Genomic DNA, 68477 nt, shown 5'->3' with positions numbered 1-68477 from the left:
ACCCTTCCGGTGCAGTTTTTTGCTGCCATTTCACACAAGTAACAGAATAACAGGGTTGGAAGGGACCTTGGAGGTCATCTAGTCCAACCCCCTGCTCAGGCAGGAAACCCTCTACCATTTCAGACGTTTAACGGTTGTCCAGTCTCTTCATGGATTATGGAGAAAGCTAGGGAGTTCCAGAAAAACATCTACTTCTGCTTCATTGACTATGCTAAAGCCTTTGATTGTGTGGATCATAACAAACTGTGGCAAGTTCTTAAAGAGATGGGAGTACCAGACCATCTTATTTGTCTCTTGAGAAACCTATATGCGGGTCAAGAAGCAACAGTGAGAACTGGACACGGAACCACTGATTGGTTCAAAATTGGGAAAGGAGTCCGGCAAGGCTGTATACTGTCGCCCTGCCTATTTAACTTATATGCAGAGCACATCATGAGAAAGGCAGGGCTAGATGAATCAAAAGTTGGAATTAAGATTGCCGGAAGAAATATCAACAACCTAAGATACGCAGATGATACCACTCTAATGGCAGAAAGTGAAGAAGAACTAAAGAGCCTCTTGTTGCAGGTGAAGAAGGAGAGTGCAAAACTTGGGTTGAAACTTAACATTAAGAAAACCAAGATCATGGCATCTGGCCCTCTCAATTCCTGGCAAATAGATGGGGAAGAAATGGAGGTAGTGACAGATTTTATTTTCCTGGGCTCCAAGATCACTGCAGATGGGGACTGTAGCCAAGAAATTAAAAGACGCTGCTCCTGGGGAGGAAAGCCATGGCAAATCTAGACAGCACACTAAAAAGCAGAGACATCACCCTGTCAACAAAAGTGCGTATAGTCAAGGCTATGGTCTTCCCAGTTGCAACGTATGGCAGTGAAAGTTGGACCATAAGAAAGGCTGAGCGCCAAAGAATGGAGGCCTTTGAACTGTGGTGCTGGAGAAGACTCCTGCGAGTCCCTTGGACCGCAAGGCGATCAAACCGGTCAGTCCTAGAGGAGATCAATCCTGACTGCTCTTTAGAAGGCCAGATCCTGAAGCTAAAACTCAAGTACTTTGGCCACCTAATGAGAAGGAAGGACTCACTGGAGAAGAGCCTAATGCTGGGAAAGATCGAGGGCAATAGAAGAAGGGGACGACAGAGAATGAGGTGGCTGGATGGAGTCACTGAAGCAGTAGGCGTGAGCTTAAATGGACTCCAGAAGATGGTAGAGGACAGGAAGGCCTGGAGGAATGTTGTCCATAGGGTCGCGATGGGTCGGACACGACTTCGCAGCTAACAACAACAACAGTCTCTTCATAAAAGCATCCGGTGATGGAGCAATCACAGCTTCTGGAGGCCGGTTGTTCCACTGCCTATTCTCACTGTTAGGTTAATTCATTATTAATTATTGATCAATGAGCAATGGATAAGCTGTGACTATTATGGTAAGCCACCTATAATAGCTTCGCAGCGAGATGACCGGCAAATAAACTTAACAAGTGTTAAGGAGGCTGTGGAGCTGATGGGTTTGAGTTACTCGGAAGCAAGTCTTCGTGAAGACTTTGGGGGGGGGAGAGGGCTCCGAGCTGCCATTGGGGAACTTCAGGATCCCCCTCCCCTTTCTCTGCTTCACCTACCTCACAGAGTTGTTGTTCGAGAGAAACCCAACGGGGAACAGAATAGAATAGAATAGAATAGAATAGAATAGAATAGAATAGAATAGAATAGAATAGAATAGAATAGAATAGAATAGAATAGAATAGAATAGAATAGAATAGAATAGAATAGAATAGAGACCCTTGAAGGTCCTCTAGTCCAGCCCCTGCTCAAGCAGGAGAACCTATACCATCTCAGACAAGAGACATGGGCTTGCAAGAGGGATGGAAGGAGAGGCAAACTAAGTGGGGATTCGTCCAGGAGAATCTGGAGCGCTACAGCAGCGCATGGCTGGGCACCAGGAGCAGAAAAGATGAGCGGGATTTGGGTTGTCTAAGGCAGCCAAGCTCATTGCCTACTCTAAATAAGAGAAGGACGAGGGGTGACAAGATAGCAGTCTTCCAGTGTTGGAGAGGGGGGGGCTGCCAAAGAGAAGAGGGGGGTCCACCTATTCTCCAAAGCACCACCAGAGGTCAGGACAAGAAGCAAGGGTTGGAAATAAATCAAGGAGAGAATCAACCTGCAGTTAAGGAGAAACTTCCCAACACTGAAGACAATTAACCAGTGGAACTCCTTGCCTCCAGAAGCCGTGAATGCTCCAACCCTGGAAGTTTTTAAGAAGAGACTGGACAGCCATTTGTCTGACACGGTACAGGATCTCCTGCTTTGAATAGGTCGTTAGACTAGATGACCTCCAAGGTCCCTTCCAGCTCTAGCCATTCCACTAGCTACCTAACTGCTGAGATTTGGGGTCTCTTCCTGCCTCCCCTCCCCCTCCCCCCCCACCCCATAGTCCTGGCAGAAAAGCAAAGTCAACCCCTTTCTGGAAACGGACGGGCATCAAAATGTATCCTCTTGTGCAGTCCTGTTCAGCAGAAAAAGGGATGTTTGGCCTTGAGCAACACAGCCAAACTCCAGGACTGCCTGGGAATCTCTGGGAATCTCTGGGTGTTTGTGTGTTCCCCTTTCTTTCCTGGGGCACCAGATGGTTAATTGCCTTGGCAGCGTTTTTGCTCTCTCTGCTAGGAAAGGAAGTGGAGGTTCCCCCCCCTTTTCTCTGCTGGACGAGACCCAGAAAAGGCGACATAAATCAGCGTCTCTCACTTTAGGAAAGGCAGGAGGGCAGCGAGCAGAGCAGGCTGAAACACACACACACACACACACCCCACAACATCTGTCTTTCTCTGGCTGCCAGCTTTCTCACGCTCTCTGTGACACCCCCAGGTTAACACCTAAATGTGTGGGCCCCAGATTGCCAGGAGGTGGGAAGGGGCAGTGGGAACTCTTGAGCCAAGGATGGTTTTGCAAAATCGGAAGCTCTGCCTCGGGTGCAGGAGTCGAGTTGCTTCGTCTGCAGTGGGACAGACAGGCAAAACACGCAAACACATGCACACCTTTGTATCTTGTGGCCGGCGAAAAGTTTCAAAGTGGCAGAATGGGGAGCTGAAAGGCCCCTTGAGGTTATCCATCCCACCCCAAGGCCCAGGCAGGTCTCACCAAAGTTGCATCTCTGGTTGAAGCATCCAGTTCGCCAAGGAAAAGGAACACGCACACACACACACACACACACACACACACAAACACCTTTGTATCCTGTGGTGGGAGAAAAGTTTCAAAGTGGCAGAATGGGGAGCTGAATAAGCCCTTGAGGTCATCCATTCCACCCCAAGGTTCAGGCAGCTCTCACCAAGGTTGCATCTCTGGTTGAAGGCGTCCAGTTCGCCAAGGAAAACACAAACACACACACACACAGCAGCAGCAGCAGCAGCAGCCAGACCACAGGCTGTCTCACCACAGAACAGTTGCACCCTTGGCTGACGTGCATGTATTCATTTGTGGCTTCCGGTCTTGCAGGAACCCAATTCCATAGGTTGTGGGAATTTGGCCCACTTCATGGTTTATTGGTTTGGCATTTTGTGGCCGGGCTGAATTTAACTCTTCAGTGTTCCCCCCCCCACTTTTCCTTTCTAGGGCTGGCAGAGCAGAAAATAGAATAAGGAATTCTCTCCCCAAATCTTAGTTCAGAGCCCAAAAAGGGTCCTGGGAGACTGGGGCATTCAGGCTGATGTTTCCCCCCCTCCAAATCATTAACAGAACAGAAAAACACAGTTGGAAGGGACCTTGGAGGTCTTCTAGTCCAACCCCCGCGCAGGCAGGAAACCCTAGGCCATTTCAGACAAGTGGCTGTCCGGTCTCTTCTTCAGTAATGGAGCATCCACAACTTCTGGTGGCAAGCCGTTCCACTGGCTAATGGTCTTCAACAGTCAGAAAGTTTCTCCGTAGTTCTAGGTTGCCTTCTAAATTGTTCGTGATCTCTTGAACATCCAGCTGTTCGTGAGACGGAGGGCAGTAAGAGTCCCCCCCCGGGCACCTTCCTGGGTGGGGGAGCCCCTGGGCTTGTCCTGAGGATACCGGAGCTTAATAATAATAATAAACCTTTATTGTCAAAGTACAACATGTGTACATTGAGATTAGCTGAGCCTCCCCCCCCCGCTCTCTCCCCCCAACACACAGTGACAACAAACCCTCCATCCCACCACACCATGTGAACCACCTACACCACACACCGGCCTCCCAAGTCAATTCTGCATAAGATTACGTCCCATTTAAAAGCCTAACAGCCCACGGATAAAAGCTGTTTTTCAGCCTGTTGGTACGGCTGGCTATATTCCTATATCTCCTACCGGATGGTAGGAGAGTAAAGAGATACCGTCCAGGGTGTGAGTCGTCCCTGAGAATCTTCCTCACTCTTCCAAGGCAACGAGCCCTGGCGATGTCATCCAGTGGTGTCAGGGAACAGCCCACAATGCCTTGTGCTGTGCTCACTACCCTCTGTAATACTTTCCTGTCCGCGGCTGTCAGACCAGCATACCAAACCACAATACCGTACAAGAGGACGCTCTCTATAGTAGACCGGTAAAAGAGGGTCATTAGCCGTTGTTCTACCCTGTTCTTCCACAAGACCCTAAGAAAGTGAAGCCTCTGTTGGGCCTTTCTAGCCACCTGGGTTGTGTTAACTTTCCAGGTCAGATCTTCACAGAGGTAGACTCCCAGAAATTTAAAGGAGGAAACTCTCTACACAGTCCTCCCCGATGTAAAGTGGGGCAGGTTCCTCCTTTTTTCTCCGGAAGTCTAACACCATCTCTTTCGTCTTGCCGATGTTTAGGTGCAAGTTGTTGTTACTACACCATATGGATAGTTTTTGTACCTCCGCCCTATATGCTGTCTCATCCCCACCTGTAATAAGACTGGGTTATATTGTTTTTAATGCTCGTGTATAAAAAGGTAAAGGTTCCCCCACACATGCGTGCTAGTCGTTTCCGACTCTAGGGGCCGGTGCTCATCTCCGTTTCAAAGCCGAAGAGCCAGTGCTTGTCCAAGGATGTCTCCGTGGTCATGTGGCCGGCATGACTAGACGCCAAAGGCGCACGGAACGCTGTTACCTTCCCACCGTAGCGGTCCCTATTTTTCTACTTGCATTTTTACGTGCTTTCGAACTGCTAGGTTGGCAGAAGCTGGGACGAGTAACAGGCGCTCACTCTGCTACGCAGCACTCGGGATTCGACCCGCCAAACTGCCGACCTTCTGATCGACAAGCTCGGCGTCCCAACCCACTGAGCCACCGTATTTATATACAGGAGCAGGTTTATGCATGTCCTTCTATAACAACTTTTGTCTGAAATGGTACAGGGTTTCCTGCCTGAGCAGCGGGTTGGACTAATGACCTCTAAGGTGCCTTCCAACTTTATTATTATTAACATTATTCTTATTAGGATTGGATTGGCGTAGAAGACCTGAGCATTGAAAGGTTGGTAAAATGCTTTTTAAAAAATATCAATTTTGTGATATTTTTATTTTATTTTATTTTCTGGGTTTGTTTTTGTTTTTTTTAAGATATTTTTCAAAAGACTTCTGGATCTCTGTAGTTCTTTTGCAACTTGGGGCCTCTGTTGTTCCCCCCCTCCCTCTTTTTTTTCCAGGAAGTCTGACCTTTGCGGGGGGGGGGCTGATTTGGCTATGTCCTTCTTTGGGACTGAAATCAACCTCTGTCCTTGGAGAGGCCTGCCCCCCCCCGCTCTGGAATGCAAAAATCCAGGAAACAGTCCCAGCCCTGAATAGTTTGGCCGTGCCACGGGGCGCCTCTGCCAATGCCAGGCGGCCAACTTCTGCGCCTGGGAGAGTCTGTTTGTCGCTTGAGGCCACGTGTCAGTCACCCGGCGTTAAGGTGCCTGGCCTGGGGAGGGCAGAGGGAGCTGGCAGGGTGGGAAAGAGGGAGGAGGCAGGTGTGAGTGGAAGGGAGCTTGGGGAGAGGTGTTTAAAAGGGGGGGTTGTGTTGTCACATCTTTTAGAAGTCAATCACAATAGAGCTGGAAGGGACCTTGGAGGTGGGGGTAACAACAACACAACAAAACAACAAAAAGAAGAAGAAGAAGAAGAAGAAGAAGAAGAAGAAGAAGAAGAAGAAGAAGAAGAAGAAGAAGAAGAAGAAGAAGAAGAAGAACAACAACAACAACAAAACAACAACAACAACAACAAAACAACAATAATAATAATAATAATAATAATAATAATAATAATAATAATAATAATAATAATAATAATAATAATAATAATAATAATAATATAAAGTCTGAAGGGATCTTGGAGGTCATCTAGTCCAACCCCCTGCTCAGGCAGGAAACCCCATACCAGGGGTCTGCAACCTTGCCAACTTTAAGACTTGTGGACTTCATCTCCCAGAATGCCTCAGCCAGAATGCCTCAGCCAGCCCTCAGGGGTAGGCAACCTTGGCTCTTTTATGACTCGTGGACTTCAACTCCCAGAATTCCTGAGCCGGCATGGCTCAGCTTGGAAACCTCTCTCTTTCCCCTCAGCATGGCTGGCTCAGGAATTCTGGGAGTGGAAGTCCACCAGTCATAAAAGAGCCAAGGTTGCCTACCCCTGGCCTACATACCATTTTAGACAAACAGCCGCCCACTCTCTTCTTAAAAACTTCCAGCGTTGGAACATTCACAACTTCTGGAGGCAGGTGGTTCCACTGGTTAATTGTTCTAACAGGAGACCCTGGAGACCATTTCAGACAAGTGGCTGTCCAGTCTCTTCTTAAAAACCTCCATTGATGAAGCACCCAAACTTTCTAGTGGCCAGCTGTTCCACTGGTTAATTGTCCTCCATGTCAGACGATTTCTCTTCAGTTCCAGGTTGCTTCTCTCCTTGATGAGTTTCCACCCGCTGCTTCTCGTCCGGCCCTCGGGGGCTTTGGAGAATAGCTTGACTGCCTCTTCTTTGGGGCAGCCCCTCAGATACTGGAAGGCTGTTTCCCCCCTTCCCTGCTGGCATCGGAAGGCAGAGCAGGGCGGGTAACCCTGGACCTACGATCACAACTGAGCCCCACATTTATGTTGCTAAGTGAGACATTTGTTAAGTGAGTTCTGCCCCGTTTTATGACCTCTCTTTCCACAGTGAATCATTGTCGTTGCTAACTTAGCAACACGGTCATTAAGCGAATCTGGGTTCCCCATTGACTCGGCTTGCCGGAAAGTCGCAAAAGGGGGGTCACGTGACCTCCCGGGATGCTGCGACCATCATAGATGTGAATCAGTTGCCAAGCATCCGAATTTTGATCATGTGACCAGAGGGCAGCTGCAACGGTCATTAAGTGTGACAAACAGTGGTACGTTCCTTTTTTCAATCCCATCGTAACTTTGAATGGTCACTAAATGAACTGTGGCGAGTCAGTTGGATAAGAGGGGCAGGGAATAAATAGGTTGCAGGCACCTCTACAGGTAGGGTCCAAAAAGTCAAAATGGCAGCCTGCTTGTTGCAATAAACTCTGCCCATTTCGGGCGTGCAGGCAAAGCTCCGATCAGTCGGCCGTGACTTTTTTGACTTTGGACGAAGCTTCGGTCTCTTTTCCTGCCACGAGAAGGGAATCTAACACCACCATCCCCCACCGATCCCAGATTCCCTCTGGTTTACACACTCGCACTCTGCCCTGTATTTCCGGGCGTCACGCATGTTCACACGTGGCCAGATGTTGGATTTGCGCCATGTTTGGTCCCCAGCCGAAAAGAGTCAGTTGACCCTGCCCTCTTTTGCCAGCTCGGACTCTGCCACTTTCTCCTTTCGGTGATCTCTGACCGGCAGCTACTTTGTCTTGCCCCCCCCCCCGCCCTCCCATCTTGGAACTGGCAGGGCATCCGTGAGGCTCTCGGCCCACGTGCAGAATTCCCAGCCTGATTCCTGGAGAGCTTCTGCGTGCCAGCCACGTCACAGTGAGGACGGAGGAAGGAAGGCGTGTGTGGAACAGGATGTGCCAGGGTGGGAATTCCAGTTGCCAGGTCTGCCCAAGGCTGCCCCTTCTCTCCCCACTGCACAACTGCTCTTCCTCTGGGTGTGTGTTAAGCTGACCCCTTGACCGTCACAAGTTACCAGGATGTTCCTTTTCAAAACTGTTTATTATTAAAGATGATCTAAGGCCTGGAGATGAAAACATAGGAAGAACAGCTGCAGGACTCGGGTTTGGCTAGTCTAAAGAAAAGAAGAAATAGGGCAGACATGATAGCGGTATTCCAGTATTTGAGGGGCTGCCACAAAGAAGAAAAGGGGGTCAAACTATTCTCCAAAGCACCAGAGGGCAGGACGAGAAACAACGGTAGGAAGATGACCAAAGAGAGAAGCAACCTGGAATTAAGGAGAAATTTCCTGACAGTGAGGACAATCAACCAGTGGAACAGCTTGCCACCAGAAGCTGCGGGTGCTCCGTCACTGGAGATTTTTAAGAAGAGGCTAGACTAGGGGTAGGCATCCTCGGCTCTTTTATGACTCATGGACTTCAACTCCCAGAATTCCTGAGTCAGCATAACTGATTCAGGAATTCTGGGAGTTGAAGTCCATGAGTCATAAAAGAGCCGAGGATGCCTACCCCTGGGCTAGACAGTCACTTGTCTGAAATGGTTTAGGTTCTCCTGCCTGAGCAGGGGGCTGGACTAGAAGACCTCCAAGGTCCCTCCCAGCTCTATTCTATTCTATTCTATTCTATTCTATTCTATTCTGTTCTGTTCTGTTCTGTTCTAATTCTGTTCCACTCTACTCTACTCTAATTCTATTCTGTTCTGTTCTGTTCTGTTCTGTTCTAATTCTATTCTGTTCTAATCCTATTCTGTTCTGATTCTGTTCTACTCTACTCTAAAGGTAAAGGTAAAGTTTCCCCCGCACATGCGTGCTAGTCGTTTCCAACTCTCGGGGCCGGTGCTCATCTCCATTTCAGAGCCGAAGAGCCAGCGCTTGTCCGAGGACGTCTCCGTGGTCATGTGGCCGGCATGACTAGACGCCAAAGGCGCACGGAACGCTGTTACCTTCTCACCGGAGTAGTCCCTATTTTTCTACTTGCATTTTTACGTGCTTTCGAACTGCTAGGTTGGCAGAAGCTGGGACAAGTAACAGGCGCTCACTCTGTTCCGCGGCACTCGGGATTCGACCCGCCAAACTGCCGACCTTCTGATCGACAAGCTCAGCGTCCTAACCCACTGAGCCACCGCGTCCCTCTACTCTACTCTAATTCTATCCTGTTCTGTTCTGATTCTATTCTGTTCTATTCTATTCTATTCTATTCTATTCTATTCTATTCTATTCTATTCTACTCTACTCTACTCTACTCTACTCTACTCTACTCTACTCTACTCTAATTCTATTCTACTCTACTCTACTCTAAAAGTTTTCCGCAGTCTGCGTGTCTTTCCTCCGGGGCAGGGATGTGCCTCTTCCTTCCCATCCGTTGTTCTGCTGCTGTCCAGGAAACATCCCGTCCGTCCTTGGCTTGTGCTGGGGCAGGACAATGGACGTCTCCCCCAGGGATGCAGCAGGCGGCCTTTCTGTCCTCTTCCTGTCCTTCAGGAAAATGGGGGATGAATCCAACAGGGGGGGGGGCTTCCCACCACTGCCCTCTTCCTGCAACAGGATGTGCTGATTGTCTTAGAGGTGGGTGGCCAGCCCTAGATCCCAGCTGGAGATCCCCTTTTGGTTGGAGGTGTGTTACCCCACCCCCACCCCCCAAGGTGCAAAAAAAACACACCCTAGTCGTTAAAGCAGGAAACCGCAAGACCTAGCAATGGATAGGAGCAGGAAAATTTAATTGGAGCGGTAATAATACTTCCTGTGATCTTGATTCTATCCCTCTCTCTCTTGAAGCAACTTCAGATTGTACTGGATCTTTTCCCTAGAACGAAGGAGGAATTTCCTGGCAGAACAATTAACCAGCGGAACAGAAGTTGTGGGCGCTCCATCCCTGCAGGCTTTTCAAGAAAAGACTGGACAGGCGTTTGTCCAGAATGGCATAGGGTCTCCTGCATGAGCAGGGGGCTGGACTAGAAGACCTCCAAGGGCCCTTCCAACTCTGTTCTTCTGCTATCTGGCCTCAGGGTGCATTCTGGTTGGCTCAGAAGCTGAGTCAGGGCACCCACCCGGACTGGGAGGGCAGGGGTGGGGGGACTGGCTTCTCTCTCCATAATCCCCAATTCCCTCTGTTGGAATTTCCCCACCCTTCGGAATGGAGAGACGTAGCCAGGCCAGGGGTCACCCAGGTCAAACCTGCTCAGGCCACGCAGAGGGCAGCCTCCCCAGGCACGCCCTGCGGTCACTTCCGGCAGCTTTCCTTGGTTTCCTGCGGTTCTCACGGGTCTGTTTGCCTGCAATCATGCGAAGGTTGCCTTTTCAAACCTCAGTGCAAATATGGCCACTTTCAGACTTCTGGACTTCAACTCCCAGAATTCCCCAGCCAGCCATGCTGGTTGGGGAATTCTGGGAGTTGAAGTCCACAAGTCTGAAAGTGACCAAGTTTGAAGACCTCTGTTATAGTGAATCTGGAAGGATTTCTTTCTCTTTTTTTAGACATAAAAACCATCCTTTTCCTCCATCTCTTACTTGAAATATTTAGCCTTTTTTTACTGGCTTTTAACAGTTGTGAGCCCTCCAAGTGGCCTCAAGGAGTCTGAGAGAGAGTGTTAATGAGCAGAGGACTGCAAGGAATGTAAAGCCTTCCATTCTCCACCATTCAGTCAGAACCGAGGAAGCTTCTGGGATGAGGAGCGAAACCTCTTCAAGGGAAAAAAACAAAGGAAGTCCAGCTGCCTTTTGAGAAAGCACCTTTGGGGCAACCGTGACCTGGGTGGCTGAGGGTCTCTCTAGACACCTCCTTGGATCACTCTGCACAATCTCTCCAGCCAGCCAAATTTCAGAAGTGCCCTTTCTTTAGCCAGATTCAAGAGATTTCTCAGCAGGCCTGTTTCCATTTTGCAGATCTAGTGTTCTCTGCCTGGGGGATTCTGGGAGTTGAAGTCCTCGAGACTTAAAAGCTGCCAAGTTTGGAGAACGAGCAACGTCTACCCCAGCCAGCATTTTCCAACCTTAGGAACTTGAAGATGCGTGGACTTCAACTCCCAGAATTCCCCAGCCAGCATAGCTGGCTGGGGAATTCTGGGAGTTGAAGTCCACGCATCTTCAAGTTCCTAAGGTTGGAAAACGCTGGTCTACCCGAAACGTTCTTCCCACACCGGACCAAGCCAGAAAGCTGCTGGTGCCCCCACCCCAGCCCTAGACGGAGAAGCGATCATCAGACTCGGGCATTCAGCTTCGGCCGGGGGGACTTGAGGGCCACGACCCCCGCCCAGGCCTGTCTCTTGCCTATTCAGCCCATCCAAAGACCCACGCTGGGGAGGGGGGGGAGACACGCCGGAATAGTCAGGGATGGGGGGGCACCGAGTGACCGGGAAGAGAAGCGCCGGGCTCCCCCACCCACCCACCTCCCCGGCCGGCTCCAGCAGGGGCGGCGGGGAGGGGGCAAGGGCGGACCCCTCCCCGATCCGAGGGTCCCTCCCCCGCCGGCCCCGGGCGAGCGCCAGATGGGGGTCAGGAAGCGGCGCGGATCCGCTTGGAAAGCGCTTGTGAGCGCATCCGCCCGCCTGACTCACGCCGCGGCCCCCGCCAGCCGGGAAGGGGCGCGCCCGCGGCCTCCCCTCCCTCCCTCCCTCCCTCCCTCCCCCTTTCCCTGCCCGTCGCTGGACCTGCTCGCGGGGCGCCGGCCGGAGCGGAGCTCAGCGCTGGAGCGGAGCGCGCAGGCAAGTCGGGCGGGGGGCGCTCGGGCGGGGCTCCGGTGCAGCCCGATGGCCGCTTGCCTACCCCCCACCCCACCACCACCACCTCCCCGCTCGGCCGGAGGAAGAACTCTGCACGTGCTCGCCGGAATGGGGAAGCGGCGCTGGGGAGGAATGCTGGGGTGGGGGGGGCGGGCAGGCAGGAAGGAAAGAGACCCTTGAAGGAGGCTCTTTGCCCGAGTCCCCCCAGAATAGCTGGGGAGGCTATTCCCTTGTCTCGACGGAGTGTAAGGACAAGTCAAGTTGCTAGTCCTCTGGACACCTGCCGGCACATGTGAAAGCGGAGGAGGGGGTGTGTGTGGAGTTCCTCGTGGGGGTCTCCCCGCGTTAGTCCCTTTGGGACTCTCGGAGAGGGAGAAGCCTAGTTGCTCGCGAGTAGCGTCTGCTCAATTCTGCGGCTGGCGATTGTTTTGGGGGGGGGTCGGCGGGGGGAGACTTGGCAGCCAGCCAAGGCCTTTGGGCAACCCGCCGCCCCCCCCCCTCCCGCGCCTGGGTTCACCTGCCAGCCGGACAGCCGCGGGCCTGAGCAGCTTGGCAGAACAAAACCAGGAAACACCCCCCCACCCACCCAAGTTTGCCTTGGCGGGACGGGGGTGGGTGGGTGTCCTTTTGTGCCCCCCCCTGGAGGGGACGAAGTGCGGCGGGACTTTTCCAACTCTCGCTCGCCTTTCGGTTGGCTGCGTCGGGCTCGCTCAGACTAGTGGCTCCCGGAGCCTGGCGGGGTCTCCTCCTCCGTCGTCTCCGCGCGGATTGTCTGAGTCACAACCGCGGACTGGCCCAAATTTGGAAGCGCTTTCCTGCGTCCCGCCGCGGAACGGAGGAGGAGGACCGCGAAGTTTCGCGCTGCACGTGTGTGCGTTGCGTCGGGGTGTGTCTGTGTGTGTGTTGCGTGTGTTGCCTTTCCAACCATCGGCATTTCCTTCGCCGCTTCCTGCCTCAAGGCAGAAAGGCGCGCGGGGGACCCTGCCTCTGTCCCCCCCCCCTTCTTTCCTCCCCCTCCCCCGCCGGCAGAGTCCGGCGGTTTCTGCTCGGTCAGCCCGGGAATGCGCTGCCTCCTCGGATGGAGCCGGACGGGGCTGTTGGTCAGCTCTGCAGCGGCCCCTCCCCGCAGCAGCTGCGCCTCCAGCTGTTTCACCCGGCAGGGACCCTCTTGCACATCTGCAGCTGCCTTCCGCCGTGGCGAGCACCGCAGCAGCAACTAACTATATATACATTTTATAGATATGAAATATTATTTTAAATAAGGAAGACTATATACAGTATATATGATTTATTTATATCAGGGGGAGAACCTTCTTGGCAACTTTTAAGACTTGTGGACTTCAACTCCCAGAATTCCCCCGCCAGCATGCTGGCGGGGGAATTCTGGGAGTTGAAGTCCACAAGTCTTAAAGTTGGACACACACACACAAACACATCCTGATTTATATCGTTCCATCTTTTTAAGAGTGTAAGCCGCGCAGAGTCACCCCATGGTAAGATGGAGCAACCAACACATTTTAAAAAGTAAATGTGAATAAATATCAAACTTGGACAAGCCGTCCGTTTCTGCTGAGAAACTGTAGATGGGAAGGGCCCTTGAGGCCATCCAGTCCAACCCCCTGCTCAGTGGGAGCATCCTAATCCAAGTCCCCCGACAGATGGTTCTCCAGCCTCCCTTTGACCCAACAGAGCTCCGGAAGAGGTTCTCCAGAAGAGACTGGACAGCCACTGCCTTGGAATGGTATAGTGGGGTCTCCTGCTTGAGCACGGGGCTGGACTAGATGACCTCCGGGGGTACCTTCCAGCTCTGTTATTCTGTTATTTGTCTGAACTGGCTTGAGAAGAATGGGGCTGGACTAGATGACCTCCAGCTCTGTTATTCTTGCCATTGGAAGGATCTTTCTGACATTCAACACCCAACATCCACCCTACTGTGATTTAAACCCAGGATTCCCTGAACCAGCTCTTGCCTTGGTTCTGCGCGAAGCCGCTCTGGGTGTCTGAAAAGAACCACCAGCTTTCCCCCCCCCATCTTCGGCTGCTCCTCCATTCTGACCCCGTTATGCCCCACTCCTCTCAGTCACCCCGGTGGTCTCCCTTGGGGCAGCCTCCCCCCTCCCCACCCCTCCGGTCTGGACCTTCTTCCCGTGTTGGGCTGAGAACGGGACCCAGCCTCAAACTCCTGGGTGGGACCCGATCCGTATAACGGAGGGAGACGATTCTTCCAGGGATCCGGCTTGGCCTGCTCCGCAGACTCGGCAGCGCTGGTGGCTCAGCCGCAGGTGCCCCTTTTCTGTTCTCTGACGCTGGGATCCCAAAAGTCAGTGCCGGCAATCCTGCAGGCCTTACCACCGTCACTCGGCCCAGATTTACTGCTGTCAATCATTCCGGCCATTAAGCAGGTCCTCACGTGACCGGCCTGATTTTGCAATATTTTTTGCAGGGGTCGTTAAGTGAGTCACATCCCCTTGTTAAGTGAATTTGCAACTCTTAAGCAAACCCGCTGTACTTATGGGGGTGTTTTTGCCCGAAAATGAAAATTTGGGGGGAGGAGATAAATTACGGTCAGGTGATCACAGGACACTGCAAAGGGGCATAAGTCCAGGCCGGTTGCTGGGCGCCCCAAATGGGGTCACATGACCTGGGGGGGCAGCTGTCAGAACTCCAAATCCAGCTGCAAAAAAAATCTCTCTTGGGGGAGGTCCATCTTAACTTTGAACAGTCACTAAGCAGCCAGTCCTCAGAGAAAGACGACCTATACAGCAACGGCAGCAGAGACACACACACACACAAACTGGAGGGAGCTTCATTGCACCATTGCAGCCACCCGCTTAGCAAAAAGACCCTTCCCCAATTTTCCCCAGGAGCTGAGAAAGGGGCAGTGGCTGTGCAATTGAAGGCAGGCCCTCATTCCTCCCTCCTTCCCTCTCTCCCTCCTTCCTTCCTTCCTTCCTTCCATTCATTCATTCGCTGTCCATCTCATTTCTAAGCAACTCTGGCTCGCTTACAGCATTGAACGCATCAAAAGCATAGATGATAATTGTTGCTAAAACAATAAAAAAAGGATTTTTTACATCTTTTCCATGCCTTGTGAGCATAAGACATGTTTTTTGGGGGGGGGAAAGGGTGCAGGTTCCGCTGCATTGCGAGGGCCCCTGGCTTGACCTTTCTGACCCCCCCCTTGCAAAGACGCTCTGCAGGGGGGGGAGTTTGGGGGGCAGGGAAGGCTTCTCAGCTGTCTCCTTCTGCTCCTCCAGGTTGACGTCACCCTTGGGGGACAGCTGGGCTTTGGGGGAGCCCCGGAGGCAGGAATGGCCCGGGTGCCACACCTTGACCACGGCTCTACAGGTAACAAGGGACTCTGCGTGGTGGAAAGGCAGGTTTCAGAAATGGAAAAAATTAACTGCTGCTCCAAAAACTCGGAATCTGGCAGTAATGGAGCAGCTGCTCTGCTCTTCCGGGGAAGAGAGCGAGGGCGGGGCCCCTGGCCTGACTCTTGGGAGCAAGGGGGGGCCGTGGGGGGGTCAGCTGGCAGCTCCAGCTGGGGGGACGGGGCGTGTGGTCCAACACGACCCCCCCTCCAACTGAAGTACCGGTTCCTTCTCTGAAACAGGATATGGGGAAGTCCTTGGGAGACGGGTGAAGAGGAAAGGAAAGGAGATGGAGAAGGAAGGAAGGAAGGAAGGAAGGAAGGAAGGAAGGAAGGAAGGAAGGAAGGAAGGAAGGAAGGAAGGAAGGAAGGAAGGAAGCAAGGAAGGAAGGAAGGAAGGAAGGAAAAGGAGGGAGGAAGGAAGGAAGGAAGGAAGAAGGGGAGGTTTGTTCTTTCAGATTTCCTAGTAGCTTTACAATAACATGGAAGTAGCTCCGGGGGGGCGGGGGGGCTCTTTCCCCCTGGGGTCTACCTGGGAAGGTGACATTGTCTCCAGCCAGGCAGAGGCACGAGTGTCTTTATAGGGGTGGTGTGAAAAGGGGTGGGGGAGGCTTTAATCACACCTTGATTTGCACGGCCAGCCCCAGATACGTCTGGACCTACCACCTCCGCCCTAGAGAATCACCCGGGAGGTCTGCAGCTTTCCTGCATGCCTCCAAAGCACTGATCCAAACCGTAGGCAAGGGTTGGGCAGTTGTGGGAATCCGGCAACTCAGGATGTGAGAATCAGGTTCTCTCATTGCTTTTGGCCGTGCAGATTGTGGGAGTGCATCGCTTCGACATGCTGGAAAGACCCCCCCAGCCCCAGACTCAGTCTTGGCCAGTGCCTGGCATCCCTGCTCTTTTGCACTTCTGGACCAAGGGCGGCTCCTGGGAGGGGCTCCAGGAACCCAATAAAGGGGCTGTAGCTTGAGGGAAGGGAGCGAAGAATAACAGAGGTGGAAGGGACCTTGGAGGTCTTCTAGTCCAACCCCTGCTCAGGCAGGAAACCCCCTCCCTCCCTCCCTTCCTTCCTTCCTTCTATAACAGAATGGAAGGGACCTTGGAGGTCTTCTAGTCCAACCCCCGCTTGAGCAGGAGACCCTAGACCATTTCAGACAAATGACCGTCTCTTTTTGAAGGAGGTGAAGGTCATCCAAAGTGTTCTCAGCAAAGGGGTCTTCCACCCCCGCCCCCCAAGACATGATAGACGGTTACCCCCCAAGCATTCATGTTCTCCCCATTTGGTTTCCAGGTCTGGCTCGCCCTGTCTTGTACCCGGATCAGGACCAGGGCAGGGAGAAGATGCCTTACTCGGTGGAAACCCCCTACGGCTTCCTGCTGGATCTAGACTTCCTCAAGTACGTGGAGGACATCGAGAGAGGCCAGACCCTCCGGAGGTTACCCCTGCATCGCAAAGTTAAGGGGTCCAAGCCCGCCCAGGGCTTCCCCCACGGCGAAATGGGGGGCTGGGCCTCCACCGAGTCTCTCTCCTCCACTAACAGCGAGGACGGGAAACCCGCCTTCCCCCCACGGCCCCCAACAGCTTCCTACGAAACCAAGGACCTCGCAGGCAGAAACGGCGGCTCCTTTCCCACGTCTCCTGCTCCCGCGACCCAGCTTCTCCCCCCAGCTTCTCCCGATTCAGTGGGGAGAGGCAGCCAGGTGGAAACCACCTTGCTGGAGACCAGCAGAAGGCTGGAGGAGGCCCAGATGAGTTTGCTGACCGGTGGGGGAGGCGCCCCGTTCAAGAGAACACCCGACCCTTCCAAAGAGAGCCCGTGTCCCCCCAATTCTGCTTCTTCTCTGTCCGGGGACGGCCAGGCTGAGCCCGTGAGGACAAGCCCCCCTAATTCAGGAAGGAGCACCCCGCTTCCGACACGGAGCCCCGCACACCTCCATCACGTCCGGGAGCAGATGGCCGCTGCCCTCAAACAGCTGAAGGAGCTGGAGGAGCAGGTGCAGGTGATCCCCCTGCTGGAGGAGCAGATCTGCCAGCTGAAGCGGGAGAAGGAGCAGCTGGCGGCTGGCTTGGGGGAGAAGGTGGAGGTTGAAGCGGGCCAGCCGGGGGTCTTCTGCTTCCCCCCAAGAGAAGCCCTCCAAGATGGGGCTGCCCCTCTGGACACAGGAGGGCCCCGGGGCATCCAGGAGGTGCAGCCCGAGAGCCGGGCCACCAAAGGAAGATCAAGTAAGATTGCAGAGCTGAAAAAACTGACCGAGCGGCTGACCGGTCCAGAGAGGGCTGGGAAGAGCAGAGGAGGGGCCCGGCCGTCGAGAGCAGAGCAGCCTGGCCAGAGGTCCATCGGAGTCGGGGAGGAGGTGGACATGAGTGAGCTCGTCTGCTACTACCAGAGCCAAAGGCCGTGCCAGGAAGTGGCCGTTGGGTGCGAGGCAGAGACCCGCGACGCGGAGGTGTGGGTGATGGAGTCCTTCCTTGGGGTTTCGTCGGCCGCAGAGGAGGAGATGCAGCTGGTGCAGCACAGAGTCCAGCACCAGCAGGCCGTCATCGCCATGCTGGAGGGACACCTGAAGGAGGCCACCGAGGAACTGGAGGAGCTGCGCGTGGAGGTTTGCTCCCGCAGGCCAGGCAACCTGGTCAGCCAAGCGACCTCGGTCTGTCCAGAGATGGCCGACGTTTGCGTGGAGGCCGTGCCGCCCACCCGGTGCCAGGCTGTGGGCAGCCACGTCGAAACGGCGGAGGTCAGCGTCCAGAGCTTCCTGCAAGTGTCCCATGTAGGAGTCGGTTGCAACTTGCAAGGAGAATCCAGTGCAGAAGCAAAGCCCACCCGGGACTCACGACAGAAAACGCCACCAACCTCACTGGGGACGGAGCACACGGGCCAGAAAGGCCACCTCGAGTACACAGCAGTAACGCCGGGCTGTGGCACGGCTGGGGAGGGCTCCAGATCAGAAGACGCCAGGCCTCTCACAGGCGGCAAGGAGGGGGCGCTGGTCCAGCCTGCACTGCAGACCACAGAGGGAGAACCGGATACTGGCCCACCTTTGCCCCTGGGGATGGGCAGCCAGGAGCCAAAGGGGGCAGAGGGGGTCTCGGGGGCTGGTGAGTGCCACCGTCACATGCGGCACACAAGGCTGGGCTACTCCAGGGGGGCCGCCAAGCTGAGACCCCCACCCCTGCCCTTCGTCAGTTGAGGGTTTCTGAAGATGCCCTTTCACGACGTAGCTGCAAATCTGCCTTGCTGCCTCTGAAAATGCAGGGAAGAAGCTTTCCTCTCCGCACAGACCCCCAAACCACAAACACACACATGGACGCACACACACACACATCAGGCTCAGGAGGAAGGCCAGATTACTTACTGTAGGCCTCCCTTTCCTGTGGGCCAGAGCTTCTGGCACTATACAAACAGCGCCTAGTATGCCTTGGATGCTAGGCGCTTTAGGACACCAGGTGTTATTCAGCAATTTGACACCATGCAACTTGTTCCAGGAGAGCATACGGGGAGGGCGGAAGACAAGAACGTGTGTGTGTGTGTGTGTGTGTGTGTGTGTGTGTGTGTGTGTGTGTGTTGGGGCTTCTGGGACCAGGCCTCCGGGGGGGGTAGTCCTCAGTCGAGCTGAGGCCCACTTTGCAGGGGTCCCCGTTGTCCTCGGACCACTTTGGGGGGCCCACGTGGCCCCAGTTGCACAGCCCCAGAGCTGAAAGGGGCCGATTGGGCCTAGGAGACCAAACAGACCCACGGCACCATTTTGAACCTAGTTAAAAGGGGGCCAAATGGTGTGTTGTGCAAAGGCAGCCACTGGGTGTGGGTATTTGATGAGGGGGAGGGCGAGCTCCCCCTCCCCTCCTTGAAAAGAGGGCTCCAGTATTGCTGAAGCACTGCAAGGATCTCTCCCCGCTTTGGGGAGAATGTGGGTCCCTGGGCATCTCATCTCCAAGAATCCCACCTACCCCCGTCTTTACCGCCTCCAGAAGAACCTTGTGGGGTGGGGGGCATAATTGGAATGGTGTCTTCCCTGGGGGGAGAGGGGCCCATACGCCACAGCTGCCTGCCCTCGGGTTTCCTGGGCATGTTCAGGATAGTAGTTCAGGTGCTGGCCTAGAATCCAGGAGGCAGCGAGTTCTAGTCCCACCTTAGGCATGAAAGCCACAGTTGGGGTGACTTTGGCCTAGTCACTCTCGCTCTCTCAGCCTAGCCTACCTCTCAGGGTTGTTGTGGAGATAAGAGGAAGCGGGAGCATTATGCGCAGTCAGACGTTACCGTCTGTGAAATACAAGTTATGATGAAGTAGCAACATTACTGAACACAGTGACCTGCAAACCGGTCATTTGGGGTGCCCGGAAACCGGCTCGCACTTGTGACCAATTGCAGCACCCTTGCGGTCGTAGGACTGCCATTTTCACCCTTCTCTGCTGGCTTCCCCCAAGAAAAGTCACTCCAAGTTGCTGGAGTAAACCCATCCTGTCTTTCTTTGCTTGTACATGCCCTCGCTTCCACGCACACACGCACACACACACACATTCACCATCCACCCTTTCCCTGCCTCCCTGCAGTCACACGCATGCACCCCATGTCCTCACCCCCCCAGCCCCAAGGGCCCCCTCCCCTGATTGAAATGTGGCCTCCCCCACTGCCCTCTGGCACCCCAACCTGGCAGTTCCTCGGCTGCCCACTTAGTGACCCATCCCCCGTGTCTTGGTTTACGACAACAACCGGGCACTGCCAGGATTACTGTTGTTAGGGATTGTTTGTGCAGAGGTCTCCTTGTGCTACCAAGGAGTTGCACAGACAAGGAAGAGTACTGAGAGCAGTAAGAGTCACACAGTAACCACAAGAGTACACTGAGTTGTGAAAACAAAAAGTATTTTACTTTGAGGTGGTGTAAAAACAAAAATGCACGGTCAAAATAAACAGTCCAGGTCATACACAATAGTAACAGTCCAAGGAGTATTCCAAATACAAAGTCTTCTTACCGGTCCAGAGGTCAATACACAATTCAGGTTTATCACAGTAGTAAACCAACAGTACAGCAAAACAGTAATAGTAGAGAGAGCAGTGAATTCAGAGAGAGAGAAGCTACATTCCTAGCTCCCTCCTATGGCCATGAGAACACTTACACACCCATTGGCCAATTAACATCTTAAAGTCACAACATCATGGTTTATATATTTTCAACCCAACTATGTAGGCTATCACCATATGCCTAACAGCTGTCATTGGCAGTGCAGCCACCTGCTTTATGACTGCTTAACGACAGTCGTAATTCGAGGACTATATGTAAAGGTGGGGTATACGTCTCAGAATAGCAAAATAACCATCATGAGGGTCCTCTCCTCCCCACCCCCCTCCTCCCTTTCCTCTGCAGGTGCCCTGAAGTCAATAATGAAGCGGCTGGACAGCCCAGCCAAGGCAGAGCTGGGGGGCAGCGGGAAGAAGACCCTCCAGTTTGTGGGCCTCCTGAATGGCGAGTACGAACCGTTCCTCTCCTTGCACCGTGGGGGGAGGGGGAGAGGATGTGGCTGATGGTCTGTCTGCTCAATTTTGCTCCCCAGCCCTTGAAACTCCAGTTCATCCACCGGAGCTTCCTACCTCTTTGGGATGGAGCCTCCATGACAGAGGCAGTCTACCCCCCCAAACGCCAGAACCCTGATCTGAAATACACGCCTGGGCCCTTCCTAGGGGAGTGGGGGGCACTCGAGGGGTGGGACTGAATAGAACCAGGCTTAGGAAGAGATCCCCGCCCACAGCAGGTCCCGGGGAACTAAATGGAGCCTCCTTGTTTGGGAGCAGCCTACCTTTGTGAGAGCATTAGCATCTCGCTTTGGCCTCTTTGCCCTGCTTGTGGGGTTCTTGACGGGATTGTGGGGGGAGGACAAGGAGGGTTTGGAAGGCACTGTGAGCCGGGGGGGCATGGGGGGCAAGGGTCCTGGGACCCTGGCCCTCCTCTGACACCCTCTCTCGTGGCAGGTATGAGAGCACCTCTAGCGAGGAAGAGGAGGAGGAGGAGGAGGAGGACGATGGGTCCCCAGGAGAGGGATCTCTCCACGGCTCCTTTGGCAAGACCATCGGCAACTTGGGGGGCGATCTTGCTGCCAGCCCGGATGTCAGCGACAGCAGCGAGGAAGAGGAGGGGAGCCCGGTCAGAGAGGCAGCTGCGCCCGGCCACCCCCGGCTGGGCTCTGACCCCGAAGAGGCTGCCGGAGAGGGAGGGGCAGCTCCCAAGGTCAAAGAGAGGTCAGAGCACTTCCCAGGGTGAAGGACCCCAGACCCCTTGCCGGGCCTTCCTTGCCGGGAGTGGTCTGGGTTCTCCCACCACCTCCCTGTTGCACCCCCGGGCTTTGAAGAGGAAGGGGCGGCTTCGGTCCTCCCCCTCCCCCAAATTATAGACCTGTCCTTCCATCTAAGTTCCTCCAGTCTGTAAAATGGGCACATCCAATTGCACTACTGAGGCAGGAATCATAGAAGAAGCCCAAGTAACACACGTTTCTCCCCCCCCCCCCAAAATAAAAGCTGGGTTGCTTCACTCCACAACCGGCTGACTAGGGCAGGGGTAGGGAACCTTGGCTCTTTTATGACTCATGGACTTCAACTCCCAGAATTCCTGAGTCATAGCTGACTCAGGAATTCTGGGAGTTGACGTCCATGAGTCATAAAAGAGCCGAGGTTGCCTAGGCATGGACTAAGGAATTCCTGAGGTTGAAGTCCACCCGTCTTAAAGTAGCCAAAATTTAGAAATTTTGGACTGGAAGATACAAAAGTCATTTCCAGCCCATTCAGAGTCCGAAGGACTGTCTGAAAAAGCCACCCTGCTCTGGATCGTCAGTCATCTGAACTAAAATCTGGGCAAAAAATGTTAAAAATCTAAAATAGTCTAAACTAAAATTTGGGGAAAAAGTGTTAAAATCTAAAATCATCTGAACTGAAATCTTGTGGGGGGGGAATGTTAAAATCTAAAATGACCTGAAATAAAATCAGGAGAAACTTTAAAATTTAACTTTTAGCACCCCTCAAAGGCAGAAGAGGAGGGGGAGCCCCCCCATTTCCACCCCCCCACACACACCCAAAAGCAAGAGGCGCAGGTTACGTTGGGGGGGGATGGGGGTTGGAGAACTGGCAGAGGGGTCCAAATCAGAACCATTAAGCTGGAAACGGACAATCCTGGTTTTGCAAGTCCATCCTGAGGTGCCGGTCAGTTTTCTTGGGCCTGGGCTGGATGCGTTGTGTCCCCCAAAGAGCCACTCGGCTGGCTGACCGCCACTGGCTTCTCCGGCAGGTTTGAGCTGAGCCCGTGGATGCGAGAGGCCTGCCTGGTGGTGCGGACCCACCTGGGCCAGGGCCGAGGGGCCCCGAAGAGCAAAGAGCTGGTGAGTAGCTGCAGGAGCCGGACCACGGCGCTGGGGGAGGCAGAAGAGCTGGCAAAGAGTGGGCCTTCGCTTCGTGTCTGGCAGAAGCCGCGCAACCCATCCTGGCACAAAGACCCCAAATTAATTCAATCTGCTTTCCCGCTTTTGAGGGACAGTTCACGCTGGCCATCCCGGGGCTGATGTGCTCCCAAACTGGCCCACACAGGCTGGCGGGAGTCTTCTGACCCACGAGGTTCCCTCCCCTTCTGTGGGCGCAAAGGGACCCCAGAGGCTGCGAGGTGGGGGTGGGTGGAGGCGAGAGGGGTGCGCACCGACCCCTGCTCCGCTTGGTCCCCCAGCTGTCCAGCAGCAGCCTGGTCCTGCGGGAATGGTTCCGGGTGTCCAGCCAGAAGACGTCCCGGGCCGGCAAAGTGGGCAAGTACCTGGAGGCCTTTGCCGAGCTCTCCCCGGCGCTGCTAGCCCACGTCATCAACCTCTCCGATGGCAACGGGAACATGGCGCTCCATTATAGCGTCTCCCACTCCAACTTCGACATCGTCCGGCTCCTGCTCGACACAGGTGAAACACACACACCCCGGGGTTTGGGGGGGTCCTAAATCGATACAAGCCCTAGGGTACACCTATGACTGCAGTGGGGCCTGGAACTTCCATTGCTAAGCGAGGCGGTCATTAAGCAAGTCACGCCCAATTTTTACAACCTTTTCCGGTCAAGGTCATTAAGCAAACCAGAGTCAATAGGCAATCCGGCCCTCTGCATCGATTCTGCACATCAGAAGCAGGTGGACAGTCAGAAATGGTGGACGTGCGAACTTGGGATGCCACAACCATCATAAGCATGAAAACTACTTGCAAGTCCCTTTTTGCAGCACTGTTGCAACTCTGAACGGTTGCAAGTACAGGGCCAGTCAGGGAAGACCCACTGTCTCAGCCTGGGTCTGCACAGGGGCTGGTATGGGGGGGGGGGCAGAAGTGTCACAACCACCTTCCTCAAATCTGCCCTCTATGTGGGGCAGCCCAGAGGATGCAACTCAGAACCAGAATACAGCTGGAAGGGACCTTAGAGGTCTTCTCGTCCCACCCCTTCCTCAGGCAGGAGGCCCATTCCAGACAAATGACTGTCTAGCCTCTGCTTAGAAGCCTGAATTGATGAAGCACCCACAACTTCTGGTGGCAAGCTGTTCCACTGGTTGATTGTGCTCACTGTTAGGAAGTTTCTCCTTAATTCCAGGTTGCTTCTCTCCTTGATTCGTTTCCATCCGTTGCTTCTTCTCCTGCCTTCGGGTGCTCTGGAGAATAAGTTGACCCCCTCCTCTTCTTTGGGGCAGCCCCTCAAATACTAGTAGACAATCACTTCAATAGGAGCCAGCCGTGTGCTGCAGCTGCCAAAAAAGCCAACACAGTGCTAGGCTGCATTAACGGAGGGATAGAATCAAGATCGCGTGAAGTGTTAATACCACTTTACAATGCCTTGGTAAGGCCACACCTGGAATACGGCATCCAGTTTTGGTCACCACGATGTAAAAAAGATGTCGAGACTCTAGAAAGGGTACAGAGAAGAGCAACAAAGATGATTAGGGGGCTGGAGGCTAAAACATATAGGGAACGGTTGCTGGAATTGGGTATGTGTAGTTTAACGAAGAGAAGGGTGAGGGGTGACATGATAGCAGTCTTCCAATATTTGAGAGGCTGCCCCAAAGAAGAGGCAGTTAAGCTCTTCTCCAAAGCGCCTGAAGGCAGGACAAGAAGCAACGGATGGAAACTAGTCAAGGAGAGAAGCAACCTAGAACTAAGGAGAAACTTCCTGACAGTTAGAACAATTAATCAGCGGAACAACCTGCCTCCAGAAGTGGTGAATGCTCCAACACTGGAGGTTTTTAAGAAGAGACTGGACAGCCATTTGCCTGAAATGGTATAGGGTTTCCTGCCTGAGCAGGGGGTTGGACTAGATGACCTCCAAGGTCCCCTCCAACTTATTATTATTACTATTATTATTATTATTATTATTATTATTATTATTATTATTATTATTATTATTATTATTGCCAAAAGCCTCTCTAAAGGCCAGTGCACAGGATCAGCCCCACACGTCCAACTGGCCCCTAAACAGACCAGAATTGAAGCCTCCTTCTACACACACACCGCCATCCAAAAAGGCCCCTTTCCGTCAGTCTCACCTGAACGACTTCCCAGTTAGTTTGGGACCATCTCCACCTTCCCCAATGTGGCGCCCGTGGGCCGCTGGAGACCAGAAAGGCTGCTCAAGGTTGGTGGTGGGGGCTTCTGACCCCCTCATGTCCTCACCGCCAATTTCTCCCCCCTCCCCCCCCATAAGGTGTCTGCAACATCAATCAGCAGAATAAAGCAGGGTACACGGCCCTCATGTTGGCTGCACTGGCCACCATGGAGCGACAGGATGACATGGCCGTGGTCCGGCACCTCTTCGACCTGGGCAACGTCAACGCCAAGGCCAGCCAGGTAGGTATCTCAGGGGGGGAGGTCTCCCCTCTCCTGGGATGGACCGGGGGGGGGGGGTTCAATGGGAAGCAGCGGGCACTCTCTCCGAAAGCAAAGCCCTCGTCGTACTCGTTTCCACTGGGGTTGCAGGCCGGCCAGACGGCGCTGATGCTGGCAGTCAGCCACGGGAGGCAGGAGATGGTGGAGGCCCTGCTGGCGTGTGGGGCAGACGTCAACCTGCAGGACGAGGAGGGCTCCACCGCGCTCATGTGCGCCTGCGAGCACGGCCGGGCAGAAACCGTGCAGCTGCTTCTGGCGCAGCCAGTCTGCGACACCTCCATCGTGGATCACGTGAGTTGCTGCCTCCTTGTCTCAAGCTGCTAGTCCTCAGTATGGCAATATCCTCAAAGGAGGTTCACCCAAACCTAACAAACCCCATAAACTCTTGCTCTTTGTAGACATGAGTTTGGAATATTCTCTTTTTTTAAAAAAAAACTTACGTTAAGAAGCTGTGTTGTCCACTTTACGGGCACGGTGGCTGCTTTATAACCACCACAAAAAGGGTCATAAAATTCAGTCTATCACACGGGTGACGTGCTTTATGGCCATCGCGGGCAGACTCCATTATGGTGGTAACTCAGGAACCCCTTCTACCCTGTTTCTGTCCTGCGTGCGGAAGAGATCTCTCCGCCATGATTTAATCCACCAACCCAGGGGCAAGCAACCTTGGCTCTTTTATGACTCGTGGACTTCCAATTCCCAGAATTCCTGAGCGGGCATGGCTGCTTCAGGAATTCTGGGAGTTGAAGTCCACCAGTCATAAAAGAACCAAGGTTGCCTACCCGATTAACCCATCTCACAAGGTGAGAAGAAAATGAAAATCACCTCAAATGCCTGAAAGTCATTCAAAGTTCGGCCATTCCAGATTCGAAATTCAAATAATTAAGGAGCGGAATCAGAAAAATTAAAAATGTTCAGCATTTTCATAAAAGTTTTTACCAGACTCCTATTTTGTTTTGGATTTTGTTTGTTTTTAAAAGATAGGACTGCCCCTTGTGGTCCAGCCGTCTCCTCTTCCTTTAACACTCTCTTGCAGGACGGAAATGATGCGGTGGCCATCGCCTTGGAGGCCGGACATGACAACATTGCGGCTCTGATATCCGCACACCTCACACAGTCGGCAGATAGGTGAGTGCATCCCCTTTGCATAGCTCCATCCCCCTCCCCCAGCCAGCCAGCCTCCTTTTCTCTGGAACTAAGATTTGTCATCTGTTAGATGTCTGTGGAGATCCTCCGTCCTCCAGGTCACGGTTGTCTCAAAGTTGATTTTTCAAGAGGCAAATTGCACTTTCTTGTTTTCCTTTGAAGACGTTTCGCTTCTCACCCCAGAAGCTTCTTCAGCTCTGACTGGATGATGGGGAGTGGAAGGGATTTACACTCCTTGCAGACAGCTGGTCATTTGCCTTCTTTCAGAGAGTCATTGAGGCCCCTTGGAGGTTTGTCTGTGTCCTCGGGGTCCAAGTGGCCTCATCGGCTCTCTAAAAGGAGGCAAACCACCAGCTCTCTGCAAGGAGTATAAATCTTTCCCTTCCCCACCATCCAGTCGGAGCCGAAGAAGCTTCTTGGACGGGAAGCAAAACGTCTTCAAAGAAAAACAAGAAAGTCCAGTTGCCTCCTGAAAAAGCACCTTGAGCTCGATTTCAACATGCACAGGGAAATTTGCGCACGACAGACACAAGCGACGAGAGCAGGCCAAAAAAGCCGCTGTTTCAGACGATGCCACCTCCTGTCTGCTTCAGCCTTGGTTTACCTAACTGAACAGAGCTTCCCGACATCAAGACGGTCTTCCCTGTTGGCCGGGCAGACAAAACCAGGGTTCAGGAGGTGCCGTGAAAACAAGCTATAGAAGCCGGGGGAGCAGGGAGGGTTTGCAGCCTGTTCAGCAATTGCTCGTGTCTCTGTTCACAGGACGGGACCGTGAGAGTTTTCTTCTGCGATCCTAAGCCGCTTCAGCACTTGAACCATCCCGTCTGCAGCAACCAAAGACGAAGCCCACCATTCCCAGGAGACGCTTCCTGCGCCACCATGAACCTCTCCGTTCACACGCTCCTCCGGCTGACGCTTGGGATCCCTTTGGGGCGAGGCTCAACCTGGGCCGACTTCACTATTTGGGGCCATCTGGTCAAGCTTACGGGGTCCTCAGTTCCGCCAACAGGAAGCCATCAGGGAAACGCAATGACCTGTTTTATTGCGGCCTGCAAAGTTCTTGCTCTGTGTGTGGACAGCAGGGATTGGGGGGGGGGGGAAAGGCCTCTTCCCAAGCGGGGGGTGGGGGGGATCTGCCAGACAAACCTCCATCTGTAATCCAAACTGGTAACAGGGTGTAGCGCCCCATGAGGTCTAGAAACTACCTATCCAAATTTTTCTCTCACTACAATAAAAATTTGTTAACACTTTTATTCCTGTCTCACACGATTCCTACAGTTGGGGAATAAAATTTGGGAGGAAGCAGAGGACTTTGTGCTTTTCAGGCAATTCATCCCGGGCCGTTTGGTATAAAATGTCCATGTGGCACTCTGGGTCTTGTTTTTGAAGATGGCTCCAGCCTCACTGAGATGATTAGCACCCAAAAGAAATAGGAATGAAGCCGGTGGTGGCTGGAGTAATTTCCAAACAAACTTGTCAACATTCAGCTTGAGAATTCAAATAAAACTCCCAAGTTCAGTCCGTTTGTGGAAATCTTACTCTTTATTGAGTAGATAGCATGGTGACGTCGAAGCAAAACCAACTTTGAGGTTCCCAGACACCAGTTCATAGAATTAAACCAGCCAAACCCTCAACCTCTTGGTTATGGGAACCGTCTGCTTCCTCTCCACACCTACTGCGGCGTCCTTGGAAAGGTTTCAGGCTCTCACGGACTTCAGCGGAATCGGAGGGGTTTCATTTCTCCATCTAACCCATTCTCAAGCAACAACTCCCTCCCATTATTCTAAGGCAGGGGTGTCAAACTGCCGGCCCGCAGGCCAGACGCGTCATCCGGAAGCCATGCCCACCCCATTGCCGGCAATGGCAAAACCATCCCGATACATTGCGTGACGTCACGTGACATCGCGAGTTTGACATGTCTGCTCTAAAGACGAGTTGAAACGAAGAGGCGCCTAGCTGCCAGTTTCGTTCTTGACAGAACTAAATTGGAGCAGGTGTAAGCTAACTTATAAGAAGCCTTTGACTCACCATCTGTCGGAGTCGTGGCGGACCCCCCTAAAAAAGCTACTTATGACCCAGTTCCAAATATCTAATGGCCGTTGCTGTCACCACCTCGCAGTCACATGACCACGTTTTGGGGGCTCAGCAACCACTCTTTATTTGCAGTATCCCACACCGCATCACCTGCTTATGACGTTTTTGCTGAAAACAGGCACTTCATGTTTTTCTGGCAAAAAGTGCCCCATAGCAAACAATGGCATTACTAACAGTCACGCTTGCTTAACTGCATGCAGTCATTTAACTGAGATTTGCTTAATGACCGGCACAAAATAGTCGTAAAATTGGGTCAGATACATGATTCATTTTATGAACATCATAACTTAGGATTGTAAGGGCTCCATTACGGCCATAAGTCGAAAGAAGAGCAACTAAGAGGATCCAAGGCCTGGAGATAAAACATATGAAGAATGGCTGCAGGATTTGAGAATGGCCAATCTAGAGAAAAAAAGGACTAGGGGAGACATAACAGGAGTGTTCCAATATGTGAGGAGGGGCTGCCATAAAGAAGAGGCAGTCAAGCTATTCTCCAAAGCACCTGAAGGCAGGACAACAAACAATGGATGGAAACTAATCAAGAAGAGAAGCAACCTGGAATTTAGGAAACCTAACAGTGAGGACAGATTTTACTTTCCTGGGCTCCAAGATCACCGCAAACGGGGACTGTAGCCAAGAAATTAAAAGACGCTTGCTCCTGGGGAGGAAAGCCATGGCAAATCTAGACAGCACACTAAAAAGCAGAGACATCACCCTGTCAACAAAAGTGTGTATAGTCAAGGCTGTGGTCTTCCCAGTTGCAATGTATGGCAGTGAAAGTTGGACCATAAGAAAGGCCCAGCGCCAAAGAATTGAGGCCTTTGAACTCTGGTGCTGGAGAAGACTCCTGCGAGTCCCTTGGACTGCAAGGCGATCAAACCGGTCAGTCCTAGAGGAGATCAACCCTGACTGCTCTTTAGAAGGCCAGATCCTGAAACTAAAACTCAAATCCTTTGGCCACCTAATGAGAAGGAAGGACTCACTGGAGAAGAGCCTCATGCTGGGAAAGATTGAGGGCAAGAGAAGAAGGGGACGACAGAGAATGAGGTGGCTGGATGGAGTCACTGAAGCAGGAGGCCTGAGCTTAAATGGACTCCAGAAGATGGTAGAGGACAGGAAGGCCTGGAGGAACGTTGTCCATAGGGTCGCGATGGGTCGGACATGACTTCGCAGCTAACAACAACAAACAGTGAGGACAATTAAGCAGTGGAACAGCTTTGCTTTCAGACATTGTGGGTGCTTCATCACTGGAGGCTTTTAAGAAGAGACTGGACAGTCACTTGTCTGAAATGATATAGGTTCTCCTGCTTGAACAGGGGGCTGGACTGGAAGACCTCCAAGGTCCCTTTCAGCTCTATTCTGATTAGACTTCCTATATTCCACTGAGCTAATTTTCTAAAGAAGTAATGACAAAGTAGCCATTACAAACCAGTATCCGTATCATCCTGCCATTTTAAATGGAGACCCTGCTACAAGTCATATTTGCCCTATACCTCCCCGCAAAGGGTACCAGCTGTGTCCTCACACACACACACACACACACACCATGGCTTTTCCAATAAAGACAGATCCACCGAGCAAGACGTTTGTGAAGCGTTGATGTCACACAAGTAGGTGACACTGCTACGAACAGCGGGCCCCTTCCTTCCGGACTGGCTTCCCTTCACGTGTATTGATGGCTCCCGAGGCTGCAAGCCAGCATTTCTGGAGAATGATAGGTTGGAGGAGAAGGCAACATTACTGAACGTGCCAAAAATTAGGAACACGCTAGTAACATCCTTTCCAACCAACAAATGAATGACGTGAAACGCTAGAAATGTTTGTCAGTTGGTGCCTTTTAATAAAACGTTATTAATAAAGGAGAATGTTTCTAGTTAAGGGTTGAAAGGAGGGGTCCTCAGTGCTCCCCGAGCGGGCTTGTTTTCTTGCAGCCGTTTCATGACCCAAACTAGGTAACATCATCAGTGCTAAATGTTGATCATTATCAATGCTACGCTATTCTCCAAAGCACCAGAGGGAAGGACAAGAAACAACGGATGGAAACTGATCAAGGAGAGAAGCAACCTGGAATTAAGCAGAAACCTCCTGACAGTGAGGACAATTAACCAGTGGAACAACCTGCCTCCAGAAATCACTTGTCTGAGATGGTATAGGTTCTCCTGCTTGAGTAGGGGGCTGGACTAGAAGACCTCCAAGGTCCCTTCCAGCTCTATTTGTTACATAGTTTGGGTCATGAAGCATCTGCAAGAAAACAAGCACACTCAGGAGAGCACCAAGGACCCCTCAATAAAACGTTAGTCAGAAAAGGCACCACCAAATGATCCTCTGGTCGCATCAGAATAACCTAGTCTGAAATGTCTCAATGAGTGCTACCCAGACAAGGCCTCTTGCCAGGAAAGGTAAAAAGCTAAAGGTTCCCCCGCACGTGTGTGCTAGTCGTTTCCGACTCTAGGGGCCGGTGCTCATCTCCGTTTCAAAGCCGAAGAACCAGCGCTTGTCCGAGGACGTCTCCGTGGTCCTGTGGCCGGCATGACTAGACGCCAAAGGCGCACGGAACGCTGTTACCTTCCCACCGGAGTGCTCCCTATTTTTCTACTTGCATTTTTACGTGCTTTCGAACTGCTAGGTGGGCAGAAGCTGGGACGAGTAACAGGCGCTCACTCTGTTAATGCGGCACTCGGGATTCGACCCGCCAAACTGCCGACCTTCTGATCGACAAGCTCAGCGTCCTAACCCACTGAGCCACCGCGTCCCTGTCTTGCCAGGAAAGGCCACAGCTATTAAAAGGCAGAACCCAGAAAGCGCCATTGTGCGCTAGGCGTGGGAAGCCACTCAAAGGAAGACCTCAAGCAGTCAGGAAACGGCCCCATTTTCTGGCTCTGTTAATAATAATAAATAATAATGGAAGGGACCTTGGAGGTCATCTAGTCCAACCTCCTGCTCAAGGCCAGACACCTTATAACATAGTAAAGGTAAAGGTTCCCCCGCACACGCGTGCTAGTCGTTTCCGACTCTAGGGGCCGGTGCTCATCTCCGTTTCAAAGCCGAAGAGCCAGCGCTTGTCCGAGGACGTCTCCGTGGTCATGTGGCCGGCATGACTAGACGCCAAAGGCGCACGGAACGCTGTTACCTTCCCACCGGAGTGGTCCCTATTTTTCTACTTGCATTTTTTACGTGCTTTCGAACTGCTAGGTTGGCAGAAGCTGGGACGAGTAACAGGTGCTCACTCTGCTACGCGGCACTCGGGATTCGACCCGCCAAACTGCCGACCTTCTGATCGACAAGCTCAGCGTCCTAACCCACTGAGCCACCGCGTCCCTGTCTTGCCAGGAAAGGCCACAGCTATTAAAAGGCAGAACCCAGAAAGCGCCATTGTGCGCTAGGCGTGGGAAGCCACTCAAAGGAAGACCTCAAGCAGTCAGGAAACGGCCCCATTTTCTGGCTCTGTTAATAATAATAAATAATAATGGAAGGGACCTTGGAGGTCATCTAGTCCAGGGGCCTGCAACCTTGCAACTTTAAGACTTGTGGACTTCAGCTCCCAGAATTCCTCAGCCAGCCACAAGTCTTACAAGGTTGCAGACCCCTGATCTAGCCCAAGGCAGGAGACCCTACCCATTTCAGACCAATGGCTGCCCAGTCTCTTCTTTGGTCTCCCCTCTTTGGGCCAGGGGCTCCACCATCAAACGGGGCTTCTTGAAGCCATCCCTCAGGAGGGAGATGGAGTTTGGAAACAGCTCCAGAGATGATCATCTAGTCCAGGGGTGGGGAACCTTGGCTCTTTTAGGATTCGTGGACTTCCAACTCCCAGAATTCCTGAGTCAGCTTGGCTGCTTCAGGAATTCTGGGTACTGAAGTCCGCAAGTCCTAAAAGAGCCAAGGTTGCCCATCCCTGATCTCGTCTAAAACCCCGTGCACTGGGCCACTTAAACCATGATTGCGAGGTAGAGATGAAGAACCCACAAATCCCTTTAGGGAGGGAGGCGGTTCTGAAAACATTTTAGCACCAGCAGGTTTTTCCATGATGCTCCTCCCAAAGCAGCCCACCACCTTTCCATAAGGCTGCAAACTCAACGGGAGACCCAGCCCAGCATTGCAGACCCAAGGACAAGCAGCCCCCACCTGGGAAGACCCCAGAAGCAACATTTCTACCCTCCCCAGCCACCTCCCATCCCTGCTCCAATCAGGAGCCCAGGATGGCCTTTTGACCTGCCAGCAGCTTATCACATCCAGTGAAGGGACCCTCCCCACTTGCCCTTTGGATGGCCAGGGGCCCCCTCCCCACTCTTGGAAGCTTCTCGGCCTCCTTCCAGCCTCTCCAGCTCAACTCAAACCCTGCCTCTCTGTGGAGGATGGGATCTGGCGTCCCCTGAATGCTCCCCTCCCCCATCCCTTGCAATCTTTCCTGCAGAAGGCAGCTGGACTCCACTTCCCAGAATCCTCCAGCCAGCCACCATGACTGAGACCCGCTAGGGTAGAGAGGGAGTGAGGGAAAGCATGGAGAAAAATCCACCTGAGGCCAACTCACAAAAGTCCGGTCCCTGCTCCAATCAGCGCCCAGGAAGGCCTTCTGCCCTGCCACATCCAGCGATGGCACACACACACACAAACACCCAATTTCCCCTTTGGACCGGCTGGACACGCTCCCATCCTTGGAGGGCGACCATTCTCTGCCCCCTTCCAGCGAACTTCACACCCGGCCTCCCTGCAGGGGAAGATTCAGACTCTCCTCCTCTAGAATTAAATAGGAATTTCCTGGCAACAAGAGCCATCAGCCAGAGGAAGGGCTTCCCTCCAGCAGCTGTGGGTGCTGCAACCCTGGAAGCGGTTAAGAAGGAACTGGACAGAGTCTCCTGCTCGAGGAAGGGGCTGGACTAGATGATCTCCAGGGTCCCTTTCAACTCTTTATTTCTCTAGAATGGCATAGGGTCTCCTGCCTGAGAAGAAGGGGGTCGGACTAGACGACCTCTGGAGTCCCTCCATTAATTCCATTACTTTCTCTCCTCTTTCAGAGCAGCCTTTCCCACCAAAGGGGGGGGGGAAACAGAGGACTTTTCCCCCTCCCAGGATACCCCACAGCCGCGACGGAGGGTCTCTTGGCCGAGGGGGGGGAAAGCCCCTCCTTTCAAAGTATGGAGAAAAAAACCCACCGGAGGCCAGAGTGTCAAAACAACCCAGAAACGTCCTTTATTTCCACACACACATTCGGCGGCTCGTCGCTCGCTCTCCGGCCAGTGGGGGGGAGGGAAGATGGCAGTTCCTTCCGTCAGCCTGGGGGGGCAGAAAGAGAAGGCAGTGGTCAGGCCCCATTCCCCAACCAAGACCCCCTGCTCCGAGACACACCCCCGTCCTCACGACTCTGCCCACCCAGGGACCCCCCTCCCAGACCCCCCTCCCCAAGACTCACCCCCCCCCGCCCATCCAGGGACCTCCTCCCCAAGACTCCACCCACCCAGGGACCCCCCCTCCCCAAGACTCACCCCCACCCACCCACCCAGGGACCCCCTGCCCGAGACTCACTGCCCCTGCCCACCCAGGGACCCGCCTCCCAGAGACCCCCCCCTCCCCAAGACTCACCCCCGCCCATCCAGGGACCCCCTCCCCAAGACTCCACCCACCCAGGGACCCCCTCCCCGAGACTCACCCCCCTCCCCAATCAAATCCACCCTGATGGTGAAAAGTAGGCGTGTACGATTGGCCGAGGCTCCCTCCGAGCACCTCCCCCATACAGCTCAGAGCGAAGACCCCCGCGAGAGTCTCTCACCCGCCCTCAGCGCAGCCGGCGGGCCTCCCGCTCCGACTCGAGCAGCGTCAGGACGTCCCCCTCGCGGACGGGGCCCTTCACGTTGCGGATGATGGAGCGGCTGGTGTCGTCCATGAACTCCACGCGCACCTGAGGGGGAGAGAGAGAGAGAGAGAGAAGGGTCAGGGCGATTGACTGCCGCCGCCGCTGGAGGCTCCACCGCCCGCCCCCCCCCCGCCCCCCCGCGCGGCCCACCTGCGTGCACTGCCCCTGCGAGCCGGTCCGGCCCAGCACTTTGGTCACGCGGGCCAGCTTGATGGGCTGCACGCGGCTGGTGTCCATGGCTGAGGCGGCGGAAGAAGAAGAGGAGGATCCCGGCGCTGGGCCCGCGCCTTTATATAGCCTCGGAGGGGGCTCTCGCGAGAGGTCGGTCTTTTTCCCGGCAGGCCCCGCGCGGGAGGGGTTTTCCTCCGGGCCCTTCTTGGCTCGCTGGGCCCCGCCCCTTGCCAGGAAGGCTTGCCTTGCCGCGCACGGCCGCAGGGGGCGGCAGAGAGACGAGGCCCGGCTGGGAGTGCCGCGCAGAGGATTTCATTCAATCGGTCGAAGAATACACCTGGAAGGCACCCCTGAGGTCTTCTAGTCTAGCCCCCTGCTCGAGCAGGAGACCCTATGCCATTCCAGGCAGCTGGCTGACCGGGCTCTTCTTAAAAGCCTCCTGTTTTATGACTAGGAGGTTTTTTACTAAATTTTTACTAAATATTTATTGATAATAAATCCATTTCATTTCATTTTTACAGTCACTCCAGGGCAGGGGTGTCAAACTCAATTTCATTGAGGGCCGCATCAGCATTGCGGTTGCCCTCAGGGGGCCGGGTGGGTGTGGCCTACTGGGTGGGCGTGGGTGCCTATGGGGGCCCGGGCAGGAGTGGGACAGATCTGGGAGTCTCTGGGCCAGGGCCAAGGCAGCGGGGGCCGTTCCCTCACTGTTTCCAGGATGGCTTCGGGGGGCCGCATGAAACCACTTTGCGGGTCGGATCTGCCCCCCCCCTTGTGTTTGACATGTCTGCTCCAGGGCTTTGGAGGTTTTCGTTTTATTTAGTTTATTGATTCACATTTTTAAAAAATTGTATTTTATTTATGTATTTATTCACAGTGATTACAGTGGCCCACCTGGGCCAGCTTCCTTGTAATGAACATAAACGAAAGAATGCAAACAAACACTTGCATTGCCTGTATTTATTTGCGTTCATTGCAACGAACTCTGGGCAGTTTCCTTGCAAGTAATGGCATCAGAGTGAATGGGGAATTCTGGGAAGTGGAAGTCCACCCATCTCACAATACTGGAGGTTGACAAATACTGGTACAAGTTTGGAAATTTTTTAAAAAATAACAAAATTTGAAAAAGAGAAACACCGGTATAAGAAAGAGTTTGTCTTTTTGGCTACACTTTCTCTTCTTTTATTCTTTCGGCTTCGCTTCCCTCCTGGCCTTGGGCAAGGGGGCCAGACTAGATGACCTCCAAGGTCCCTTCCAACTCTGCTCCTCTATTCCATTCTATTCTGTTTATTCCATATTCTATTCCAGGGGTCTTCAAACTTGGCCCTTTTATGACAGCAAAGCTGGCTGAGGAATTCTAGGAGTTGAAGTCCACAAGTCATAAAAGGGCCAAGTTTGAAGACCCCTGTTCTATTCTATTCTAACGTTGCTCCTCTTCCCTCCTCCCAGCATGCCCCGCGCGAGGCCCCTTCGACTCTTCCGCCCTTCTCCCCGACGTGCCGCGCGACTCCGCCCGTGAAGGGAGGGGGCTCGGCGTCCCTCTTCCCGGCGTGCCCCGCGCAGAGCGCAACCTTGAGCCAAGATGGCGTCGGCCACCGGCATCATCCGCCTTATCCGCAACTTTTTGGCCGGGGTAAGGAAGGACGAGCGGGTCGGGATCCCCGCCGCCACCGCTGCCTCCGCGAAGGCCCGAGAAACGCTGCCCGCCCCGCGCCAGGCGTGTTCCCAACGACCCTGAGCGCGGGGCGGGGCCTCGCGTCTTAACCCCGCCCTTTCCCCGCGCGAGGGCTTGTGGGGCCGGTAGTTTTCGCGCGGCAGTCGCCTTCCTGCTGGATCAGTAAAGCGGCCCTTTCAACCTCAGCCGCCTTTAGCTTGCTGGACTTCAACTCCCAGAATTCCCCAGCTTGGGGCATTCCCTAGGAGAGTGGCTAATTCTTGGGAGTTGAAGTTCACCTATCTTAAAAAGTTTTCTGCGTCTGAAAAACACTAGTCTAAAATCTTCCAAAATGGGTTTGGGATATTTATTTGCAAGATTTGCATCCTGTCCACTTCCACAAACTCCGGGCATGCCTGCTGGGGAATTCCTAGAGTTGAGGTCCACAGTCTTAAGGTTGAGAAACACAGGTGTAGAAGGCCTGGGGTAACTATTCATTATAAAAAATGGAATGGAATAGAATATAGGATAGGATAGGATAGGATAGGATAGAACACAGAACAGGAATGGAATGAAGGAATAGAATAGAATAGAAGAATAGAATAGAATAGAATAGAATGGAATGGAATGGAATGGAATGGAATGGAATGGAATGGAATGGAATGGGAATAGGAATAGGAATAGGACTTTTACAATTCTAAATGGTGGAATGAGACCTGGGAAGCAGACTTTTAACTGAGAGAAACAGATTTATGCCTTTAAGGTCTGTATGTAATGGCACCTCTATGTGCTGTTTTGGTCCTTCCACCCCAGCCATAATTTTAGGGGGTTTACTGATCTGGATCTAATGGCAGAAAGTGAAGAAGAACTAAAGAGCCTCTTGTTGCGGGTGAAGAAGGAGAGTGCAAAACCTGGGTTGAAACTAAACATTAAGAAAACCAAGATCATGGCATCTGGCCCTCTCAATTCCTGGCAAATAGATGGGGAAGAAATGGAGTTAGCGACAGATTTTATTTTCCTGGGCTCCAAGATCACTGCAGATGGGGACTGTAGCCAAGAAATTAAAAGACGCTTGCTCCTGGGGAGGAAAGCCATGGCGAATCTAGACAGTACACTAAAAAGCAGAGACATCACCCTGTCAACAAAAGTGCATATAGTCAAGGCTATGGTCGTCCCAGTTGCAATGTATGGCAGTGAAAGCTGGACCGTAAGAAAGGCTGAGCGCCAAAGAATTGAGGCCTTTGAACTCTGGTGCTGGAGAAGACTCCTGCGAGTCCCTTGGACTGCAAGGCGATCAAACCGGTCAGTCCTAGAAGAGATCAACCCTGACTGCTCTTTAGAAGGCCAGATCCTGAAGCTAAAACTCAAATCCTTTGGCCACCTAATGAGAAGGAAGGACTCCCTGGAGAAGAGCCTCATGCTGGGAAAGGTTGAGGGCAAGAGAAGAAGGGGACGACGGAGAATGAGGTGGCTGGATGGAGTCACTGAAGCAGTAGGCGTGAGCTTAAATGGACTCCAGAAGATGGTAGAGGACAGGAAGGCCTGGAGGAACATTGTCCATAGGGTCCCGATGGGTCGGACACGACTTCGCAACTAACAACAACAACAACTGATCTGGAAGCCCCAATAGGATTTTTTTCCTGGATGTGGAACAGGATTATTTGTTAAATTTATATTTCCCCCCATCTTTCTGTCCAGAGTGACTCTGAGCAGCAGAGGGTTAATCATGCTTTACACCAAAGTATTAATATTCTTATTTAACAACTCTCAGCTGACCGAGTGCCTGTGTTTATTCCAACACTTGAATAGGCTTTGTGGTTTTCAATTGCTGCTAGGAATGCAGTGGCTCAGATAGTGCACTTAAGATGAGTGACTTTTCTCTCTCCTCCCCCCCCCTCTCTCCCTCCCTCGCCCCCTCTCTTTCTTTCTCCAACAGAGGGACCTGCAAGCTAAACTGCAGCTGCGCTACACAGAGATCTCCAAGAGGTAAATTCTCGGCATGAGGTTGGAAAAAAGCTCTGGACTTCAGCCCTGGTCCAAGACTCCACAGTAGACAGGCTCCCATCAGAGACTTTAAAAGCCATCTAAGTGTGCAGATTGGTTACAGTGCTCCTGGAGAAGAATCTCCTTTATAGTCCTGGCACCCCTTGCCCCAAAATCATTCACACAACTGGAACCTAAGATAACAGGGGTGCGTGTGTAAATTGTCCTTCCCCTTGTCGGATCAAGTCTTCCAGGAAGGAGGGCATTCCCGAGCGCCTTTTCCTCTAAGCCAGGGGTGCGGAACCTGGGCCCTTTTATGACTTGTGGACTTCAACTCCCAGAATTCCTCAGCCAGCATGGCTCAGCTTGGAAACCATTCCCTTTCCCCTCAGCATGGCTGGCTCAGGAATTCTGGGAGTTGAAGTCCATGAGTCATAAAAGAGCCAAGGTTGCCTACTCTTGCCCTATACCCATTCCAGACAAATGGCTGTCCAGCCTCTTTTTAGAAGCATCCACAACTTCTGGAGGCAGGTTTTTCACACGTATGACTGTGGCAGCATCCCCATGGACACGTGATCAGAATTGGCACGCTTGGCCACTGGCTCATACTTGTGATGGTCACAGTTTCCCGGGGTCACGGGATCCCCTTTTTCAACCTTCTGACAAGTTGACGGGGGAATCCAGATTCACTTAACAACCATATTACTGACTGAACACCTGCGATGATTCACTTAACAACTGCGGCAAGAAAGGTCATAAAACAGGGCAAAACTCACTTAAGAATTGTCTTGCTTAGCAACATAAATTTTGGGCTCAGCTGTTATTGTTATCAGCTGTCCTGGAAGTGGAAGCAGCCACAATGGTCCCCACTCCCTGGCGCAGCCCCATGTGGCCTCTGTCCTATATTAGAAGGCCAAAGGGGAGACTGGCCAGTTCTCCTTCCGGAAGGCAATCCGGCCCTCGGCCTTCCTAGGCAGTTCGGAGGCCACGTGGTGCCTCCAGAGCATCTGACCGTAACAGACAGACTCCCTTTGATTCTGTCTAATGGATATAAGAGTCCAATAGATCTAATAGAGGGTGTCTAATACTCCATTAGCAGCATTCCAGTATTTCAGGGGTTGCCACAAAGAATGGGAGGGGGGATGTCCACCTCTTCTCCAAAGCACTTGAAGGCAGGACAAGAAGCAACGGATGGAAACCAATCAAGGAGAGAAGCAACCTGGAACTTCCTGACAGTGAGGACAATTAACCAGTGGAACAACTTGCCACCAGAAGTTGTGGGTGCTCCATCAATGGAGGTTTTTAAGACAAGACTGGACAGCCACCTGTCTGAAATGATGTAGTGACTCGTACTTGAGCAGGGGGTTGGACTAGAAGACCTCCAAGGTCCCTTCCAGTTCTATTCTGATTGAATAGAGTCCTGAGTCAAGAACTACATGCGTAACCATTTTGTGAGCTCCACAACTCTGACCACCCCAGGCCAGAGGCCCGTCTTGAAGGCCGTCAGGGTCATTCCAGCCAAGAGAAATCCAGCTTGATCGTGTGCTTTGGGTGCAGCCCTGTAGCTCACCATCCGCTCAGCTCAAGGATATCGATCAGTTTGGCCCGAGAAATCCCAGCTTTGATTGTCCCAAAGGTGTTTTTCGAAAAGGCAACTGGACTTCCTTCTTCTTCTTTGAAGACGTTTCGCTTCTCACCCAAGAAGCTTCTTCAGCTCTGACTGGATGGTGGGGAAGGGAAGGATCCATGCTCCTTGCAGACAGCTGGTCATTTGCATCCTTTTAGAGGGCCGTTGAGTCCACTGGGAGGTTGACCTGTGTCCTCGGGCTCACCTGAGTGGTGCAAATGTCCGTGGAGCCTTCTTGGCTGCAGGATGTTTCCTGCCCTGGGTCCCTTCCCTGTTGCAGACGGGCGCAGGCTGTTGGGGACGGGTCTGTGTTACCTGAATCTCAAACTGATGAGCAGATGGTTCCTATGCACTTGGGGATGGACGCCCTTTGAATGGTGGAGGAGGATGAGCAGATTTCCCGAAAACATTGCAGACCACAGGAACATTTGCACTTCAGTTTGAGATGCAGACAACACACACTCGTCCCCAACACCCGCCTTCAACAAGGAGGCTCCACACCCATTTGCACCCCTCAGGAGACCCTGAGGACACAGAGATAAACCTCCAGGTGGCCTCAAGGACTCTCTAAAAGGAGGCAGATGAGCAGCTGTCTGCAAGGAGTATAAATCCTTCCATTCCCCGCAATCCAGTCAGAGCCGATGAAGCTTCTGGGATGAGAAGTGAAACATCTTCAAGGAAAAACCAAGAAAGTCCAGATGCCTCCTGAAGAAGCACCTTGGCAGAATCTCCACAGACACCCAGATTTGTCTGCTGGCATCTCCTGATGTTGAGGAGCTCCTTGCCTTGCCTCAACCCTGCGTGCAGAAGACATGAATGGTCCAACGCTGGGAGGCTTTTAAGAAGAGACTGGACTGCCATTTGTCTGAAACGGTATAGGGGGTTGGACTAGATGACCTCCAAGGTCCCTTCCAACTCATTGTTATTAATCATTGCACAGTCAGCCAGATGTTCAGACTGGATTTGGCATTTTTGTCTACCTATCGAGTCCTTGCCAAGGACCTGGGATAGGCAGATGTGGATGTTTGAATTGATGGTATTACAGATGCCATCTGTAATTGGACCCCCAAGGTACCTTCCAACTCTATTATTATTGTTCTTGTTATTACTGTTATAATACTTGTATTCATAAAACATGAACCTCAGTCAACTGAACACTCAAATTGACTCGCACTAATGGTTGACCCGGGTTGCTGCCAGCATCCTAGGGATCAACCAGGCATCTCCTTAAAATGTAAGATGTTCCGAGGAGCACAGTTTTTTGTAGTTGTTGTTGTTATTATCATTATCATCATTATTACTATTATTATCATTGTTATCATTATTACCAGTCAATGCCTAGTGGGCGCAGGGTCTGAGTCCGTGCAGGAGCCCTCCTGGGCCCCCACCTTGGCACTCCCTGTTGTGGCCCCTGCAAAGGGAATAAGGATCCGGCCCACCCTTGGGAGGGATGACCCGGCCTCTGGCTTCCAGCCCCGGTCAATCCAGGACGTCCCTTCAGTGGTCTCTCTCTTTCTGTGTAGAGAGAGTTTCCTCCTTTAAATTTCTGGGAGTCTACCTCTGCGAAGATCTGACCTGGAAAGTTAACACAACTCAGGTGGCCAGAAAGGCCCAACAGAGGCTTCACTTTCTTAGGGTCTTGCGGAAGAACAGGGTAGAACAACGGCTAATGACCCTCTTTTATCGGTCTACTATAGAGAGCATCCTCTCGTATGGTATTGTGGTCTGGTATGCTGGTCTGACGGCCGCGGACAGGAAAGTATTACAGAGGGTAGTGAGCACAGCACAAGACATTGTGGGCTGTTCCCTGACACCACTGGATGACCTCGCCAGGGCTCATTGCCTTGGAAGAGCGAGGAAGATTCTCAGGGATGACTCACACCCTGGACGGTATCTCTTTACTCTCCTACCATCCGGTAGGAGATACAGGAATATAGCCAGCCGTACCAACAGGCTGAAAAACAGCTTTTATCCATGGGCTGTTAGGCTTTTAAATGGGACATAATCTCTGTGAACTTAGGCAGAATTGACTTGGGAGGCCGGTGTGTGGTGTAATTGGTTCACATGGTGTGGTAGGATGGAGGGTTTGTGGTCACTGTGTGTTGGGGGGAGAGAGCACGGGGGGGGGGAGGCTCAGCTAATCTCAATGTACACATGTTGTACTTTGACAATAAAGGTTTATTATTATTCTTTTGCTGGATTTTCCACGCTGACCTTTCCCGCTCTGACCGTCTTTGCAGGACCCAGCCGCCTCCCCGCCTCCCGCTGGGGCCCAGCCACAAGCTAGCAGACAACTACTATTGCACGCGAGACGGGCGCAGGGAGGCCTTTCCGCCCATTGTCCTGGTGTCGGCCCAGAAGAAGTTGGCCCCCGGAGAGGAAGCTGGAAGGTAGGCGCCCCACCACCACCACCCCCTGGGCGACACCTGCGGAGGCCTGGAGTGTCTTAAGTGCTTAGCTTCCTTTGCAAAGGAGACTTCCTTCCGGAAAGTTCCTTCCTAGGGAAGCCTCAGGTGGAGCCGAAGCTAAAGAGATCCTTGTTTGTCCTCGCCGTTTCCGGCTTCCGAACAATGGCCCGGCTGGCTGAACTGCCAAAGCCCTTGGCCATTTTAGGTTAATTTTAGATCAGAGTCTACCTCTGTTGCACTAGAAACGTGGACGTTTAAAGTCTTCTCTCTCTCTCTTGATTTCCCCTGCAAACTCGTGCGTTAAACAAGCCTTCAAGTTGGGCTCCGTACCCCAGAGGCGGTGAAGTTTTCTCTTCTCCCCAGGCCTTGAAACACTTGGGGGGGGAAATATTTGGCTTCCTTTCCTCCCAGCGAAGTTTCTTTCACGGGACGCGTGAGGGAGAGAGAGAGAGACGTTGGGATGCCTTTTCATTTATTTCGTTTTATCGGTGGTTTGGAACCGCCCTTCCCCCTGAGGGTGCACCATAAAACCATTAAAAACAAAACAGTGCCGCAGAAGTTGAAATTTAAGAAGAGGGTTAGGGTGATTAAGAATACAGTGAAGAATTGGTGAAAAGGGGGAGGGAAGGCTTCCAGGGTGCTAACCGGGCCCTGTGGCTGGGTGCTTTTCTCTACACCCAAAAGGAGGCCAGGAGAGTGGGGGGGCGGGGCTGCCTCACCTCTGGGGGGGGGCGGAGAATATTCCCCAGGTCTCTTCTGGGACCCCACCAGTCGGAGTTCTTCAACTGCCGCGCTCTGCGACACGCCTTCCCTGCCGTTTTACCGGCCCTGCTGAGCCCCCGAGAGAATGGGAGGGGGAGGGGAGCCCCTTCTTCAGCTGGCAACCTGGCTTATGCTTTTATTTCATACGCCGCCTTTATTATTTTCAGAATAGAGCCGGAAGGGACCTTGGAGGTCTTCTAGTCCAGCCTCCTGCTGGAGTAGGAGACCCTATACCAGGGGTAGGCAACCTCGGCTCTTTTGTGACTCATGGACTTCAACTCCCAGAATTCCTGAGCCAACTTGGCTGGCTCAGGAATTCTGGGAGTTGAAGACCATGAGTCACAAAAGAGCCGAGGTTGCCTACCCCTGCCCTGGTACCTATACCATCTCAGACAAGTGAATGTCTAGCCTCTTCTTAAAAACCTCCGGTGACGGAGCGCCCACGATTTCTGGAGGCAACTTCTGGTTGATTGTCCTCACTGTCAGGAAGTTTCTCCTTAATTCCAGGTTGCTTTTTCTCTTTGATGAGTTTCCATCCGTTGTTTCTTGTCCTGCCCTCTGGTGCTTTGGAAAACCAAATTGACCCCCTCTTCTTTGTGTCAGCCTTTCAGATACTGGAACGCTGCTATCACGTCGCCCCTGTTTCTTCTTTTCTTCTCTTTTATAAATAAGTGAAGGTGAAAAACCTACTTGACACTCCTTCCTTCTCCCATTTTTCCCACAACAACCTTGTGAGGTGGGTTGGGCAGAGGAAGGACTGCGCTAAAGTCACCCAGCTCGCTTTTGTTTATTAAATTTCTATGCCAACCATCTCCCCCTTACAAGGAGATGGTGGTCAGCTTTTCATGTCCAAGATGGGACTAGAACTCACTGTCTCCTTGTGATTGGCCTAAAGTCACCCAGCTGGCGCTCTCATGCCTAAAGTGGGACTAGAACTCCCAATCTCCTGGCAATTGGCCCAGAGCCACTCACCTGCTTTTCATTCCTAAGGCACGACTAGAACTGACCGTCTCCTGGTGATTGGCTAAGCCACACAGTCAATTTTCAGGCCTAAGGCGGGACTAGAACTCACCGTCTCCTGGTGATTGGCCCAAAGCCACCCAAGCTGCTTTTTCATTCCTAAGGCAGGACTGGAACTCGCCGTCTCCTGCTTTCTAGCCTGGTGCCTTAGCACTAGACCAAGCTGACTCTTTTTAATCCCAGTTTACAGCCTCTGGACGTATCCAGTCTGGGGAAGGTGCTCCTACGGCCTCTAACATGCAGCTGTCCCATTTCTGACCCACAGCTCGGACTCTTCCATCACAAAGAGGGAGAAGCTGCCTGTGACCCCCGGTTTCCCCCCTCGGAAGTGGGAGCTGTCCAAGGACGAGCCCTATTTGTGAAACCACCACCACCACCCCCGGGCTCAAAGGCCGGGCTGTGGGTCTTGGACGAGCAGCAGCCTGGAAACACCCCCTGCAAGGACTTTGTTTTTCTTCTCCCAGGCTAATTAAATAAAGGTAATCAATCCATAATGTAACTAAAAGTTCTACATGACTTTAGGGGCTGGTCGGGCTGGCAAAACAGAATTTGAGGAATCTATGTTGGAATTGTTAACTCAAGATGATACAGCCAGAATAAACGAAGGCACAAAACACGGGTTAAGAGTGAATTTATTGATTTATTAAAATTCTACCCTGCCCCTTCCTCAGGAGACACTGGGTGGTGGACAACATTCAGCGACTAGCAGAGCTGGAAGGGACCTTGGAGGTCTTCTAGTCCAACCCTCTGCCCATGGCAGGAGACCATTCTGGACAAACAGTTGTCCAGTCTCTTCTTGAAAACCTCCTCCAATGTTGGAGCACCCAGTTTCTGGTGGCGAGTTGTTCCCTTGGTTAATCGTTAAGAAATGGCAGATTGACCACAAGCGTTTATTTATGCATGTATTTTGTGTATTTATTATACATACAAACAGAATTGAAATGAGATACAAATCAAAGTATGGAGATATATACTGTGTGTGTGTGTGTGTGTGTGTGTGTGTGCGCGCGCGCACACATGTATATACACATACGCACACATACATACAAACACATTCTCCCAAAATGTCTTTCTCAAAGCATTCAGCTGATGTCCCAAAATACCCAGGGGGTCTGAGAGGGGCTTTTGACCAATTGGATGCAGGGCTGGTATTAACAAAAGCAAGCAGCCCCAATTACTGACATCCAGAATTGATGTTCAATTTGAAAAACTGCTCAGTGTGAAACATCAGGTTAAACTCCCTCCAGCTGTGTGTTTACTTTCTTGCAGAGACTGGCTAGAGACTTCTTGAAAGCCCCTAAGATGTGCGCGCGTACACACACACACACACACACACTGCTAATATAGCCAAACATCAGGAGGCATCTGATAGCAGCTTTTCCGGCCGAACAAGGTCCAGAAGTGCTGGCCGCTGCAGCTGGCAAAAGCTTCTCTTGGACTGCTTGGAAAAGGGTCACAAGTCAAAAATAGTCTTTGTCGGTAGACTGCTCCTGTTTGCTGTTCCCCACCCAACCTCGGCGAGTCCTCGAGCAGCAAGCGATACGACAAGGATGGGAACGCCAGGGTGGCCGAGGGCGGAAGAAGGCTGAGCCTCTGAAGGTCTCCTTGGCAGGGAGCTCCCTGGGCTGGACCCCTTCCCCATAATGGTCGGAGGGCACAGAGATGGAGGATGGGGGGTAACTGGCAGGCTGCTTGGAATGGTTGGAGCCTCAATCAGAATAGAGCTGGAAGGGACCTTGGAGATCTTCTAGTCCAACCCCCTGCTCAGGCAGGAAAGCCTATACCATTTCAGACAAATGGCCGTCCAGTCTCTTCTTAAAAACTTCCAGCGTTGGAGAATTCACAAGTTCTGGTGGCAGGCTGTTCCTCTGATTAACTGTCCTCACTGTCGGAATTTCTCCTTAGTTCTGGGTTGCTTCTCTCCTGGATTGGTTTTCATCCGTTGCTTCTTGTCCTGCCTTCGGGCACTTTGGGGAATGGATTGACACCCCCTCCCCTTATTTATTTATGGTAACCCCACAGAGACTGGAATACTGCTATCCCATCCTCCCAGTCCTTTTCTCTAGGCTGGTCCTGGGGGGAGCGCAGGAGGGCAGACCCTCCCTTACCTCCCCACCTGGCTGGGGAGGGGGTTCTCCGTGGGGGGGGCAGCCAGATGATGCTGACCCCCAAACCCCCCTAATGCACCCCTGGGAAGGGGGCGGGAAGGGCGCGCAATGCAACCGGGCTGAGAGCATGGGTGGGGGCAGGGGGAATCGCCTGAGCCGAGGGATGGGGGCAGCAGCTGGATACACACACACACACACACACATGTATATACATATGTACGTACACATACACACACACGTGCTTCGGATCGGCTTTTAGACTGCGCGTGCGCCTTTGGCCGCCTGCCCGCTTCGTTCCCCCTCCGGCCGAGCCTCCCGTTCTATTCCGCGCATGCGCGACTCGGAGGCGTGTTTCTCCCCCCCCGCGCCTTTTCTTTTGCGCAGGCGCGCTCCTTCCTTGGCGGGTTTCATGCGAGCCGGGCGTTCAGTCGGGCGGGCGGCGGCCGCGGAGCCATGACGCGCCTTCTTCTTCTTCTCCTCCACTGGCTGCTGCGTTGGGAGGCCGGTGAGCGGGCCGCGGCGGAGGCTGGGAGGGAGGGAGGAGGCGAGGACCGTCCCCGCACGGCGGCTCATTCATGCCCCCCCCCAAGCACGCCCCGCGGCCGCCGATTGGTCGAGCTCCATCCCCAAGCCCCGCCCCGCAGACGGCCATTGGCTGTCCTGCCCTCACGCCCCGCCACACCTCCGGGCTGGCTGGCTTTCCATGCCCCGAGTCGAGCAGCACGTGCGCCGATGTCCCCCTCGCCCTCCCCCCCGCCCTCTTCCAAGGTCAGAGGTGAAGCCGTTGCCCGGTTGCCACGGCGACCGGGCCTACCTATCCAAGGGGGAAGGCGAGCCTTCCTCGAGTTAAGACCCCCGAAATCTTTCGAAGTCGAACGCAACGGGGGGCGGAGGTAGGATTACCCCCCCACACACAACCCAGATTTGCCTTTGCAGGTGCATTTGTGTCACATTTGCCCGTCTTGCTCCGGGCCTGGCGCTCGTTATGCCCTCTCCTTATGCTTTGGCCCCTCAGGCTCTGTTCCTTGGTCTGTTTGAGTGCCCTTCTGAAGACGGTTGGACTCCCAGATCCAGAAGTCTGGGCGGGGCTGATGGGAGCAGTAGTCCAGCCTTCCCCCTCCCTCCTTGGACCCTTTGCCTTTCCTTCTACAGCTGAGATGGGCTCTGGGTCCCTCCATTGAGGAGGGGGTCTCCTTTGGGCCCTTGGCTTGGCTCTGCCGAAGGGGGCTGGGGCTGCCCCTCCCCAGCCCGGGTCTTTTGGGGAAGGGGCTGTTGCTTAGACCCAGCTCAGCTGGGCCTCTCCCTGCCCAAAAGGTCTGGGGGTGGCAGCGAACCCTCCCCCCCTCCCAATAATCGGCTCTTTAATTAGCAGCTGGACCTAGTTGGCGTTTAAAATGGAGCAGGGAAATTTTAGCAAGCATTGATGGATGGATGGAGGGTCCTCAACTTAGGGCCAGTTAAAGAGGTTTTCTCCATTGATGCCCCCATTGCCCCTCTAACTGAGTCCATCCACCTTCCTCTGATCTTCCCCAGCATGATGGATGAGTTTCTCTAGGAATTGTATGAGTTGCCCAGATAGGGATGGATGGATGGAGATGGATGGAAATAGATGGATGCTGGATGGATGGATGGTGTGCCGTCAAGCCAGTGTCAATTCTTTGCCACCACATAGATAGCTTTTCTCCAAGAAGATCTCCCCCTAACCTTCAGGTCTTCCAAGATTGCCCCTGTCAGATTGCCTCCAACTGGGTCTCTCTTGAACAATGCTAGTCCTCCTCCCCTTCCACCTTTCCCAGCATCTCTAGGAATTGTATGACTTGCCCAGCTAGGGATGGATGGATGGATGGATGGTGTGCCGTCAAGCCAGTGTCGGTTCTTCACAATCACGTAGATAGCTTTTCTCCAGGAAGATCTCCCCGTAACCTTCTGCTCCTGCAGGTCTTTCAAAGATGCCCCCGTCACCCAGGTAGCTGAGTCCCTTCACCTTGCTGCTGGTCCTCTTCCTATCTTTCCTTTCCCAGCATTAGGGACTTCTCGGGAGTGTTCACAACCCTCCTTCCAGAGTCTCAGGTGAGAACTCTGGATTGGTTTCTTCCATCGAGGTTGCTTTACTTAACTCTCCGCTGTATTCTCAAAAACACAAATTCCCATCCTGTCCTTCAAGCAAGTAAAACCTTTCTGCTCTGCTTTGTTGCTTAGGCTTTAAGAGTAAAGTAGTCAGCTAGCTCTCCTTGTTCTGAAATTGCGATTTGATATTTAGCAGCCCAGAGATTAAAATAAAAGCTTTTTTCCATTTATATACTCTAATCAATTTGGAGCCTTGTGCTCCATTATAAACACACCCTCTTCTCTCTGTCTTGGGGTTTTCTCCTTTGGTGTCACTGTGTGTTCTGAACCAGCCCTCTTCTCGCAACCCCTAATTAAAAGAAGAGTCTGGAAAGCGTCCAAGGCTAAAAGGCTTCTGCCAAGATTTAATTACGCAGTTAACCAAAACACAAGAGCTTGTCTTCTCAAGCGGAAAAGTTGCTTTCAACAACCAGCCCCTCCCCAAACACTTCTTTTATAGAGAGCTCAGGGCGTGGTCTCCCTGTGCCTCCTCCCGAGGAGTCCCATAGTCTTTCTTTGTTTGTCCCTGCTCGTCTGCCTCCTGCGTCGGGCGTCCTTGAACAGGGCCAGCTGTGGGTCATCATCCTCCGCACTCTCGGGCTCACACAGCTGAGAAGAGGTCCCCGGCTGAGGACTCTGCAAAGCCTCCAAATCATCATCAGCCGGTTCGTTTCCCTCCTCCCCCACATCTGAGTCCTCCGATACATCGGACCCGGCTGTCGGACCCACAGGCTGGCCCTGAGTCACAACACTATCCCGCACCGCAGGGCCCTTCCCCCGGGTCTGCCGATCCGGATGCGGTCGGGATGGGAACTGTTCGTGAAAAGCAGTCACCAACGCAGGGGCATGAACGGCGGTCGCGTCTTCCCATGTGAAGTCCTCCGGCCCGTACCCTTTCCACTCGATCAGGTACTGGAAGCGACCTTTCAGCCAGCGGGAATCCCTGATGCTGGCGACCTCGTACTCGGGGGTGCTGCCTCCATCACGAGTTCCTGATGGGGGAGGTTCCGCTTGGCGAAGTGGACAGGCCGGTTGTTCGGGGACCAACAAGGACCGATGGAAGACGGGGTGCACGCGCAGGGAACGTGGCAGAGTTAAACGATAGGCGACCGGGTTGATGACGGCCTCGACTGGGAACGGTCCAAGGTAACGGTGGTCCAGCTTCCTCGCCGGCCGAGTGGATGGTAGGTTCCTGGTGGACAGCCAGACCCGATCCCCCACCGATAGTGGAGGCGTATCCCTTCTCGACCGATCGGCGAACCTCTTGTAGTCGGCCTTGGCCTTCTCCAGCTGCCGTCGCACCAACCGATGGATCGCCTGTAACTCCGCCATGAATTCGTTCGCTGCCGGCTCCGGTGAGTCCACGGGAGAAAGAGGGAAGAACCTGGGGTGATAACCCACGTTGGCCAAGAACGGTGTCATCTGCGTGGAGGTGTGTTGCGAGTTATTAAAGGCAAACTCGGCTATGGCCAAATAGTCCACCCAGTTGTCCTGCTGCAGGTTAACATAGCAGCGCAGATACTGCTCTAAGATGCCGATGACCTTCTCGGTACCCCCGTCGGTCTGAGGATGATGCGCGGACGAGAGGCAAACCTTAATGTCCAACGCCCGCATCAACTCCTGCCAGAAGCGGGCTGTAAACTGGGCCCCCCTATCGGAGACGACCCTATCGGGAAGGCCGTGCAGCCGGAACACCTGTTGGATGAACATGCGACTAGTGGCGCGACCTGACGGTAAGCCGCGACAGGGGATGAAGTGCGCCATCTTGGTCAACATGTCCACCACCACAAACACTGTCGTGAAGCCGGAGGATGGGGGTAGATCCGTCAGAAAGTCCATGGACACAGCCCCCCAGGGTCTCTTGGGCGTTGGCAAAGGCTGCAGTAAACCAGGCGGGGCCCCTGTCGCTGACTTGGCCTGCCTGCATGGGACGCAGGAGGTGACATAAGACTGGACATCGTGTCGGACTCGGGGCCACCAGAAAGTACGGGAGACCAGGTTCAGAGTCTTGAACAGGCCAAAATGCCCCGCAGCCGGGTTATCATGACATTGGCTGAGGACGAGTCCCCTGAGTGGCCCTCCTGGAACATAGAGCCGGTCACGATAATACAGGAGTCCATCCGTGACCGACCAAGGCGAATCTGGCCCCACCTCTTCCTTCCGCTGAGCCACCCACGCCTCCTGCTGCTGCGCCTCCCGGATCCGAGCCCGTATATCCACCGGCTCCCGTACCGCAGCAAAAGACTCGACGGGGATCACTGTCCTGGGCGGAAGCTTGTCTTCCACTCGGGTGTACTCGGGCTTCCTGGACAGAGCATCCGCTCTCTGGTTGTGCCCGCTTGGTATGTACCGCACCCGGAAGTCAAACCTCGCAAAGAAGAGGGACCACCGGATCTGGCGTTGGTTCAAATTCCGAGCGGTCTGCAGGCTTTCTAGATTCTTGTGGTCCGTCCGGACCTCGATTTGATGCCGCGCCCCCTCCAGATGATGCCTCCAAGCCTCGAACGCCGCCTTGATGGCCAGCAGCTCCTTCTCCCAGATGGTATAGTTGCGCTCCGAGGGATTCAATTTCCGAGAGTGATACGCGCAAGGGAAAAGGGTACCGTTGGGCGTCGCTGCCTGGAGTAACACGGCCCCAATGGCAATGTCGGAGGCGTCCGCCTCCACGACAAACGGCCGTTGCGGGTCAGGATGCTTCAAGATGGGCTCCTTCATGAAGGCGTCCTTCAAAGCTTGGAACGCCTGTTGTTCGGGGGCGTTCCACTGGAACCGAGTCTTCTTCTGCAGGAGCCGGGTGAGGGGGGCTGTCAAGGCAGCAAAGCCAGGGATGAATGTCCGATAGTAGTTGGCAAATCCAAGAAGTCGCTGAACATCCTTCACGCGACGCGGGGGTTGCCAACTCTGCAACGACTCAACTTTACTTGGATCCATGGCGATGCCCTCAGGAGAAATGCGGTGGCCCAAGAAATCAATGGTCACCTGGTAGAACTGGCACTTCTCCAACTTGGCAAACAGCCGATGTTTCCGGAGGCGCTGCAGGACCTGACGGAGATGCTGATGATGCGCTTCACGCGACGGGGAGTAAATCAGGATGTCGTCCAGGTAAATCACAACAAACTGGTCCAACAGATCCCGAAAGATGTCATTCATAAAATGCTGAAACACAGCGGGGGCGTTGGTCAGGCCAAACGGCATCACCGTGTACTCGAAATGTCCATAGCGAGTACCAAACGCTGTCTTCCACTCATCACCCGGCCGAACCCTGACGAGGTTGTAAGCTCCACGCAGGTCCAGTTTCGTGAAGATCTTAGCCTCCCGGAGTCGGTCCAAGAGCTCGGGGATGAGGGGCAGCGGGTAGCGGTTACGCACCGTGATAGCGTTGAGTTTCCGGTAGTCACAGCAAAGCCGTAACTCGCCCGACTTCTTTTTGACGAAGAGCACGGGCGCAGACACTGGCGAGGACGAGGGCCGGATGAATCCACGAGCCAAGTTCTTTGTCAGGAAGTCCCGCAATGCAGCCAACTCGGGCTCCGACATGGAGTACAAACGCCCCACTGGGAGAGGCGCATCAGGGACTAGGTCTATGGAGCAGTCGTAGGGCCTGTGCGGGGGTAATTGGTCCGCCTCTGACTCACTGAACACGTCAGCAAAGTCGGACAGTACGGGAGGCAAGGAAACCCCTGAGGAACCCTCCACCTGGCCGGCACAGATATGGCGGGTGTGGTCCACGCACTGCAAACTTGGGAAGGTGACCAAGTTCTGAGACCAATAGATCTGTGGATCATGCGCCCGGAGCCACGCCAGTCCCAAGACCACGGGGAAGTGCAGATCCGAAGTGACGTAAAACTGAATGGCCTCCACATGGGTACTGATGGCCATACACACGGGTTGCGTGGCGGCCGTGATAGGCCCGGACAGGAGCACTCGACCATCGATGGTCTCCACAAGCATGGGCGGATCCACCGGACACTGGGGAACAGCCCATTTGGCCACAAAGGCCGAATCCATAAAGTTAGTGGTAGCCCCAGAGTCAATTAAGGCATGGACCGGAATCCCCTCTGGCTTGCCAGGAAGGATCAGTCGTGCCTCCAAAATCAAATGCCGTGGAGGTTCACAGGCACCGTCGGAACGGCGTCGCTCGGCGTGATCGTTGTGGGTCGCCCGATCTTTCACACCGTCTAGATCGGGCTCGGGCCGTTTCCCGATAGCAAAGCAGGGGACTTTCTCGGGGCAGGCTTGGTCACTGACGCCCGCTGACGCTTCTTCGGGCAAGAAGCAGCCAAATGTCCAGGGTCCCCACAGTAAAAACACAACCCCTCCGATCGTCGTCTGTCCATTTCCGTCACCGATAGACGGGACCTGGCGGCACCCAGCTCCATTGGCTCCTCCCTCTGGACTGGGGGCTCACGCACAACAGGGGCGGCAGGGGTCTGTGGGGTGGCACGGCGACTCTTACGCTGCTGCAGCCGGGCATCGATCCGCAGACAAAGATGGATCAGCCCATTCAGGTCTGAGGGAATGTCCACGCGGGCCAGCTCATCCAACATCTCCTCTGACAAGCCATCCTGAAAGGCATCCACGAGCGCAGCCTCATTCCAGGCGGAATCCTGGCTAAGCAGCCGGAAATCGCTGATATAGGCCTGTAGGGGGCGCTGACCCTGCCTCAAAGCTTTCAGACGTCGGGTGGCGGTCTGCGCCTTAATCGGGTCCTCGTACATGAGGCGCATATGGTCACAAAACCCCCCAAAGTTATCCAACAAAGGGCTAGGCTGTGCCAACAGAGGCGTGCCCCAACGAGCTGCATCTCCCGACAGAAGGCTCAACACGAATCCCACCTTATCTCGGTCAGTGGGGAAATCAGCTGCTCTCACGCTGATATAAAGCTGGCATTGTCCCAGGAAGGCAGGAAACAGTTCTGGTTTACCAGCAAATTTATCCGGCATAGCTATCTGACATTTCCTCCTGGGTGGGGGGGCAGCATGTACCTGAGCCTGCAGTTGTGCCACCTGAGTGGCCAGCAAGGTGAGTTGCTGGTTGAGCTGGGCATTCTCGGCAAGAAGCTGCTCCATCGTAGTATTAAGGGGTGGGTGGCTGAAAGCAAACTGTTCTGAACCAGCCCTCTTCTCGCAACCCCTAATTAAAAGAAGAGTCTGGAAAGCGTCCAAGGCTAAAAGGCTTCTGCCAAGATTTAATTACGCAGTTAACCAAAACACAAGAGCTTGTCTTCTCAAGCGGAAAAGTTGCTTTCAACAACCAGCCCCTCCCCAAACACTTCTTTTATAGAGAGCTCAGGGCGTGGTCTCCCTGTGCCTCCTCCCGAGGAGTCCCATAGTCTTTCTTTGTTTGTCCCTGCTCGTCTGCCTCCTGCGTCGGGCGTCCTTGAACAGGGCCAGCTGTGGGTCATCATCCTCCGCACTCTCGGGCTCACACAGCTGAGAAGAGGTCCCCGGCTGAGGACTCTGCAAAGCCTCCAAATCATCATCAGCCGGTTCGTTTCCCTCCTCCCCCACATCTGAGTCCTCCGATACATCGGACCCGGCTGTCGGACCCACAGGCTGGCCCTGAGTCACAACACTGTGTGCTTGATTCGGCTTTGCAAAAAACTATCACAGTTTTTTGAAAATTAAAAGACTCTGGCACCCTGCTTCAATGGAGAAAAGCAAACCCCATCTGGAAGGAAAAGGCGAATGTGAGTCCTAAATAGGACGAAAATAATTTCAGAAGTTCCATTTTGCAGATTTTTCTCCATCGTGTTTAAATCCGGTGCGCCGTTGATCTTTCTGGGGATCCAGCTTAGGATTTCGTTTCGGGAGAAAATCCATATTAGAATAATGGAAGACTTGTTCTGTTTTTAGCTGTGCTTGTGACTTCCCGAAGATCACCATGGGAGAAAGCAACCATAAGAATTCTTTAAATCTATGCAGCCCTATGACCTCTTGTAGGGTTACACAACACTCTGACTGCAATTTGGTTTGGTCCTCAAATCAGAAATGTTTTCTTTCACCCCTGAAAATAAATAGTGGTTAGTTAATGATTACTTCCTGCTAAGGATCCAAGGTCAGAGTCTCAGGAGGTGGTTTTCTTAAGGAACCGAGGGTGTGTTTGGGGATTTTTAAAAAGCTGACAATATAATTGAATTCACTGTATCTCTCCATTCTTTTTTTTCTTTCTTTTTGCACTTTAATTCATGCGATGCCTCTCTCTTTCAACATCTCATTGGCCCCCTCCACTCACCGTTCTCTCTCTCTCTCTCTTCCTTTCTGCCTGCAGGGTCCTCCTCCTCCTCCTGCCCTCTTGAGAGCTTCCAGTGCCAGGAGGGGGGCCGTGTGCCGCGCTGCCTGGGCCAGGAGAGGCAGATCAGCTGCCAAGAGGACACAGACGGTTGTCAGCAGCTGGGAAGCATCTGCAGGAATCACACCTGTCGGTGCGGCCACAGCAGCGGGCCCTGCCTGCCCTTTGAGCGGTTTTGCGACAGGCGCCCGGATTGCCCAGATGGTTCGGATGAGGCCGAGTCTCTTTGCGCGTCCTTGGTGGGCCCACTCGAGGAGGAGGAGGAGGACTGCGAAAGCGACGAGTTCCGATGCTACCCAGGGGCCGAGTGCTACCCCCTGTCTTTCAAGTGCGACGGCCATCCAGACTGTGAAGACGGAGGCGATGAAGAGGGCTGCGGTGCGGACTTGCCAGAGACGCCACAGATAACCCCAAAAGGTGGGCTGAGCTGTGGTCCGATTTTGGGGTGCCCAACGGCGCTTCTGCTGGCTGGCCTCTCTTTGAATTGCAACTTCGTTTTTTAGGCAACCCGGAAAGAGCCGCCTTGGACCTCGTGATGTCTGCTTGCTAAAGCTGCAGTTTGTTTGCTGTTCAGTTATATTTCGTATTTCTCTGTACGCCGCTTGTGATTATTTCCTGCTTCTAACTCCCGGTCAACCTGGGCAAAGTAGTCTCTAGGTTAGAAATAATACCTCGTGTAGCTGGCTGGGGGCAAGAGGGGGCTGGGGTGCGTCTCCTACTGTAGGAGTCAGTTCCACTCTTTGTTTTCCCTGTTTCTGCATTATTTTTCACCCGAAAGAAGTGAGCACGAAGGGTCTCTTCTGCTGCTGGTGCCCCTGCCTATATTTCCTATCCTGCGTGTCATTTGGAGAGATTGAGGAAGTTGAGAAGGTCCTGGGAGAATCCCACCCTCCGCCCTGGTTTCCCCCTCTTCAGCTTAGAGGTGGGCAGAGCCGTGTCCTTGGCGGGTAGAAGGGCACGGCGCCGTCTCCAGCATTTCCTGGAGGAGGCTGGACAAGAATCTGGGGTGCCAACCAGGTGACGCCAAGATCGGCAGAAAGCAGATCTTCTGTTACTCTGAGATTTCAAGGCGTGGTAGGGGAGTCTGCAAAAAAATAAAAATCCCTTTTAAAAAACAAAACAAAACAGTAGCAGCACCAGAAAATGATGCGTGCCCAGCCTGCCTCCAGTTACATTGCTGAAATAAAACGGAGCATTTGGGCAGCTGGGTTCCCTCCATTCTCGTGTTCAATGCTGATTCAGAATCGGTTCTTCCATTCTGTAAACCTGTAATTTTCGTTTTGGGTTGCCGGTGATGGTTTTGCAAATGCTATGGGGGGGAAGGAAATTAAATTCTGTCGCTCAAACCTAAAGCTTGCTGCGTTTTGCTGTGGGTGGTCCTGAATTTTCAGATTCTGCAAAGGGGTTTCTGCCTGGGCCAGAGTCACCCCAGGGCTCCACGGCTGGAGTTGGCCACTCTGAACCAGAGATGTCAATCACTGCAGAGGTGTCAATCACCGCAGCCCACTCCCCTTACGTTCTGACTCTGGCGCTCCACCTCTCCCCCCTCCCCCCCTTTTCTTGGGCTGACCTCTGTAGTCTTCTGCTGCTTCTAATTAACTGGGAAGTTTAATTCTCCACTCTTAATGCCTTGAACTCTTAATCCACGTCTGTCATTTATCCCATGCATGTGCAAACAGGCAAGCGTGGACTCCCGTTTCTCACATGTTTGGATATGAACGTGCCCTCAAAACATTCCCAAATGCTGCTTTTAGCCAAACCATCTCTCTCTCTCTCTCTCTCTCACACACACACACACACACACACACACACACACACACACACACACACACGATGTTTAAAAAACGTTTCAATACAAGATGGGCAGAAATAAATTGAATAAGTAAATAAATGAAATCAGGAGAAGCCCAGTAGCACCTTTTCTGATTCATATTCTTTTTATTAAAAAAAAAAGAGCTGAAGCTCCAGGAACTTCTGCCTTTCCATAAATGTTGGAAAAGTTGCCATTAAATCCCTTTTGAGGTTTTTCCCGCCGTAGACAACCCATCTCTCCTCCTACAGGGAGATGCTTAAAATACACTGGCTGCCTTCTCGGATGGGTCTCATTGCTAAAATATATATATATATATATATATATATATATATATATATATATATATATATATATATATATATATATATATATATATATATATATATATATATATATATATATATATATATATATATATATATATATATATATATATATATATCTTGACACCGTCAGAACCAATATCTACGGCGAGGGAGTTGAAAAGCACAGGTCTTAAAGCAGCCAGGGTTGGACACCCCTGATTTAAAAGTTGCATCCCCAGGTCTGGGGTAGCCAGCCCCCCCCAACAACCCACCAGGAGCTTTTGGGGGGGGCAGTTTCTGGCCCCTCTGCCTGAGACAAAGAGGGTCTGACTATTTATCGCCTCCCAAGTTGCGTAATCATTGCGCAATCATTCCGGATTGGGCAAGCCATCTTGGGCTGGCCTGACACCCCACCCCCCACCCCAAATACTCCCAAGCCATAAATAACTGCTTGGAAGAATCTGAGTTCCTCTCAGGATGTCTGTTTTCTGAGATACCTTAGGTTTTTTGTTTTGTTTTGGGGTTTTTTTTGTATATTTGTTTTTTTTTTTTTTTTTTTTGTATTTCTGCATCCTGATTCTCTGGTTTGTTTTGCTTCCTGCGTTTTTTCCCGCCAGTCCTCAGTTCTCTGCAAAAGACTTTCTGAGTTTTAAAATCATGTCTTGATTTCTCAGTGTTTCAATTCCCCTCTGCCGCTGCCGTCTCTTTCTTTCCGAAATTCTTTGCAAAGCTGCTTGTAAGTCTCCCAGGGATCATCGTGTTAATTTATTTCTTCTGTAAGTTAGCCCATTTGAGGTACCTTGGCTTTTGCCCCATGCCTCACTCTTTTTTTTGGGGGGGGAGATATAGATAAAGAAGAAAGAAAGGGCACAAGTCACGAACTCATCCTGCTTAAATGCATCTCTCTGCCAGTCGCTTCAGCTTTTTCAACAATTCCTCTTTAATCCCATCCTACGGAATAAAATTCCATTTTAATTCCCCCCCCCATGTGTGCATATTAACCTCTGCTTTCCCCCGCCCCCTTTTCTTTTACAGGCACCGGTGCCCCCCCAGAAACTCTGGCCTTGGACCCTCTGACCATCGCTGCCATTGTCGGTGAGTAAGACTGGCAAAGCCACCCTGGTCTCCCCAAAACAGAATTGGGGAAATCAGCCGGTGCCACTCTTCCGATTGGCGAGGGCGGAATTGGCCTCGCGCGATGAGCAAGCGGGTGACCCTGGGATTGGTGGGGGACGGGGGCCCCCCGCTTTGCTTGGCCAAACCTAAGGGCGGCGACCCTTGCCCAGGGATGCTCAGCGGCCTCCGGGAAGGAGGGGAGGCCGATCGGCGGGTAAAGGAGGTCCTCGGCTTAACGAGCGCAAGAGAGCCCGGATTCGCCACTGCTCAGCAAGACAGTTTATGAGGTGGGCTTTGTCCCATTTCACGACCTTCCGTGCCACAGTTGTTAAGCGAATCCCCGCGTTTGTTGAACCAGCAACGGGGTTGTTAAGTGAATCCGGATTTCCCCCGTTGGCTTTGCTTGTCAGAAGGTGGCCAAAGGGGGCCCCGGGACACTGTAAACAAGAGCCAAGCGTCCCGATTTTGGTCACGTGACCACGGGGACGCTGCAACGGTCGGTCAGTGTGAAAAACGGTCACAAGTCCCTATTTCCAGTGTCCTTGCACCTTTCAGCGGTCACTAAACGAACGTCTGCTAAGTCAAGGACCAGCTGCAGCGGGCTCTGATCCATCTCCAACACACTGGCATGGCACACAGGACAGCCAGAAAGTTTGGCTAAGTGCTAGAATGCCACGTGGGTCTCTCCTGAAAACGATCCAAGCTGGCCGGCGTCCCCCTCCCACGGCTGTTCCGGAAATGAGGCCGGCTGCTGATGTTGACCCGTCTCGCTCTTCTCTGCCCTTTTCTAGCACTCCTGATCACCGTGGTGGTGGCGGCAGCGGTCACCCTGTGGGCCTCTAGGAAAGCCAGGCCTCTCCTCTCCCGCAAAGCAGCCCTTAAGCAGCTAATCCTCGTGGAGCAGCCGGGAGATTGGCCTGCCAGCCAGGTAAGCCCCAAATCTGATCGGATGTCTTTAGCTGGGCTTCTGTCTCTGGGCCTTTTTTTTTCTCAGGAGGCATCTGAACTTCCTCGTTTTCCCTTTGGAGACGTTTCGCTTCTCATCCCGGAAGCTTCTTCGGCTCTGAGCGGATGGCGGGGAAGGGAAGGATTTGTAGTCCTTGCAGACAGCTGGTCGTTTGCCTTCTTTCAGAGGGTCGTTGAGGGCACCTGGACCCCGAGGACACAAACAAACCTCCAGGTGGCCTCAACGACCCTCTAAATAGAAGGCAAACGACCAGCTCTCTGCAAGGAGTACAAATCCTTCCCTTCCCCGCCATCCGGTCAGAGCCGAAGAAGCTTCTGGGATGAGAAGTGAAACGTCTCCAAAGGGAAAACAAGGAAGTCCAGTGTCCTCCTGAAAAAAAATCACCTTTGGGATAACCAGGCCCTGGATGATGGAGAACCTCCACAGACACGTCTCTGTTAAGCTTCAACACAAGGACCCCTTGGAGAACCCACATCTCTCCTGGACCTCCCCCCTCCCCCCAGCCCCGGGTGTAAATTGCAAGGTTTGCGGTTTTTTGGGATCCAACAGCTTTTCTTTCTGTTCTCCTTTGCGGCGCTGTTGTTGAACGTCTGTTCCGCTCGCCCCTCGTAATCTCACGGACAGGAGCTGCCCACGGGGGAGTCATGTCAAAAACAGCATTTTCTTGAGATGGGCATTGGGAGAAGCTGGCCGTGCTCCAGTTCTGCCCTGCACCACATCAGCCCAGCTGTTTCCGGGGTGGCATTCCAGAAAGCAAGGCCCAGGTGGTTTGCTGAGTTCCGCTCTTTTCTTTTGTAGGGTGCAGGTTTTTCGCACCCGGCGGGCTCCTCATGAACTTGCCAATAAATGAGGACACGTCTCTCTGAGCGTTCTCGGGATGAGGGCCCAGACCGAAGTCCCAAGCTCTCTTTTATTGAGATACCAGCAACGCATCAGCAACAAGCAATTAGCAACAAGCAATTATCTAAGCGTTAACATTTCAGCTATCCATCAAGCAGTTATCTTAAGGTTACGAATGGTTACATCTCAGCCATGCACCAAGCAATTATCTTAAGGTTATAAATCAGCTACATATCTGTATGGAATGTCTTTGTTCTTGTAACTATCTTGTATGTGTTACTTTCTTGTACGTGTTCCAACGGGTGTCCGTCTGCACGTAGCAAGGTCATCTGATTTTTGGTAAACTGCAACTTATGAACAGAAACGAAACTTGTCTCTGCCCTGAGCCAGACCTGCGCCATTTTATGTGAGCCTAAGGTGGAAATATCACAGATTTCCTACAGTAGGGTGCCCCCCACCCCCCCAAAAATTGTTTTTCTCTCTCCGTATTCTCCTTTCGGGGCGTCCATGGAGATCCTCAATCATCCAAGTCAAACATTTCGCTTCTCATCCAAGAAGCTTCTTCAGTTCTGCGGAGGCTCTTGAGTCACCCAGGTCAACGATGGTCCCTTTTTCAAGAGGCAACTGGAGTTTCTTTGCTTTTCCGTGAAGATGTTTCGCTTCTCATCGAAGAAGCTTCTTCGGTTCTGACCGAACGGTGGAGAAAATCATAAGTCCTCCCATCCTCCACCATTCTTCCAGAACCGGAGAAGCTTCTTGGGTGAGAAGCGAAACCTCTTCGAGGAAAAAAACCCCAAGAAAGTCCGGTTGCCTTTTGCAAAGGCGCCTTTGGATACCTTTGGGGTGCAGAGCCCGGCCTGCCCAGTCCCCACTCTGCTGCCTTCCTTCTTCTGGTGTTATTTTTGGCTGGAGTGTCAGCCCTTTGAGGCGCCTGAGGCCTCATCTCTTCTTCTTCCTTTCTCCCAGGAAGCTGATCCTTGCTCCCTCGTGCAAGGGACGCCGTCACCTGATCCGCCCAGGGACCTCAGGCAAAATCCTTGGATCTACGAGGCCGGCGTCCGTGCTGGGTCTCCTTGCAGGAACTGAGGCTGGGAAGCCACGTGGCCTGCAGGCCGTCGACAGAAGTCCACCTCCTATGGGGGGAAAATTAAAATAGGTTTAATATTTAAAATACATCCGGGTGTCTCTCGCTGCCAGCTTGGGCTTGTCTTCCGCGGCCGCCCTGCAGGGTCGATCTCCTGCAGAAGTCCTTCAGCCAGGCTCTGAGGAGCCTCTCCAAGCAAAATGGCCTTTGCTTCCCTCAGATCAGACCCCCAGCTGCGGGATCCCACCTTCCTTTCATGGTGCAGCTGGGGGGGGGGGTGCTTCCCCTGTCCAGTGGTTCCAGGTGCGTTGAACAAGAGCTCTCCAGAAATTGTGGGTGCTCCATCACTGGAGGTTTTCGAGACTAGACAGCCATCTGTCTGGAATGGTCCAGGGTTTCCTGCTTCAGCAGGGGGTTGGATTAGAGGACCTCCAAGGTCCCTCCCAGCTCTGTTCTTCTCAACTTCTGGAAGTTTGGGAAGGCTGATGGAGCCCCCCCCCCCAAACGTTGGTTTTGGCTGCTCTTGCTTTTTCCTGTCGCGTTGCCATCTGGAGTGAACGCCGCCTGATTACTGGGATTGTCACTTACTGAGATTGGGAGGTGAGAATTTGAGCTATTTGGGGGCAGGGAAGGCACCCCTGATTTTTATTTTATTTTTTTTCGAGTCTTGTCCAGCTTGGATGTCCTGCTTGTGCAGCACTGGGTTCAACCTCCTGTCGGAGTACGAACATTAAAAATCATTTCCCAACTCTTGGGTGGGGGGGAGGGGCTGGCTTTTGTTCTGGAATCTCCCCTGCTCAGTAAAGTGCCTCCCACCCCCACCCCTCCTTCAGACCCCCCCCCCCTTTTTATCTTTACTCCCAGCTTTCCCTTCAGGGGCCTTGAGAAGCACCCCAACCAGAAACACCGCTGTTTTCTGGGATTTCTTTCAACGTTCGTGTCAACATCCAGCTCCAGAATCCAAATAAAACTCCAGGTCTATTCCCTTTCCGAAAATCTCACTGTTTATTGAATACACAGCATGGTGGTGTCGAAGCAAAACTAAAGTTTCCCAGACACCGGTTCATAGAATTAAACCATCATTTCTTGGGCCCAAACCCCAACCTCTCACATAGTCCATGTAAACAATTTTACTTTGTTATGGGAACCGTCTGCTTCCTCTCCACACCTGCTGTGGTGTCCTTGGAAAGGTTTCAGCATCTCACAGTCTTCAGCGGAATCGGGGAGGTGTCGTTTTTTCCCATTCTAAAGCAACACCTCTCTCCCCGCCCCCCCTTACTCTAATGGCAAGTTGATATGCGATAGGTCATTACCAAAGTTTCATTCTTGACAGTGCAATAGTCTGCAACCGTGGGATATCCTGCTAGCCCCCCACCGAAGGGCTAATCATGGTCCTGGCTGGCTCAGGAATTCTGGGAGTTGAAGTCCACAGGTCATAAAGTTGACATGGTTGCTCACCCCTGTGTCTTGAAGCACCCCAAACACGACATCGTGAGATCAGACCGGCCCAACCCAAACTTCCAGATTAACTTCTTAGGTTGACATTTTAAGAGCATAATCTGATTAATGCCGTAAGAAGCTCAGAACCAGCTGCTTCCAGTTCCATCCAGTCCCCTAACTGGGATTCAGCAGCTTTGTGGGGCTCAGCTGGTTTGGTGGCACACGAGCGAGCAGTTCAGAGCTGCTAAAGTAGCAACTCGGCAATTAGAATCCCAGTTCCCGTAAAGGCATCGGCCACGGATGGTGGCCGTTGGAGGACCCCCGACCACCACCATGAGGCCCACCGTGCAAAGGCGGTCAAGCCTCTCGGCCAACATGAAGTTTGGGGCCTGTCAGAAGTGCTGCAGGACTGCCAACAACGTGGACCTCCTCCTGCCCCCCTTCTCTCAGGAGAAGCTGGTCAAGCCGTGGAACTCCATGGACAATTTGGCCGACTGGGCCCAGGACAGTGACAACCTTTCCCACCTGTGGAATCCGAACTTCTTGACCCTCAACGTTGGAGGCCAATGCTTCCACATCTCCGTCCGAGTGGCGGCCAAATACCCCCTCACCAGGATCGGGCAACTGGCCACCTGCGCGGATCCCGTGAAGAAGCTAGAGCTCTGCGACGACTACTCAGTGCTGAAGAACGAGTACTTCTTCGACCGAGACCCTCTCGTCTTCCACTACGTCTTCCACTTCTACCGCAGCGGAGTCATGTGGGTCCTGACCGAGTTCTGCTCTGCCAACTTCCTGGAGGAGATTGAGTACTGGGGCATCCACATGAACTACGCCCAGCGCTGCTGCCGGATTCTCTTCGAGGAGAAGCACGACGAGATCTTGGAGTATCTGAAGATCCAGCGAGAGTTGGAGGCCGAACTGGAGACGGTCGAGAACGAGGAACATTTTGAGGGCAGGTTCATGGGCCGCTTCCGGAAGGCCATCTGGAACGTGATCGAGAACCCGTACTCCTCGGTCCTGGCTAAGATCACGGCCATCTTGTCCAGCCTATTCGTGCTGTTCTCGGTGGTGGGGATGACCCTCAGCACCGTGAAGGAGATGCAGGACAAGACCAGCAAGCAGTGCATGGAGCACCTGGAGACCGTCTGCGCCGTCTTCTTCACCCTGGAGTATCTCATGCGGCTGGTCTCCACCTCCACCCTCCAGCAGTTCTTCCGGGCGGCCTTCAGCGCCATCGACCTGGTGTCCATCCTGCCCTTCTACATCCAGATCGTCTTCGAGAGCCTGGTCGAGGATGACTCCGAAGACCACGAGGAGCTGCACAAGATGCGGAACGTGGGGAAGCTGGGCAAGGTCCTCAAGCTGATCAAGCTGATGCGGATCTTCCGTATCCTGAAGCTGGCCCGGCACTCCACGGGGCTGAGGGCCTTCGGCTTCACCCTCCGGCAGTGCTGCCAGCCGGTCTGCTGCCTCCTCCTCTTCATCGCCATGGGCATCTTCACCTTCTCCGCCCTCATGTACTCCGTCGAGCACGACGTGCCGAACACCAACTTCACCAGCATCCCCAGCGCCTGGTGGTGGGCAGCAGTAAGTGAACCCATCAACCCCCCCCACACACACCCCACTTCCCCCGCATATCAGCTAATAATAGTTATCAGAATAGAGCAGATGCTCCGTGACCCAAACTATGTAACAGAAGAGAGTTTGGAGGGACCTTGGAGGTCCTCTAGTCCAGCCCTCTGCTCAAGCAGGAAACCCCATACCATTTCAGACAAGTGACTGTCCAGTCTCCTCTTGAGAACCTCCAGTGATGGAGGGCCCACAACCTCTGGTGGCAATTTCTGTTCCACCAGTTAATTGTCCTCACCGCTAGGAAGTTTCTCCTTAATTCCAGGTTGCTTCTCTCCTTGACTAGTTTCCATCCGTTGCTTCTTGTCCTGCCTTTGGGCGCTTTGGAGAATAGGTTGACACACACACACAACCCCACTTCTTTGTGGCAGCTGCTCAAATACTTTAAGACGGCTATCATGTCCCCCCTGGTCTTTCTTTTCTTTAGGTTGGCCATACCTGAGTCCCGCAACCGTTCTTCCTACGTTTTAGTCTCCAGCCCTTTGATCATCTTAGTTGCTCTTCTCTGCACTTTTTCCCAAAGTCTCAACGTCTTTTTTACAATGTGGCAACCAAACCTGGATGCAGGTATGCCAGGTGTGGCCTTACTAAGGCTTCATAAAGCGGTACTAAGACTTCACGTCGTTTTGATTCTATGCCTCTGTTTATACAAGCCAGGATTGTGTTTGCTTTCTCGGCTGTCGCCGCACGTGGCTGGCTCACATTTAAGGCACGGTCCACTGGGTCTCCAAGGCCCCTCTCTCGATTACTGTGGGTCTCACCTAGTCTGTACTTGTAATTTGTAGCTGAGGGCGTCCTCTTGAGTTAGTAGCCCTGTCAGACCCAAGAATGAATTGGGGACCCCAATTCCCAAGAATGGCCCAAGCAGGGATGGTGGAAGATCTGGCTTGGATGAGGGGCAGCCGAAAATGGAGTTGAAGTCCACGAGTCATAAAAGAGCCGAGGTCCCCCCTCCCTCCCCCCCCCCGGCCTAGACACCCCTCAATCGTTCATCATCTGCTTTAGCTCCCAGAGCCCTCGTGGTCGTCTTCGCGGTTGAGGTCTTTTCTTGGCGTCTTGCAAGTGAGTTTGCTTCAACGCAGGAGGACATCTTGTTCTTCCTCCTCCTCCTTCCTCCTCCTCCTCCTTCCTTCCTTCTTGTTTTCCTCCTCTTCCTCCCCCTCCTCTCCGCCTCTTCCTCCTCCTCTTCTTCCTCTTCCTCCTCCTCCCCCTCCTATGTTCCTCGTCTTCCTCTTCTTCCTGTTCCTCGTCCTCCCCCTCCTTCCTCCCCCTCCTCTCTCTGCCTCTTCTTCCTCTTCCTCCTTTTCTTCCTCTTCCTCCTCCTCCTCCCCCTCCTCCTCCTGTGTTCCTCCTCTTCCTCTTCCTGTTCCTCCCCCTCCTCCCTCCCCCCTCCCCCTCCAGGTGAGCCTCTCCACCGTGGGCTACGGGGACACGGTGCCGGACACCTTCCTGGGCAGGGTGGTGGCCTTCGGCTGCATCGCCTTCGGCATCATCCTCAACGGGATGCCCATCTCCATCCTCTACAACAAGTTCTCCGACTACTACGCCAAGCTCAAGTCTCAGGAGGACAAGAGCTCGGTGGCCCTCAAGACCCCCCGCAAGGACCACCTGAGGGAGAGGCTGTGGAAGAAGCTGGACCAGTGCTGCGGCCCCCAGAGCAGCCGGGCAGGCCAGTAGCCACTCGCCACCCCCACCCCACCCCCTGCGCCTTCCCTGCCCCCCCACCCACCTCAGCCACACCGCCCTCCCGTCGGAAGCCCCGGATGACTCCTGCCTCCGTCCGTGCCAGGCGGGCCTGCCAAGCTTTGCTCCCTCGCACCCAGGACAGCCAGCCCCCTCCCCTGTCTTGCCCTTCCTTCTTTTCCTGCGGATGCCAAGGGGGCAGAGAGGGTGGGCAGAGGGGGCTGATCCCCCCCCCCCGCCGCCTCTTTTCCCTCTGCCCAGAGCGGAGCTGCCTGCCTGTCAGCCCAACATCGGTTTAATCCCGGAGAGCTCCGCTTATACCTGGTCTTCTGAAGCCAAAGGTGGGAATCGGGTGCCCGAATTCACCGGCCAGGGCCCCCCCCCCCGATGCCCAAATGAGGCTCGGAAGCCGCCTGTCCTTGTCTTTAACCTGCCTCTCCTAAACCTTCCCCAGCGGAAATGCCTTTGGCTGGCTTTATTTTTATACTTCCTTTTTGCCCTGCCTTTATTATTTTTATTTTTAAAAAAAGGCAATGAGCGTATCTGATTTTCTTTCCTCCTCTTTTCCCCACTACAACAACCCTGTGAGGTGGGAAAGACCCGAAGTCACCCAGTCAGCTTTTGTGTCTAAGGCAGGACTGGAACTCGCCGTCACTTGGTCCAGTCACTTGGTCCCAGCCGGACAGAAACTGGGAGAGAGTTTCTCTGCCCTGGGATGCCCAACGGCCCACGGGAAGAAAATGGGCACACACCAGGTGTTTTTTCTCAACTTTGGGAACGTCAACTCCCAGAATTCCCCAGTCCTGCCCTCTGCCCTGGAAACCCCCCCACCCACCCCACCCCCGTGGTCTGCACACCTTCCCATTTTGAGTTTGCTGGGAAAACGCCTTTGATGCCCGGTGAGCGGAATATAAATTCTCCACATCCAGCTGTTCCTTCTTTCCATGCCCAGATGCAATCTTCAATGAAAGGCTACAAGGACAAGGAAAACACACACACACACACACACACACACACACACAGGCTCCTTCAGGACTACCCCTGCTTCCTTGGTGGGAGCAAAGACACAGTCACAAAACTTTGTGCACCAGGCTCAATTTTCTTATTTTATTCTTGCCACTCTGCCTGGCCCGTTGGCAGGCAGACTTGTCCCTGGCTGCCGCTGTTCCTTTTTGCCCCCTCCCCAAGCTGGCGCCCCCCCCCAGCAGTAAAAGAAGCGACAGGACCAGAAGCTTGGAAGCCGTTTGCGTTTAATGTGGAGGAAAGCACTTCCTTGGCAAAATCATCATCACAACAAGCATAAAAACAAATATTTACAAGTCTCTCGTTGTGCAGGAAGTTTGTCCTATGTACACACACGCACACATATTTATATTTATATATTTATATAATTTAAACAGTTGGGCTATCTACAGTATGGTACATTCTGCAGGGGTGGCCTGGGCCGGAGTTCGCTGGAGTTGGGCGCCATTCGAACACGCGGCAAATTTTCTTCCCAGGAACACGGGTGTCCAGAGCAGCATCCCCCAATTTGAGGAGACGCACAGACAGGCAAGGCGGGGAAGTTGGAAGACTTCCGTTTGGTCCCAGCCATTTGCTCTTTGGAGGTAGACTGCTGCGGAACAAGGAGGCTCGACTAGTTTACTATGACCCTTAGCCACAACATATTTTCTTCTTTTTCAGTCGTGCTGGTGCTAGCTAACCTTGCTCTTCCATAATCTGTCACACACACACCCCCTTTCAATCATTTTAAAGCTGGCAGGACACTTCCTTGTGGCAGTCAGTTCCACGGGTTCGATAAGCTTTGTCTGCTCTCCTCTGTTGCTCGTCTTTTCTTCCAGCAATGGGGGTGGGCAGAGAGAGTCCAGGCTGCCTTCTTTGCATCCGGTCAGCTGATCAAAGCAAGACACACGCACCCCTCCTCCACCCAAGAGCTCCAGTTTGTAGGAAGCCAGGGGAAGGAATTGAACTCGTGTCACAGTGGCTGAAACCGTTCCAAACACACATCGCGTGCCCTCCAAAATGCAGGAATAGAATAAGAATAGAACAAAATATAGAAGGGAAGAGAGAAGAGATGGAAGGGACCTTGTAGGTCATGTAGACCAACCCACCCACCCACCACCCTAGGAGGAGACCAGACAGCATTTCTGACAGATGGCAGTCCGGTCTCTTCTCGAAAGCTCCCAGCGAGGAAGCTCCCACAACTTCTGAAGGCAATTGGTGGTATTGTGATATTGCAGGACTGTCCATTTAGGGTAGGGGTGTCCAAGAACGGTGGACTTCAACTCCCAGAATCCTGCTGGCTGCTGGGGAATTCTGGGAGCTGAGTTCCACCGGTTTTAAAGTTGCCAAGTTGGAGACTTCTGGTTTGGGGAGAAAAGGCCCTGGCTGTTGGTATCCTCCCCCCTTAAAAAGCCCCCCAGGAATGCTCTCCAGGGCCAAGGTCAGGGCTTGCATGTGGAAGGGGGGAGGACCACTATGCCAGTCACACACACGCACACACACGTAAAGACACACGGTGTGCCCGGGGCTCAGTGGCAGCCGCAGCTGCCCGCCACCATGCCGTCGTACTGCTTGAGCACCACCGTCTCGTCGTCGTCAAAGTAGAGCAGGTTGATGGAGAACAGCTTGTCCGGCACGCAGCAGGGCGTCTGCACCTCCGGGCTGAGCTTCAGGGCGTGGATGATGGACTGGACGGTGGCGTGGTTGGTGGGCCGCATGCTCTGGCCCAGCGGGAAGCGGCAGGTGCCCTTGCAGTAGTAGGCGTTGTAGCCCCGCGGGGAGATGACCCAGCCGGTCCAGCCGATCTCGTCAAAGTCCACCGGCAGCGGGTAGCGCTGGCAGGGCAGGGCGCTCTCGGCCGAGCGGGCACCCCGGGTCCGGTTGGAGGGGGGCTCGGGGGGAGGCGGCAAAGCTGCAGGGGGGGGGGCAAAGAAATGGCTCACATCCCCGCTTGGCATCTCGGCTGCAGCTTCAGGAGCAAAGCTGGGGGGGGGATTATCTTCTAAGGGGTGTAACGCTGTGGCCCCCTCCCCAAAATGCCCGATGGGGGTCACTCACCGGGGAAGCCGCTGGGCAAGGCGGCCGCCCGCCGCCCGTCATCAGTGAACAAGACCAGCATGGGCTTCTTGCTGGCGTGGTGGTCCCGTCCCGAGGCAAACTGCACGGCGTGGGGGTCCAGGGGGGTCCCGCCCAGGCCCTGCACCGTCACCAGCAGGCCCTGGTTGCTGCCCTCTTCGGCCACCCAGTCGCGGACCTGGAGGGGGGGGAAGCATCGGCAGGCATCAGCGGGCATCCTGCGGAGCTCGAGTGAGTGAGCCAAGCCTCAGCCAAAAGCCCCCCTCCCTGCTTCTCAGCCCCCCCCCCCCC

General features: G+C 53.3%; 5 protein-coding genes across 5 annotated transcripts; 4 read left to right on the top strand and 1 right to left on the bottom strand.

Annotated features, from left to right (window-relative positions):
- Positions 1–15026: 15026 nt before the first annotated feature.
- On the top strand, positions 15027–27228 carry KANK3 (KN motif and ankyrin repeat domains 3). The gene is made up of 10 exons (XM_081313477.1): positions 15027–15114; positions 16431–18236; positions 20501–20603; positions 21103–21369; positions 22409–22499; positions 22838–23057; positions 24832–24974; positions 25104–25304; positions 26050–26141; positions 26922–27228. The coding sequence occupies exons 1-10, from the start codon at positions 15078–15080 to the stop codon at positions 26932–26934; spliced, it is 2973 nt and encodes a 990-aa protein (XP_081169603.1). The 5' UTR covers positions 15027–15077; the 3' UTR covers positions 26935–27228.
- A 6187-nt stretch (positions 27229–33415) lies between these two features.
- Positions 33416–34400, bottom strand: RPS28 (ribosomal protein S28). Its single transcript, XM_081343206.1, has 3 exons — positions 34252–34400; positions 34018–34146; positions 33416–33524 (listed from the first exon to the last, which is right to left on the bottom strand). Exons 1-2 carry the CDS (start codon positions 34336–34338, stop codon positions 34024–34026), a joined length of 210 nt encoding a protein of 69 aa, XP_081199332.1. The 5' UTR covers positions 34339–34400; the 3' UTR covers positions 33416–33524; positions 34018–34023.
- A 1388-nt stretch (positions 34401–35788) lies between these two features.
- On the top strand, positions 35789–44345 carry NDUFA7 (NADH:ubiquinone oxidoreductase subunit A7). Its single transcript, XM_081312830.1, has 4 exons — positions 35789–35905; positions 37863–37912; positions 41777–41926; positions 43992–44345. The coding sequence occupies exons 1-4, from the start codon at positions 35855–35857 to the stop codon at positions 44086–44088; spliced, it is 348 nt and encodes a 115-aa protein (XP_081168956.1). The 5' UTR covers positions 35789–35854; the 3' UTR covers positions 44089–44345.
- A 1877-nt stretch (positions 44346–46222) lies between these two features.
- CD320 (CD320 molecule) lies at positions 46223–60423 on the top strand. Its single transcript, XM_081315232.1, has 5 exons — positions 46223–46339; positions 54211–54648; positions 57385–57444; positions 58257–58393; positions 60239–60423. The coding sequence occupies exons 1-5, from the start codon at positions 46288–46290 to the stop codon at positions 60356–60358; spliced, it is 807 nt and encodes a 268-aa protein (XP_081171358.1). The 5' UTR covers positions 46223–46287; the 3' UTR covers positions 60359–60423.
- A 1673-nt stretch (positions 60424–62096) lies between these two features.
- On the top strand, positions 62097–65141 carry LOC308659674 (potassium voltage-gated channel subfamily V member 2-like; the record flags this gene model as incomplete). Its single annotated transcript, XM_081313505.1, has 2 exons — positions 62097–63383; positions 64827–65141. The coding sequence occupies 2 exons, from the start codon at positions 62097–62099 to the stop codon at positions 65100–65102; spliced, it is 1563 nt and encodes a 520-aa protein (XP_081169631.1). The 3' UTR covers positions 65103–65141.
- Positions 65142–68477: the final 3336 nt, after the last annotated feature.

The sequence above is a fragment of the Vipera berus genome (genome assembly GCF_964194415.1).
Source record: "Vipera berus genome assembly, chromosome: 1".
Classification (NCBI taxonomy): Eukaryota; Metazoa; Chordata; class Lepidosauria; order Squamata; family Viperidae; genus Vipera; species Vipera berus.
This window is presented reverse-complemented; position numbering and strand designations above follow the sequence as displayed.

Bases quoted from the DNA above. Each gene is read 5' to 3' on its own strand.
- KANK3 (XM_081313477.1), top strand. From the start codon at position 15,078: ATGGCCCGGGTGCCACACCTTGACCACGGCTCTACAG. The intron at 23,058-24,831 runs GTGAAACACACA...CCCCCCCATAAG, and splicing joins CCGGCTCCTGCTCGACACAG to GTGTCTGCAACATCAATCAG. The intron at 24,975-25,103 runs GTAGGTATCTCA...CTGGGGTTGCAG, and splicing joins TCAACGCCAAGGCCAGCCAG to GCCGGCCAGACGGCGCTGAT.
- RPS28 (XM_081343206.1), bottom strand. From the start codon at position 34,338: ATGGACACCAGCCGCGTGCAGCCCATCAAGCTGGCCCGCGTGACCAAA. The intron at 34,147-34,251 runs GTGGGCCGCGCG...TCTCCCCCTCAG, and splicing joins CGCAGGGGCAGTGCACGCAG to GTGCGCGTGGAGTTCATGGA.
- NDUFA7 (XM_081312830.1), top strand. From the start codon at position 35,855: ATGGCGTCGGCCACCGGCATCATCCGCCTTATCCGCAACTTTTTGGCC. The intron at 35,906-37,862 runs GTAAGGAAGGAC...TTTCTCCAACAG, and splicing joins TCCGCAACTTTTTGGCCGGG to AGGGACCTGCAAGCTAAACT. The intron at 41,927-43,991 runs GTAGGCGCCCCA...TCTGACCCACAG, and splicing joins CCCGGAGAGGAAGCTGGAAG to CTCGGACTCTTCCATCACAA.
- CD320 (XM_081315232.1), top strand. From the start codon at position 46,288: ATGACGCGCCTTCTTCTTCTTCTCCTCCACTGGCTGCTGCGTTGGGAG. The intron at 46,340-54,210 runs GTGAGCGGGCCG...TTCTGCCTGCAG, and splicing joins GCTGCTGCGTTGGGAGGCCG to GGTCCTCCTCCTCCTCCTGC. The intron at 54,649-57,384 runs GTGGGCTGAGCT...TTTCTTTTACAG, and splicing joins GCCACAGATAACCCCAAAAG to GCACCGGTGCCCCCCCAGAA.